At 36.5% G+C, this 72,089-nt stretch overlaps 6 protein-coding genes, 1 long non-coding RNA gene and 1 pseudogene across 7 annotated transcripts; 5 read left to right on the forward strand and 3 right to left on the reverse strand.

The window, feature by feature from the left end:
- The first annotated feature begins 12,200 nt into the window (after positions 1–12,200).
- On the forward strand, positions 12,201–17,334 carry LOC143589415 (uridine kinase-like protein 4). Its single transcript, XM_077070178.1, has 14 exons — positions 12,201–12,363; positions 12,888–12,979; positions 13,180–13,249; positions 13,877–13,989; positions 14,582–14,678; positions 15,425–15,504; positions 15,686–15,880; positions 15,957–16,040; positions 16,126–16,186; positions 16,273–16,333; positions 16,418–16,511; positions 16,602–16,674; positions 16,821–16,903; positions 16,985–17,334. The coding sequence occupies exons 1-14, from the start codon at positions 12,210–12,212 to the stop codon at positions 17,132–17,134; spliced, it is 1,407 nt and encodes a 468-aa protein (XP_076926293.1). The 5' UTR covers positions 12,201–12,209; the 3' UTR covers positions 17,135–17,334.
- Positions 17,335–18,482: 1,148 nt separating this feature from the next.
- Positions 18,483–19,615, forward strand: LOC143589416 (sufE-like protein 1, chloroplastic/mitochondrial). The gene has a single exon (XM_077070179.1). The coding sequence runs from the start codon at positions 18,489–18,491 to the stop codon at positions 19,515–19,517; it is 1,029 nt and encodes a 342-aa protein (XP_076926294.1). The 5' UTR covers positions 18,483–18,488; the 3' UTR covers positions 19,518–19,615.
- A 1,078-nt stretch (positions 19,616–20,693) lies between these two features.
- LOC143589418 (NDR1/HIN1-like protein 13) lies at positions 20,694–21,431 on the reverse strand. Its single transcript, XM_077070180.1, has one exon. The coding sequence runs from the start codon at positions 21,352–21,354 to the stop codon at positions 20,701–20,703; it is 654 nt and encodes a 217-aa protein (XP_076926295.1). The 5' UTR covers positions 21,355–21,431; the 3' UTR covers positions 20,694–20,700.
- Positions 21,432–25,665: 4,234 nt separating this feature from the next.
- On the forward strand, positions 25,666–27,827 carry LOC143589419 (BTB/POZ domain-containing protein At1g55760-like). The gene is made up of 4 exons (XM_077070181.1): positions 25,666–25,784; positions 26,534–26,679; positions 26,809–26,927; positions 27,183–27,827. The coding sequence occupies exons 1-4, from the start codon at positions 25,666–25,668 to the stop codon at positions 27,783–27,785; spliced, it is 987 nt and encodes a 328-aa protein (XP_076926296.1). The 3' UTR covers positions 27,786–27,827.
- On the reverse strand, positions 26,776–27,274 carry LOC143589420 (uncharacterized). The gene is made up of 2 exons (XR_013145284.1): positions 27,152–27,274; positions 26,776–26,919 (listed from the first exon to the last, which is right to left on the reverse strand). It is a non-coding gene; the product is annotated as an uncharacterized LOC143589420 (long non-coding RNA).
- An 8,250-nt stretch (positions 27,828–36,077) lies between the features above and the next one.
- Positions 36,078–38,187, forward strand: LOC143589425 (enhancer of mRNA-decapping protein 4-like). Its single transcript, XM_077070186.1, has 6 exons — positions 36,078–36,380; positions 37,178–37,227; positions 37,307–37,463; positions 37,555–37,773; positions 37,859–37,987; positions 38,068–38,187. Exons 1-6 carry the CDS (start codon positions 36,078–36,080, stop codon positions 38,185–38,187), a joined length of 978 nt encoding a protein of 325 aa, XP_076926301.1.
- Positions 38,188–45,302: 7,115 nt separating this feature from the next.
- LOC143589409 (enhancer of mRNA-decapping protein 4-like) lies at positions 45,303–50,757 on the forward strand. Its single transcript, XM_077070174.1, has 12 exons — positions 45,303–46,010; positions 46,632–46,681; positions 46,759–46,915; positions 47,008–47,226; positions 47,303–47,431; positions 47,508–48,860; positions 48,929–49,285; positions 49,363–49,482; positions 49,565–49,735; positions 49,814–49,975; positions 50,060–50,185; positions 50,265–50,757. The coding sequence occupies exons 1-12, from the start codon at positions 45,303–45,305 to the stop codon at positions 50,568–50,570; spliced, it is 3,858 nt and encodes a 1,285-aa protein (XP_076926289.1). The 3' UTR covers positions 50,571–50,757.
- A 642-nt stretch (positions 50,758–51,399) lies between these two features.
- LOC143589427 (chaperone protein dnaJ 11, chloroplastic pseudogene) lies at positions 51,400–51,714 on the reverse strand (annotated as a pseudogene).
- Positions 51,715–72,089: the final 20,375 nt, after the last annotated feature.

The following is a 72,089-nucleotide window of genomic DNA, read 5'->3' on the forward strand; positions in this document are numbered from 1 at the left end:
AAGGGAGAGAACCCCTTCCATCAGCCCCTTCCAAAACATTCCTTCATAACAAATCCCCTTCCAAAACATTATTTCATAACAAAGCCCCTTCCAAGACAAGCAAGTTATAATGGAGCCCCTTCCAAGAAGGAAGCCTTCTTTCAAGACAATCCATTCATAATGATACCCCTTCCAAAACAATCCCTTCATTACAAACATTCCTCCCAGACAATCCATATTGAAGCCCCTTTCCATATTACAAAAATCTTTTTCAAATAAGGAGATTCTCTTTCCAAGGGATGAGATGTTTAAACCTCCTTCCACGAACGAAAAATATCATTTAGGAAAGCGTTATCTACAAAGTAAAACAACCTCTTCCAGATTTTCTTTTTCAAGAAGAATAATCCCTTTCCAATGAAGGAAGTATTTGAAAAGTCCCTTCTGTGAGAAAGGAGAAACTTCTATAACAACTTTTTACATTACAAGAGTTTTATCTGAAGGAGAAGAATCCTCCTCCAAGGGATGGAATGTTCAAAGGTACTTCTTTCCATCAAATATCCTTGCTACATCAGAACATCCCATACCACAAGAGTTTTCTAGAAAGAAGAGAAATCCTCGTCCAGGGGATGACACACGCGAAATGTCAATCCCATTAAGAAGAAACCCCCTCTCTACACCAACATGAAGCTGGGGGACTAATTTGACATTGCACCATTGTGTCGTGGGTTTTCGTCATTAAAGTCCCTTTATTAAGGCAAGGGGGACCCCATTCATCAGCTTTTATGCATGAAGACATATCTCATAAAGAAATCGCCATCTTAAAGAGACTCCTAAGAAAAATAGTCCCTTTCCAATGAAGGAGGTATTGGAAAGTCCCTTCCAAGAAGAATGAAAGCCTTCTATAGTAACACCTCATGTTTTAAGAATTGTCCTTTTAAAGAAGAAGAGTCTCATTCTAAAGAGTGACAAAGTCTTAATGGAAGGAAAAAGCCTCTTGTAGCAGCACTTTACATTTCTAGAATTTTTCAAGGGGAAGAAACCTCCATATCCATATTAACTTTTATCATAAGGGAATGAGCCCCTCCCATTAGCCCCTTCCATCAGCCCCCTTTCATCATCCTTCGTGCGTAAGACTTCTAGCATGTATTAAAAATATGTCTGGTCGATCATTACTTATAATTCCCTCATGTGGGATAAAACCCTCTTTAAGAGGCACAATACTTATAATTCCCCCATGTGGGACAAAGCCCTCTTTAAGAGGCACAATACTTATAATTCCCTCGTGTGGAATAAAGCCCTCTTTAAGAGGCATAATACTTATAATTCCTTCATGTGGGATAAAGCCCTCTTTAAGAGGCATAATACTTATAATTCCCCTAAAACGGGATAAAGCCCTCTTTAAGAGGCATAATACTTATAATTCCCCTAAAATGGGATAAAACCCTCTTTAAAAGGCATAACACATATAATTCCCCCTAACGGGAAAATGACATAAATTCTCCTTCATGAGTGTGAAAGGAAGGCCCGGCTGAGGGGCTTGGATCCAATACGAAAATAGCCCCATCTATGAGGCTCAATACTTGTAATTTCCCCCGTGGAAAATAGCCCTATGCACGAGGCTCGGAAATTGTCTACGCCTTAGTTTCTACATCCAATACTAGTAAAGCGGGAATAGCATTATTATTATATTATTATTAGATCCTGTTAATCGGTTACTAACAACTTTGGTAGGGTTATTCAACAAGAAGAAAGAGATAACATGCAACCAACATAGTTATCCAAGAAAGAGAGCTTAGCATTGTCTTGGTTATGATAAAGAAACTTGGGTTTAAAAGTCTCTCATCCTAATCATAAATAATTAGCATAAAGGACTAGGGGACTTGCCAAGCATGCTGTGAAAATGGGTCTCTGTCCCATGATGAGGTCCAAGTTAGGAAAGCTCAGAAGAAACCAAAATACTTGGGGGGTTCTAGTTACTCTAACCAAACATCCTACCAACCATGTGAGAAGGAGATAGGAAACGCAACTTTGGAAATAAGAAAATGGGAAAAAGCAGTTATGAGAAAGGCTGGCGAGTCGAAAGGTGTCATCACATCTTTAGGGGAGCGTGAGAAGCTTTTTCAGAACTATCGCTAGTTTAGGTATGGGCCTGGCGAGGGGCTGAAAAGGGGGATTGGATAATTCAAGTTAAGGAAAGGTCTGAGTTGGTTCATCACCCTTACCACAGGCGGGGGAAACTTGAAAAAGCTACCCTAGAAAGGAACCCAACAATATCATTCTTACTTTAACAACCGGTAAGGTGATGGTGATGTCGATAAAAGATACCGGCACTAACCTTATGAAGAAAGTGCGAAGATGGGCAAATGTCTTTTGAAAATATATAGAGAAGTGTTGAGCCGTTTAAGATAATACGAAAGTCGGGTCAACAGAGGAAACAATATAAGCAGATATTTCCGGAGGATAAAGAAAGCGTTGGGATAAAAGTATGGAAGAGAACTGATATAAGTCCATTATACTCGTCATAAATAACGAGCACAATGGACTGGGGAGACTTGAAGAGAGTACCCTTGAAACGGGCACTTCGAGCGATAAGAGAAATAGGCCTAACACATGCTCAAAGTAAGGGTGACTAAAGAAAGGAAGCCCAAAAGAGAGTAACCAAAAGACCTGCTAAAGTAACTAAATGAAATTAAAGGTTCCAGAAGGATTAAGGGCCTGTCCAATCAATCTAACAAGTGGTGGTATCAACCCGAAAGAAAGGATTAAAATAACTCATGTTGCTAGAATGGAGGGGGCCTAAGTCAAAAAGAACAATGGCCCAGAGGAAAGCTCGTAGGTCAAAGACCAACCAGCATATAATAGTTCTTTGGATATTCTTTTTGTATCAAGATACCCCCGGCCATATAAAGGTCAACCGGAGAATAAGGAGGATCACACAAGGAGTCACGATGGAGGAAGAATACAGACTTGTTGTGAGTCCATTGTACTCGTCATAAATAACAAGCAAATGGACTGGGGGACTTGTAGAGCCTCCCTTGGAATGGGGCTCCAAAGGCAGGCAAAAACCCATTAAGCAAGAAAGAGGGCCAAAGGTGGAAGGGAGAAAAGGAATACACAACGGGCCAGGTACCAAAAACCCAAAAAGAAGAATGTGAAGAAATACACGAGCGACAATAGTTATCGAGTCTAATACCCTTATCATAAATAACAAGGGCAATAGACTGGGGGGACTTGAAGAGCCTACCCATGAGACGGGCCTCATAAGTAGGCTCTGACCCAACAAGATAACAAGAGTCCAATACAGAAGGCCCAACAAGGAGGACATTCTAGAAAACCACTTGGAGGGAAATGGATTTGGAGGGAAACTGTCTCCTGTGCGACTGACCCGGTTGGTAGCCTAAGACATATTGTCTCAAGACAAAAAGCATGATCCGGGGGATAAAGAGCCATGGAGTAATTGGACCGAAGGAAGAAAAGAAGAACTAGAGGAAATGTATAATATCAATATACCCATTGTACATGTTGTATAACTCTTTCCCCCCTATATAAGGGAAAGGAAGACCACTTATCATTCAACTAATACAAGATATAAGAAACATATTATTCATACTATCATACTATCACTACTTTCACAATCACACACTTGATCACCATTCTCACGAGTGTTGTTAGAAACGTTACCCCAATCGGGAATAGGTTTCAACACACTAAAGTGAAGACATGGGAAGATCTGACAAAAAAGTCAAAGACTTGATCTTAGAAGTTAGAACAAAGTACTAATATACAAGATGAGTGCTATTAAAAAAAATAAAATATTTCAAAACATCCAAAATAGTAATAAGACTACCTTCCTGCTTTATCTACACATTACTTTTTTAGAGTTATTTTTCTTTTTCTGTTTCCTCCCTCTCGTCACATGTTACTTCCATTAAAGTTTAAACATCCGGAAATTTCTCTCTCTTCTCTTTTCGTCATCAAAGAGCCACACGGGATTCGAATAAGACCGATTCCATACATTGAACTAGGTGCTCTAAACGTTTCACCGTGTTATTATCCCATTTATTTTTGAACTTAGAGATCCATGTTTTCATTAAAATCAAATTATTGGGATAGCTATATGCTATTGGCAGGCAATTTAGCCAGTTTATATGTTTCACTTTAATTATAACAAACATATTTAAATATTTTATTCTGTCTATGATTATAATTAGAAAGTGGCCTCAGTATATAACCCCAACTATTGGATTCATTTTGGTTTAGTTTAATGATACATACAATAATTAAGATCTTCGCACTCTCTAAAATCATTTATCTTTAATATCAAAAAGCTTTTTTTTTGCCGATAAAACTATATAAAATATTATCATCAAGGATCCTCTTTTATATTTTCTACAAACCTCGAGAAGTGGAAATCCATCAAACGGGCCCATGTTATTTGAGATTTTGAGTCGTACACCCAATACTTGATTCAACCATTCATTATGTTGTTCTTTTTTAGTTTTTTTTAACGAATAAAGTGTAGCTATTCTGATACTTCAATGATTATGCGACCTCATATGCTTGTAATCGTAGACAGTGTTAAGTAGTCCAAGTCTAACATTTTTTGTTTTAGAAGAAACTCGCCGCCTGAATGCCCAATGCAGAAAAACCCGATTAGGATCATATTCGAACTTAAGACCTTACAGTGTAGCTCAAATCTTCAGTTCTCTTCCAATGTCAATTAAGCTAAAGCTCATTAACAACTCGTTAGGTTGTAGAGGACATTTTTTAATCGTTAAAAATATTTTATCAATTATTTAAATTAACATTCACAAAATATATCTACAACTATCTATACAGGCTTTTATCTTTTGAGATGGACACATGGTTCAAATATGATAGGCCTATTTTTAATTACATTGATTATTTTATAATAAAAATAAATAAATCATTTCGATAATTTCATAAATAACTTTGTTTTATCTGAATTATTTATTCACTCATTACCTCTTTGGTACTTGTAACTGTTGCCCTAGCTCATATTTTAGTCTTGACACATTTGGTAAACAACTTAGCTATCTATATTAATATTTTTATTTAAAACATTATTGTATTATTTATTTAATACGGTATTTTTAATTAGTATCGTATTTTTAGTTAAAAAATTATTAATGACGTGCCATTTTTCACATAGAGTGTAAAGTAGGATTACGTTTCATTGTTTTGCTAGATTTGAAAGTGAGGTGGAAATGAGGTGGCATTCCATACCATCAAACCTTTTAGGCTATGGTAGTGAAATGATATAAAATAGGGGAAATTTTTGACATGGTGTCAGTAGACGGACAATTTTTATTTTAGATGTGTAGTGGTTTTGTAGCCATTTGTAGCCGCCTTTCATTATTTTATTACTGTTTTTAATACACACACACAGGCGATAAAATCCATGTCCCCCCCTCTTGTCGCCCCATATATTGCCGGGGGGAGGGGTGGTGTTGCCGGCAAACATCGCCCAAAATTCTCCAATATGTCGCCCCATTACACTTAGGGCCAGTTTGTTTAAGCTCTGAACGAGTCTGAATGGCTCTGAAGTTTGATTCGGTCAGACTTCAGATTGTTTGTTTCATTAACAATCCATATCTGAATGGTTCAGCGCATATCTAAATGATTCAGCTTCAAAACATTGTTGAATGGTTCAACACATCCACCACAGATCTTCACCATCATCCCACGTCACTATCATAGCACATCCACCACCGTTCTTCACCACGACTTTTCACCGTTGTTCTTCACCTTATCACTATCGACCATCACTATTCTTTATCGTTGTAATTCACCTTCCTACCGCCTCCACACACCGAGCGAACTGTTGAAAAATTTTGTGTAAATAAAATATTTTAATTCTTTTTATATTATATGATTAGTTGAAACACCATTTATTTAGTTAATATCATTCAACATGTCATTAAGTTTTGGTCAAAACTTAAATGCCTTGGTTAATATTGATTGGAGTGTTTCAATTTTTTCATTAATGATGGTTGAATGGTTTCAACTTTTTACTAGTATAAATACCAAGGGAGCTCCTTGGTTGTAGACACAAAAAAAACACACAAAATAACACATTCTCTCTTGTATTTTCTCCAACTTTCTCCCTAAAGAATTCCAACATTCTTGATCATCTTCATCATTTTCTTTAAGGTATCATTCGGGTGCTAGAGCCCTCCCCGGCAGTACATATTGCTTAGGCCGTTGTATCTTGGGAAACAAAACAGGGAGAGACCCGGAATTTGTTTTAAGGGCCCCATGTAAAACACGATCCTCGGCCACAAAGACCACGACACCATTCTTCTTCTACACCTTTCTTGCATTAGTTTATTTCAATTGTATTGTAATTTTGATTTTTTCCGGTGTAATTCGTATTGTAATTTACTTGCTTTCCTAGATAGGTTTGATTCCTTGTATTGTAATGTTTTTATTAAAAGTGTTTTATTTTTATACGCGAACGATTTCCTACAATCTTAAAACAATTTTTTTAAAAATCACCGTTCGTGTATTCAAAACATTCTCGTGTGACTCAAACTAGTTTTGTTTCACGCGGTTGTGTTTTTAAAATTTTTTTTTTCCGTTTCTATTCAAAGGAGCGACTTTGCAGAAACGGAAACCGGTTACAATTCGGATTTTTTAACGCTAAACTCTTGGAAAAACCCATTGTTTGGTCCCTTCAAAGTTGGACTTAGAACACCTTCGGTGGGTTAATTCGAGTGTTCGGATTAAAAAGTTTTGCGTAACTTTAATTTAGTGGGAGCGACCACTATTAGTATTTTTTGAAAAACTAACTTAGCATAGTTTATTTTTCAGAAAAAATGACATCATCGTAATCGAGTAACGCTATTTTAAGAATCTGAGGATCTTGAATTCTTAGAACAATCTATTATTTTCAAGTAATAATAATATAAGGATCTTGGATTATCGTAATGGTTAAAAATATATGTCTGTTTGAAAAACTTTCGTTATAATTTTTCAAACAAATCATGTATGCATAAAAATGAGTCGGATTAACTATTAGAGAACAATATAGAATACGAAAATGAATGTTTTGATTAAACACATTCGGGTTTATGGGTTTTGGTTATGTTTCGTTAAGTCGAATTATATATAAAAATATATAAATGTTTCAAAATGCATTTCGAATCACTTGATATTTTTTTAATGAGTATGTTTGAAAAAGGTTTTTTTTTTTGAAAAACCCATATAATAAAACATTTGTCAACGTTTTATCTTTCTAACGAGCGTGTTAGAAATTATTATTGGCTAAATAATATTGGTTTCAAATGTTTTGGAACATGTATTTTCTAATGTGCGTCTTAGAAAAGATATTTTCTAAAACCATAAAATGTTTGTGTACGTTTAGTTTTAACAAATATGAGAAAATATCATTATTGTTAAATAATAAAGGCTTATACACTTTTACTCTCTAATGAGCGTGTTAAAAATTGTGTATTTTCTTAACCCACATTGCTTAAAATGTTTTGTAAATGTTTGACAATCTAACGTGTGCGTTGGAAACAAGTTAATGTTATAAAATAAATAAACGTTTTGTGTAAACGTCAACGGTTTTAACATGAGTGTTAAATACGTATTATTTTATAAATCAAAGCCTTAAAATATTTATCTAAATATTTAACTTTTCTAACGAGCGATTTAGAAACGGTTTATTATAAACTAAAGTTTTAAAACGTTGATATCTATACGTTAATTTTCTAATGAGCATATTAGAAATAGTTAATTTATATTAACCAAAGTTTAGAAACGTTTTATCTAAGCGTTTATTTTTCTAACGAGCAGGTTAGAAGTGGTTTATTTTATAAATCGAACGCCTAGAAATAGTTTTGTCTAAATATATTATATTTTCTAACGAGCGTGTTGGAAAGGATTATATTTGTATAAGACATCTTATTTTCTAACCAGCGTGTTAGAAACAGTTTATTTTATAAACCAAAGGTTTTGAAAATCGTTTTGTCTAAGCATTTATATTCTCTAACGAGCGTGTTAGAAACAATTATATTTGTATAAGAAATCGGTTAATATTCTAACGAGCATGTTAGAAGGGTTTGATTTTGTAAAAGCAAAATTATAAAAACGTTTTGTATAAATAAAATATTTTAATTCTTTTATATTATATGATTAGTTGAAACACCATTGATTTAGTCAATACCATTTAACATCATTAAGTTTTGGTCAAAACTTAAATGCCTTGGTTAATATTGATTGGAGTGTTTCAATTTTTTCATTATTGATGGTTGAATGGTTTCAACTTTCTACTAGTATAAATACCAAGGGAGCTCCTTGGTTGTAGACACAAAAAAACACACAAAATAACACATTCTCTCTTGTATTTTCTCCAACTTTCTCCCTAAAGAATTCCAACAATCTTGATCATCTTCATCATTTTCTTTAAGGTATCATTCGGGTGCTAGAGCCCTCCGCGGCAGTACATATTGCTTAGGCCGTTGTACCCTGGGAAATAAAACGGGGAGAGACCCGGAATTTGTTTTAAGGGCCCCGTGTAAAACACGATCCTCGGCCACAAAGACCACGACACCATTCTTCTTTTACACCTTTCTTGCATTAGTTTATTTCAATTGTATTGTAATTTTGATTTTTTCCGGTGTAATTCGTATTGTAATTTACTTGTTTTCCTAGATAGGTTTGATTCCATGTGTTGTAATCTTTTTATTAAAAGCGTTTTATTTTTATACGCGAACGGCTTCCTACACGAACACCATAGATAACGACTTTCGACTTCATGTACTCAATCAAAAGTGGTGATGAATAAAGCGAATTGAAATCAAGTAATTAATCATGGATATAAGTGATAATGGCAGGGATTTTGGATGTGAAATTAATGGATGCAAGTGCTAATGGATGTGATCTTGGCGATTAATCACAACAGGATTGAAATTAATAACAATGACTATAAATTTGAGTTTGCTCACAAGGTGTTTGATGAAATGCCTGAACCGTTTATAACTTAGAAGTGAGAAAAAGTATAAGATTCAGAGGTCAAACCAAACAACAGTAGCATTTACTGGTTCAGAACCTCTTAACTAGTCAGACCTCTTACCGATTCATTCGTTCGGCACTTGCCTAACAGCCCCTTAGTCTAAGATGGAACATGAAGAACCCAATTCCCATAGACTAGAGAAACAAGCCAGCCTTTTTGAAGATCGGTGAGTAATGCCTAGACGTCATGAGTTATTTATATGAAACAAGTAGGGTCGTGGCAATGTTCACGCAACTGGCGTGGAGATTTAGTTTTGACTAGTTAGAGGGAGAAATTAACAATAACAGCAATATTCATATGGGTAACCGAAATCGGGTGTGACATGCAATGTTTCTTGATTAAGGAGCTTCAAATTTTTGGCCATATACAACACAAACGTGGTATGTGTTTTCTTGATAGAAGAATGAGACAAGAGGCGTTTTGGCAAAATCTGGAGTACAATGAATGAAGAAAGAAACTATGATGAATATAAGGGAGGTCCGATAGTGACGAGAGATAGAAATTGTGAGATAGTTTGGTGATGACAAAAATAGACGGTATTAAAATTATGTTTATTAAACATAATGATGAAAAATGATAGCACATACATTCGTTGGAAATTCTTCCTACGGTTTTTTAGAAAAAGAAAAGACTAAAGGGCTATTTGGTAGCCTCTTAATGATGTTATCTCTTAACAATTCAAACTTGGGGTTACCTCTTAACCATTAAGAGGTTATAAACCTTTAAGTGCAGCCTCTTAATAACCATTAAGAGGCTACCAAATAGTCTTTAAATAGATAATTTTTAAAAGTCACAAAGAAATTGTGAACTTTTTTGTCATGTTATATAGAATACCTTCTTTATTTATATATTTACATTTTTAAACTGGAATGATAAAATGAAAATATGTTGTGAGTAGGAACTGAACTCGCTACCCTGCTTTTAAAATGTTTGTGGCTTACAAATTCAACTATGATGAATTAATGCTAAACATCTCTTTTCCTTGATAGGTATAGATTTACAACCTGTCATTTTGATTTTTTTAAAATATAATTACAAATTATTCTTACTAATATATGTATTTTAGGAAATATGTAATTACCAATTCATTAATATTTATTATGCAATACCTTATAATTTATAAAATTATAATGTTTATTATGTAATTTATATATGTATATTTAACGCTTTCTATATATATCACCCGTGTGTTATACGGGACACTAACCTATGGTTAGTTGTACATTAAGCTTGTGAATATATATTAAAAAAAAATAGAACCAATCATATGGGCTAGATCACCCACTTATCATCAATGAAAATCAATCAAAATTAGATAGTACTTTTATGAGAGCACAATATTTGCTAATTAATAGTGAGATAATGCTTTCAATAAAATCTTGCATATTTTAATCTACAATAGAGTTTTATACTTTTATTACATATATTTTATTTTATGAAAAAAAACTCTGTCAAAAGTAAATAACTATACAAAATTAACCTTAACTTTGATTACTAATAAACTTATCACACATCATCAACATCTTATATATTTATCAACTTCAAGTTAAGAACTTTTGCAGATAAGACATCGATTTTTGAAGATATAAACTTTTTATACAACTGCATATTATTACACACAATTAAAAAATAATAAAAAAAGCACTGGTGACAGTTAATCTGTAATAGTATTTTAAGCAAAAGAATTAATGAAGGGGCCCCAGAAATAATAAGCGCCATGTCACTTGAGGTTAGCGGTGCGTAATTACGTAAAATTAACACTAACATCTCTTAATGAATTCGGCACCTAATTGATAGTTACGAAATGAAAAAATCGTTAGGTTCATCATCGTAATTTCATCCAACCTCAGGCCCCTTACAAATTACACTATTTTATTATAAATAAATTGAATTGAATGAATCGCATGAGGCGTACGAATGGGAGTTGATTCGTAATAACATCTTCTCCCCCGTGCTTCACTTTTTAAATCTCAAATCTCGGAGGTATATTCTCAATTTTCAATCTCGCATTTCATGTTTCATTTCCTGCTGCATGTTTACTTTAATTTGATCCCTCATGTTATTATTATTCGCATATTCTGAAGATTGAGATTGTTTTTATCTGTTTACCGTCTTGTGCCTGACGTTGATTGATTTATCGGCGATGCGTTCATTTTATTCGTTATGATAATAATATTATTGATAGTAATAATAATAATAATAATGTAATTGTTGATATTGTCCGGGATGATGATGAACAAGGACTGTAGTTGATTTGAGATTGATTTGGATTAGGAATTGATTTCAATGATTAACATGGAGCTAAGAGATTGTTGAAGATAATTGATGATTGTTTTTGCATCAACTATAGGTTTATTTATATTTCAGCTACATTGATAATTCATAGATGCAGATCTCATCTCAGTGTGATCCTTATCTTTGTGGATTCAAATGCCTGCATCCACTGTTGTAGTAATCGGATCAAACTTTAATGTATATTTTTCAGTTTTATATATCACACACACATTTTGGCTGGAAACTGCTGATTTTGGCCGGAACCTCCCTCAACAGAAAACGACGACTAAGTTCGATTAATCCCGATTTTGGCCTGATTTGACCATTAACAATTAATCAGTGGGGTTGGGACTAGCGATTAATCAGCGCCTAGTCAGGATTTTTACAACCATGGCTGCACCATGACTATATTGAATAGTAATTTGAAATTGGTGGTTATGTGTTGAAATTTAATGGAATGTTCAAGTCTTATACCTTTGAAAACGCTTGATTTTCTAATGGCCTCGGATCCTTTTTGCTCATGTGATGTAGTTCGCCACGGCTAAGTCGATTGTCTGATAATAGGATTGTGAATTGATAATTGCATTAGATTTTAAGATACTTGTATTAAGATAATTGCAGTGACCACCAAAACCATTGATGATGGAATGTTAGGGGCCCTCTCCTTGACTAGTTTGCATGAAACCTTACAATACTGAACCAAGAAACAATAAAGTAACATATACAATTGCTAATAGTATTGATAATAATGATACTAATTATTATTGAAACAATAAAGAAGTAACATATATGATTGCTAATAGTATTGATAATAATGGTACTAATTATTATTATTAATTTATTATTGTAGTTAGTGGTTGTATCTATAGCCTGGATACATGATTGTTCATCTTTGCACCGCAGGTTATTATTGTAAATGGGGTCTACACCAGTAGAGTATGTAATAGAGTCTTCATCAAATGCACATTTTTCTGGATTTCACATGGATGGGATGCAGGAAAAGAATTCACAAGCGGGACAGGCAACGACTTCCGTGAATGATAATGTTCATAAGCAGCCTTTTATCATCGGTATGTCTTGCAGAAAGAACAATCTTGATTACTTGTATAGTTTTGGCATGTTATCCAATTGCTATTTATAAGTAAGTTCATGTGCAATATGTTTTCTATACCAAAAATAATAGTTTAAGCAATGGTTGTGGGTGCCATTATCACCTTCACCAACCTTCCCATGAGAATCGGCTAGATGTTCAGAATGATTCCTGAAGAAAATATATATTTGCAAGCTTTTATTCAGGCTAATCATTTTCTAATATGAAATAACTATGTTTTAACAAGATTTTCTCTTAACTGGGTATTTTCTGTATATCTATTAGAATTTATTATATTTGGTTCAAATTTTATTTCCCAGTATAAAACCATCCAAGTCTCTTTCGTATTTGTTCTGATTTAGTTGCTCCTCCTGTCACAAAAACCGCAGGTGTCTCTATGCACTATATGTGTAATTTATTCTTTGAAAGGCCTAAGATTTTCATGCATGCTATGCTATTTATGATAATGCTTTTCTATTATTAATTTTAATGATCAACAACCAGGGGTTGCTGGAGGTGCAGCTTCAGGGAAAACAACAGTTTGTGATATGATTATTGAGCAGCTTCATGATCAGCGTGTTGTACTTGTGAACCAGGTATTTTTTTTCTTTGCTTACCATATTAGAATAAATATATAGAGTATGCGATTGTTCAGATAATATAATCATCTTTCTTGATGCATACTTTTATGTTGTAACTTGTTATTTGCTAATCAACTATTGGTCTATTTAATTGCTAGTCTGCTGTATTTTGTTCACACAAGAGCTGGTTATCCAAGTGATATGGTTGTTTGCAGGACTCCTTCTATCATAATTTGTCAGCTGAAGAATTTACTAGAGTTCACGAGTACAACTTCGATCATCCAGGTGAGTTTGCTACTTCAAATGACTACTTCATTATAACTTATTATGAGGTAAAAAAGAATCATTTATCTTCTTTGTGATAGACATGCATCATTTACCGCCTCCAATCTTTAGGGCTTAGGAGGGTCTCCTTCTAATCTAAGCAGTTAATGTGGAAAAATATCGGATATCGGTCGAGGACCGATATTTGAGATATCGGTTATCGCGGTGAGATATCGGTAATTTTAATATCATACAGAATTTTTATATATAGCACTTTAACACTAACAATTCAGTATACTCTCCTACTATTAACAAATTTTCCTTTTGCAACTTGCAAAACACTAACAATTGTAGCAAGTAGGAACTGATTAAGACTCAAAACACCAACATTAAACGCTAAAAGTTGAAAATTAAGACTTAAAACACTGATGTCGGGAATATCGGTGATATATCGGTCAAATATCTGTCAATATCGCTGATATTATCGGTACCGATATTCTGACTGATATTTTGACCGATATTTCACATGAGGACCGATAACCGAGATACCACCGAGATTGACTGTCTAGCTTCTAATTTGTGTTAATTTTTTAAAACTGGCTTTTGTGTTTTCACGCTTCTCATGCTAGTTCTCTTTTGCTTTTCCAGATGCTTTTGATAACAAGAAATTATTATCAGTTGTGGAGATGTTGAAGCATGGAAGAGCAGTGGATATTCCAAAATATGACTTCAAGAGTTACAAAAATAATGTTTCTCGAAGGGTTAGTTCTGATAACTTACTTTGGAAATGTGTAAAAGTTCGGCTCATCATGTAAAAAGTTTATCTTTGTTGTCTTTTATAACGCATCAATGCAGTTGTTTTTTACCCTCAGTTTAGCTTGTCAATCCGTGTCTCTTGATTTTTCATCTTTGCTCAGTTTGGTAGTAAAAAATTCACAAACTAATTCAAATCATGTAGTTGATTTTCGTCTTCTATCAGTTGCATGCCTCCAAAAACTTCAATCATAAATTTACTCAAACATGTTGTATATACACTCCCTCTGTTTTTCTTTTGTTGAAGGCTTAGAATTAGCAAGCTTTCAGAATCCAGTATCATTCCTGTCGTAACTAGGCAGTGATGTAAAACAGAAACCAGTGTGTTGCACTGTTGCTTAAAATGCATCAAAATAGAGGGCCTGCTAGTGTCTATCTTTTTTTTTTCTTTATTTCTTGCTTTAACTAGTTATGCAGCAGAAGTGCATTCATTTGTTCTTTTTAGCTATATCAGTCTCTCCTGTTTCTTGTGGTGAAATTGTAGTGTAATTAAGAAGTTAAGAACTTAACACAACTCAATTCATATGAAACACATGACAGGTGAATCCTTCAGATGTCATAATTTTGGAAGGCATACTCATTTTTCATGATCCATGCGTACGTGAATTGATGAACATGAAGATCTTTGTTGATACAGGTTAACAGATTCTTTTGATTCATCCAGTTTATCTCTATGACTATGGTTCTTTTCTAGTGTCCAATTGAAATCGATTTATATAAATCAACCGTGCTATAATTCCATTCAAAAACAAACAAGGACCAAGAGTCATTGTATTTCTCATTCCTAAAATGATTTGTGAGAATAGTAGATAATAGTTACGCATCAGAATTTGAAGGAATTTGTTGCTCTTGTGAACATATTTCAATATGAATGAATCGAATGTGGTTCTTTTTGCTTAACATTCATATGGTTACATGGCATGGTGGCAGAAGCACGCGGTTCTTTCTACTTAACGTTCTCGTATGCATGATATTTGGATGTGTTACTTGAAATACACACAAATAAAGAAGCTTAAATTACCTCATATAGTATGAATGAAACATGATTTTAAAGGCCTGTTGATGAACTCTTTTATATTCGTGGTGTTTAGGGGTTGATTTTTTTTATCACAGAGAAATAACACAAATTATTGTCTATGGCATCTTGGTTCTTTTGCTTTATAAGATGCCATGTGACTCAAGTTAATGCTACTCAAATTCATGGAACACTTTTTGGTGCTTTTTACCTCTCATTTCTTCATTGACCAATCCAGGTTTCATTTAATATCATAGATTGATATTTGGTTCTTTTCTTTAATGGAAATATATTAACTTGTCAAGTTACTTGAATTTATTGAGTTGTACGCTCATCCATCAGTATTTACAATTGCATTTTCAGTGCAGATGCTGATGTACGCCTTGCAAGGAGAATAAGGCGTGATACAGGCGAAAAGGGACGAGATATTAGTGTGGTACTTGATCAGGTTAGTTGATAATTCTTCTCGCTAAATAAATAGAAAAAAGAATATTATGTTAAAGATGAAAAACTAGGTTATATGCATTTAGGGTCCGAAAAGGCCCTGATTTATTTTGGCGTTAGTTTTGTCTTTTGTATAAATTTTTAATTGTAGTATTATCTTAGTTTTGGGTTTAACTTATATGCAGTATTCAAAGTTCGTGAAACCTGCATTCGACGACTTCATACTTCCAACAAAGAAGTATGCTGACATCATCATACCTCGCGGAGGAGACAATGATGTCGCAATCGACTTAATTGTCCAACATATTCGAACAAAACTCGGTCAACATGGTCTTTGTAAAATATATCCTAATTTATACGTCATTCACTCTACTTTTCAGGTACCACTTTTCAAATTCCATATTTTAAGATCATATATTTCTTTTGTCATATGGTTTCCTGTTTGCTCTGATGCAGATACGTGGCATGCATACACTTATTCGTGATGCTCAAACAACAAAACATGATTTTGTCTTTTATGCAGACCGATTAATCCGTTTGGTTAGTTCTTGTTTCTACTGTGGGAATTTGGAAACCTCACTTATTTTGTATTAATATTTGCATAATTCTAATTTGGTTTGATCAGGTTGTTGAGCATGGTTTGGGACATCTACCATTTATAGAAAAGCAGGTGGTAACTCCAACTGGTAAGCTTTTTCTTAACCTTTCGTATTTGGCTAATTCACTGTGTAACTAATTATTTTGCTTCATGATATTTTTGTTTTGTGAACAGAGTCGGTATACACAGGAGTAGATTTTTGTAAGAGATTATGTGGTGTTTCTATTATCAGGAGGTATCCAAACTCAAATCAATCTCATATTTTATTTTGGGCTTTTTCCGTTTGGTAGAAGTTGTTGACTTGCCAATCTGTTTCCAGTGGTGAGAGTATGGAAAATGCATTGCGAGCATGTTGTAAGGGTATAAAGATTGGAAAGATTCTTATTCATAGAGAAGGCGATAATGGTCAACAGGTTTTCACCTAAGATTATTATTCAGATGCATTTTGTTTGCATTCACCCAAATTATACAGGATAAAACAAGGTTGAACTATTATTATGCAGTTAATATATGAAAAGTTGCCACAAGACATATCCGATAGACATGTTTTGTTGTTAGATCCTATACTTGGAACAGGTTAGTTTTATACATTTTTCACGAATTAATTTTTTGTTTGGAGACCATGAGAACCTGTCAGGGACAACTCACGGGTCCCGCCAGTACCTTGCTAACTGGTTATTGTATAATGTGTGTGTGCTGATAATTGAAAGTGATTTGTTCAGGCAATTCAGCTGTTCAGGCTATTTCTTTGCTTCTAAAGAAAGGGGTACCAGAGGCCAATATCATATTCCTAAATCTGATCTCGGTAAGTCAAAGTCTGTTCATAATTGTCAACCTTTTGACCAAATAAGTCAAACTGATATTGCTGGGCATTAAATTTTTACAGGCACCACAAGGAGTGCATGCAGTGTGCAAACGGTTTCCAAGAATAAAGATAGTGACATCAGAGATAGAAACAGGGTTGAATCAAGAGTTTCGTGTGCTTCCGGGGATGGGAGAGTTTGGCGACAGGTACTTTGGGACAGATGACGAATGAACGATGATGCTGAAACTCCAACCCATGTCATAGAAAGATGTTTGTCTGTGAATTTTGTTTGGGTTCGGGTTTGAGGTCGTTTTGGGTTCCCTGACACTTGTTACTTGTGTTTTATTGTGGATTTGGTTGAACTGAGTCATGGAAGAGTTGGACTGGTATACACATTATATGGTATATTATAACAGGCTATATGATCATTTAACTTAAGCTCATGGATGACACTTGATAGTTGATCATAAACCTATATAAAGATAGCATTCAAGCATATACATTGCTATCATATTTTTACTAAGAAATTAGAATAAAACATTATATTTATTTACTATTTGATCTACAAAGTCCATTCTTTCATGTCAAATCCTTATTTATTATAAGTTCACTATAGTACTATACCCATGCCATCTAGTCTACTAATTGATATTTCTGTTATTTGTATGGTTAAAACGCCTGTTTACAAGGGGGTTATAGGGCTAATAGTCCGTTTACCAATTTAAACGTTTGTTCACAATGAATCGTCTTAACTTTTTATATGGTCACACAAGATGTAAACACCATAAACCGGTGAAAACTAAATATATGTTAAAAAGTTATAAAAGCTAAATAACTATTTAAAAGTTGAAATGATTGATGTGACAGATGTCTAAATAGTATATACCCTTGAAAGACATTCATACAATCATACCCGAACAAAACAAAAATATGTGAGAACTACGATAACCGCATAGCTGAGTTATATTTTTTATTTTTATTTTTTTGCTTTAAATGTGATACACAAGAACGTTATATAACCGGTCATCCACTATTTCATTAAAACACTAACACGTTACAATACTTTATGTGGTTCTTCTGTTCTCAACCTAAAGTTCATTTTAAAAGAAGACGTTTTTTTAACAGCTAAACCCCCTTTACTTCAATATATTTACATTTATTGTCAGACACAATTATCAGGTAAATGAAAATATAATTTTATATTTACTTTAAATCTTTATTTAAATTTAATGAGTTTTTCTCAACTTGTATCATAGAGTGAATATTCGGAACAAAGATCGCAAGGTCTCAGGTTCGAATCCGATCTCAATCGGATTTAATCTCAACCAGATTTACCGCAGCAGGCCTTTGGGCCGCGAGTTTTCCCTAGAACATGAGATGTTTGGCTTGGGATACTAGGTCTGCGGTCTGTCACCTTTTACAATTAGATCAACCCAGACAGTCGTGCTTTATTCGTTGATGGTTAAAAATTATTATTTTTCTCTATTTTGTGCCAACTATAATAATACACGAGCCACATTGTCTTCTAGATAAAACCATCGCCACACACAACACAACTTTCCGGCCACCGTCCGCCGCCGCCGACATGTCTTTCTGCTCATCCTACCGTCGCATCTCCACCAATATCCTCCCACCACCATCGTCAATCTTCAAAACCCATCTCACACCTCCGTCATCCTTCCCAATTTCACCCACACCCTTACCAAAACTCCACCTCACCAAATCCTTCACCGTCCGATCATCAACACCCACCAAACCCTCATCATCCAATCAAACCCTTGAACAAATCCCACAAAAGCTTCAAGAAATCATCAAACTATTCCAATCCGTACAAGACCCAAAAGCCAAATACGAACAATTGTTATTCTACGGCAAAAATCTCAAACCTTTAGACGCCCAGTTCAAGACTGAGGAGAATAAAGTTAAAGGGTGTGTGTCCCAGGTCTGGTTAAGGGCGTATTTTGACAATCTTGATGATAAAAATGTAATCTTTGAAGCTGATTCTGATGCTTTGATTACTATAGGCTTGGCTGCTTTACTTGTTCAAGGCCTTTCGGGCTCACCGGTTCAAGAAATTGTTAAAATTTCACCTGATTTTATTGTGTTGTTGGGCTTGCAGCAGAGCTTGTCACCTTCTAGGAATAATGGGTTCTTGAATATGTTTCAGTTGATGCAAAGGAAAGCTTTGATGTTGTTTGTTGAAGCTGAGAAAGGAGTTGAGTCAGTTGGGAATGTTGAGAAGGTGGAAACGAGTGATTCGGGTTTGGAAAGTTTGGATTTTGAAGTGAGTAATGATTCGGGTGTTGAGGTGTCGGAGTTAAAAGGCTCGGGTTTAGGGAGTAGAGGGGAGAGGATTAGGGAGATTTTGAGTAAGGAGTTGCAGCCGGTTGAGTTGGAAGTGGAAGATGTTTCGTATCAGCATGCGGGCCATGCGGGTGTTAGGGGTAGTAATGGGGAGACACATTTTAATTTGAGAGTGGTTTCTAAGGAGTTTGAAGGTAAGAGTATGGTTAAGAGACATAGGCTGATTTATTCGCTTTTGGATGGTGAGTTGCAGAGTGGATTGCACGCGTTGTCGATTGAGGCGAAGACGCCTGCTGAAGTTGGCCTTTAGGAAAATGATGGTATATTTTTTGTCCTGCTTTAGTTAATGTTATAGCTATGGAAGTTTTCGTATCATTTTGTCGTTGATGCTTGAATATGTTGTATGATTCGATTGCTTTAATCGATATTAGATATGCATAATGTTACACATGTATTTGATCATGTTGAAAAACTGCGACGATGTGCCACAGTCGATCTAAGAGAACCATTCAACTACATAATACCATGTTTGATTTTCCCATTCCAGCTTTTTATATTGTGTGTGATCATGAATCCTAATAGTCAAAATTGTAAAACTAAAATGGTGTGCATAAATATTTGACATCATATAGATACATGAATTACTCAAAGCAAATATTCACTAGTTTATACATGTAAAACGAAGTAGTTTAATATTATGAAAGCTGGAAAAGGCCTTCCGTATCGAAATTGTGGCTCCTGATGATGAAAACTGGAAAGGCTTTCGACGTCTTGTCACATGATCTGACCCGTCAAGACCTTCCAGTCCATTACTTATAGGCCCATAAATCTGCACGTAGTTCAAGTTATGCCCTTTATAAGTTGGGTCGTTTTCGCCCCTTCCAGCTGATCTAAGTATGAGTCTGCCAACTCTTGAAGCAATTCCGTATCAGGAGTTCTCCATCCCATCCGCATTTGAACCAAAAATACCCGCTGATTTTGATTCAAAAACTGTTTTAGAATCTTGCTTTATCTTATGCATATTGTAACATTTGTAATATATTTGACAACTTTAAAGTTTGTAACTTGAAGGTTCACACAAAAGCCAAAATACACATCTTCTCCAGCATGACATGAAGATATATCTGCTTTATACTTTCATGTTCTCCAATAATCTTGCTTTCGGTAATGGGTAAAGACACCCAAGATCTCATTTTTATCACTTTCTTTGCCAGCCACCTCATAGTTCAAACTTTTAACTTTCATCTGTCCTCACTTTTGTACAAAACATAGCCACTGATCTGACGTTGGGCGAAACACAAAGCCGAGTAAATACCGCCTTGTATACAGATTTTTTAAGGTTTTTTTTGTAGGTATATATATATATACTATATAGTGCACAATTGTCAATTATACACACAAAATGCGATTGAACCGAGTCGATTTAGATCTCAGTTCAAACTATTGAATAAAAGCAAAAGTTGAAAAGAGATGAATCATAAATACTAATGATTTCATCTCCTAGTTATGCATCTTCTTGCCATGAGGTTTCCGGACGGTGGACTGCTCATCTGCAACTCGCATTGACTATGCAACCAGTAAGAGAAATGAATCAACCCGAAACTCACCCTCACTCTAAACTTCCCCTTCACAATGTACATAACCTTATTACTCTGAACCTGCCTTCTAAGCTCCATAACATGATTCATTGGCAGTGACACGAGGCTTGATATGAAATGAAGCTGGACTACACCCGTCTCTCTTTGCCTTTGACTGAACGGTTTGATTGTCTGGTTCGCGATCACACTGTTTTCAAAATACAGTTCAAGAGCCGCATACTCGAACCTCACGTTAAGTTTTCTGTTAGGATTTGTGAAGTTTGCAGTAAAGGTGAAGTCTCCATTGAAGTTCCCTGGTGAGTCGAAGTATATGACGTTGAGATTCGCATGGTTGGTGTCAAAGACAGGGTTTTTCGGTTTGATAACAAGGAATATGATTAAGGTTGTGATCCCAAACAGGATTATGGGTATGCTGAAGATTAAACATACAATCGCGCAGCACCAAATGGCGGGGTCGGTCCGTCTATGGTTTCTTAGTAGGAGTCTGTTTCTTGTTTTGGGGAAGCTTTGATAAAGATGGTCTGGTGTTTGTGTTGGTGTTGGTATCATGATGATATGTGTTGATGGTCTTACGGGTGTGGCGGCTCGGGAGTGTGGGTTGGGAGTAGAGTACAAGGACGGTGGTTCGGGCACGGGCACGTGCATGGGCATGTTTATGGAAGGGAAAACCACTACATGAAGGAATGAAGGAGATGAGATGAATGGTATGCAAATGCATGAATAGAAAATAGAGTTTAAGAAGGTGGGATTAAAGTAAAGTGGAAAGTAGGGTCTTTGAGTGAGGTGGTGGGGCCATGCTGCATTTGAATTTGAGAGATTGATTATATGAACTTTTTGAAAGTAGGATTGAGATTGGATGAATGAAGGGTTGTGATTGATTCAATCAAGGTGCTGGTGATTCTTGCTGGTTAAGAAATTGGCATGGAGCCAAGGGACAACCAAATTATTGGGAGACTGTTATTATTATTATTTGGATGTACTTTAGGCGTCCCTTTGATTATTGTGAACAGATGTGTCAACTAGTGTTTTGGGTCCAACACCACACCAACCCAATATTTGAACACAAAATATTATGTTAAAACATATGAACCGAACATGACATGGATATGCGTGGGTTTGACACGAGCACAACTCTTTTAACCTGATTTTTTTAACAAATTGGGCTGGTTACTTAATGGTTAAACGAGTTGGGCTTTAACTTACTAACCATGAATTTGGTCGATTGTCTTTATGTTGCAACTTGGTCGTAAGCCTAACGGATCATATTGGGCTTACAAACATATATTCCTAATCGGTCGGTTCGGTCTAATGCATTTAGCTTAGCCATAATTGGTTTGATCTGATTGGCCTTGTGTTTAAGTACCCTAATTGGGCTTTAATAGTTACTAAATATATTGGCCACACTAAGTCCATTGAAAATAAAAACAATATTATGTAATTAGTCATCTCTAACATAGTGTGTGTGTGTGTGTGACACACATATAGTCACAGTTTTAAGTCCCAACTGTCAACTACACACAATCAAGGTAGTCTAAATCGATCTTAGTCTGTTGGGCCAATCACAAGTTATAACCATTTGGGCTTTACCCCATTGGGCCTCCATATGTTAGTTGGGCCAGGATCATATCAAGTCCATCAGACATCAAAGCATATGGATTATCATAAGTTGCGCATGAACATGTAAGCACTTGCTATGACTTTATGTAACCAAAACTAACTCACCAACACGTTACTAGACTCATTAGTATGCTTATTATCATACGAATGGCTTGTTATAACCTAATGTGACTTTGTGAACCCAAAGCAATTCACAGGCACATTAAAAGGCCCATTAGTGTGCTAAGCATCATATAAATGGCTTGTTGTGATCTAATGTGGTTTTATGCGTGCTAAACCAACCCAATAGCATGCTACAGGGCTCATTAGTGTATTAAGCATCATAGTAATGACTAATTGTATAAATATGCAAATCGGTACAAAAACGCTAAATTAATTTATAATTCTTTCATACATGCTAACTAATATTTGGTGTATAGTAGTTATTTATTTCTTTGGGACCGGTGCCAAAAGATTTTGGTGGTCATTGTCAAAATTTAATTGGATGTAGTGTCAAAAGTGTTTTTTGAGGTTGTGGCCGACCCATCCCGAATCCTTGAGTTTGCACACCCCCTAACATCAAATTAAAATAGTATAATAAAAGCTTAATATGTTGGATGTGTACTTTCTTTATCTTTAAAAATGAAATTGTCCATTCTAAGTTGTTTCTGTTACCTATTTTGAAAGGAACTAAGAAGAGCTTACACATGTCACTCACAACGTGTGTTTACAAAGGACCATGAGTCATCGTGATTATGGTTAATGTCGCACAAATCTAGTTGCTTTCAGTTATTTACGATGTTTTCAACCAGATTGTTTTAGTCTTGACACGTATAAATGGGTGTCAAATCCATAAATATTTGATTAACAATAACTATGAACGCTTGTGAGTATATATGTAAAAGATCTAAACGGTTATAGTTGAAAATATTTAAGTTAATAGAGTAATAAAATGAATTTGCTTAAAATAAATATATTAGTGACTTAAGAAACAACATCAATAATATAATAGTAGTACTAATAATAACTGACGTTAAGTGTTAAAAAATATATACATTGATGATTGATCGCATTATGCATGTAAGAAGTGCACATGAGTCATGACATTCATATAAATCGACTTAACCAGATCGTTTTTTTATTCATCAACGTCGATAACAATTTATATGTCTATCAAAACCATCCTTACCGAACTTTTTTCTTATTAACTTACTATCTAGGCCCCATCACGTCGCGCATTGGACGCCTTTATGGACGTGCTCATTGCAAGTACGGTATCTTCTGGCGTAGCCCATAGGACACGCACTCAACCGCTGGCAAATCAACCTCTAAAGGCATACATTGGTCAGGTTCCAACTAACTAGTAGATATTTGTAATATAGAAACCTCCTAACTTAGAGCATTCTCATCCAATGTGAGAGGTGTTTTTATAATTTAAAGAGTAATTTAGGATGTTGTGAGTGAAGGGTTTTTATATTTTAGAAAAAGTAGTGATTTTTCTGTATATTTGAGAAGTTACTGTTCATCCCCTATAATTTTTTAATATATTTTGAAAGTGGTTGTGAGTTAAATAAAGAGAAAAGGTAATGACAAAAGGTATAAAAAGTATTATTTAATTGAAATAAAGAGAGAAAATAAAGTGAGTTTTAATGTAATTTTTAGTTTGAAGATAGAGAGTGAGACGAGAACGCTCTTATTGTTTGATAAAAATTATAGGCAGGTATCTTGTTAACAAAATAAAAAATGCATATTAAATAGCTTTTGGTCATGCCTCTACACAATTTGACTATATTAATCTTTTTTTAAATTGTCATATCTGTTGCTTTAAATTATTATATTTATGAAGCTAAAACACTCATTGATTTGATTGCTTAAAGACTATTAACCATATATATTTACTAAATCAGCCACCAAAATGGGAAGATATTTAATTATTTATAATTACAAATTATTAAAATAGTTTGCGTGATCCACAATCCAACTGATGTCATGAAAAGGATTCAAATACCTCCCCTCATCTTTTCTTTTATCCATAAGCCCACCAACAACTTTTCCTTTTTCCTTGGTGGATTGGTTTTCAAGAGATGCTTTGCTTCTAAATTCTAATAACCTAAACAAATGGACATGTTTCTTTCTTTGCACCCACGTTCGTACAAGGTTTATATGAAAAAACTTAATTAGTTAAAACTAGAATGAAAAGTTAAGATGTAAAATCAATGTCGTAGAATATACTGTATTAAGAAGAAAAAGGTAAAACGATATAAAAAATATTTACTTTTAGTAATACTTTGAAGTAATTTTTATGTCTGTTATTATCTACATAGCTATACAATATTACAATATGTGAAACTATTTCAAATATCTACATGACTTTTTTTTATCGGGTATGTATTTTGTTTCGCATTCCATTTTTTGTTATTCACTTTAACTCTAAGAAAGCGAATCGAAATTTATACATTAAAGCTTTTATAAAACAACTATGCAAAATATTCACATGTTTTATTAGGCTTCAATTATAAAGGCATCCATGCTCACTGTCTAGACACACGGTCCCATTTATAAGGGTCATTAAGGCTTATACGACTCGCATATGTGTTAGTTTTTGTCGGATGTGCTGGTTTCATACGAGTCATGTGGAATCAATACTAGTCGTATGACTATTCGACTTCAAATTTAATATATATATATATATATATATATATATATATATGTATATATATTTAAGGCTTTAAACGGCTAGTTTTATAACACCTAGTTTTAGGAGAAAATATTGTGTCGAGTCAAATAATTAACGAGAATCTTGTATCGTGTCAAATAATTTGCTATATCTTATATTGTGTCACATACTTTGTGGAGAATAATGTATCATGTAAACAATTCTCGTCACTTTTACCGAGAAGAATCTTGTGGGACTGGAAATAATGTTGGTTTTATATGAGTCGTATATCCATGCTAGTCAACAAGTCTACTAACTTCACACGACTCGTGTAATGAATGTCTCCGCGGTGTCGGAATATATCCCTTTTATTAATCTATGGAAAATTGGAAATCGATTGACGAAAGTTGAGTGCAACCAAAATCTAAAAAAAAGGACTTTAAAACGGTATAATAATCAGTGAACTATCAATCTATCTATCCATCCATCGTCAACACCAACCACCATTGGCTGCTGCTTCTATACAAACCCATCAATGGCGTAAACCCAAATCCAATTTCTAAACCTTAACCCACAACCTGGGTATACTCGATTATTGTTTCCATGCGATGACCGACAACGCTTACCGTGTTGACACCACTTCTCGTCTTGCTCAATGGCGTATCGACAATTTGGCTTCGTGCACTTACCGAAAGTCCGATCCTTTTAAGATCGGCAAATGGAACTGGTAAATATTTCATTTTTACTTCTTACCCTTTGGAGCAATTGATTTACTTTTTGCAGAATCTTGGATTTGGGATTATTAATGTTAGGTTTATCATCATCATCGTACTCAGTATATCCCACCAATAACAATGCTATGGTAGGGTCTGAGGAGGGTAAGACGTAGACAGCCTTACCTCTATCCCATAGGGATAGAGAGGCTGCTTCCGGTGAGACCCCCAGCTCGATAGTAGTTTTGCATCAAGCCTTGGACATAAGGCACATAGCACTCAATCATCGGGACACCGGCTGATTGGTGCATGTGCCCTTGTCTTTCGGCTATCAACGCCACCACATGATGCCTGATTAACCTTCCGCCACTTTTAACGTTATTTTCACGAGATTAGTAAAATAACGTCAAAATTAGTGCAATTTTACTTTTGCCCACCCGAGGGTTCACACATATATACATTATATGCGCGCACCGCAAGCAGGGCGTTAATGTTAGGTTTATGTGACCTCTTATCTAAAATGATCAATGTTTAAAGCATCAAAATTTTTAATTTTTACATCAAGATTTTACCCTTCGAAGCAATTGATTTAGTTTTTGTCAGAATCTTGAAGTTGGTAACTTTATTTTCCCACAATGTGTTAAACATCACAAGTTTGAATTTTTACATTAGGATTTTACCCTTTGAAGCAATTGATTTAGTTTTTGCAAGAATCTTGAATTTGGGATTATTAATAATGCTTGGTTTTCTTGATCAAATGAAGGCGATTGGTTATTGAAAAGAATCGTAATTTGCTTATTAAATTGCATCCGGAGATAACGAGTTCGATTAAAGATGGTCCTCCAATCGCTTCTTTCATCATTCGGGTTGTTTCTTTATTGGGAGGTCGGAAGGCATTAGTTCATCCAGGTATTGACTTTCACTTTTGACTTCAACATAGTCAGCTTTAGGTTCCAAGATCATTTATTTGCACTAATGATTTGTGGAATTGGTAACACGTTTGGCGAATTTGATAATTATGGTTTTATGTGATTGCAGAAATTAGGGATAAGCAGTTAAAAGCCAGTGAGGATTTCGTTTGGGCGCTTGAGGTTCCGCTTACAGGAAAATTCATCATTGATCTTGAATTTCTTGACCTCAAGACTGCATCTCCAAATGTAATTCTACAACTAGCCTCTTTGCTTAATCATGTTTTATCGTAAAGTATATTGCTTTAGACTATTACTATATAATTATTTAACACTAACAACTGGTTGATGAACCGAAAGTTATGACTTTCAGCATCTAGATATGTTGTTATTGGTTATTTGGTTGAGAAACTAACATTTTTAGTCTAGTAGTTATGTTTAGGTAACGGGTCAAAACTTAACATGTAAGTTACCTTAATGACTTAATGTGACATGATGCAACAGGGAGGTGAATCTTGTTCCGTGTGGACTGAAAGATTTACACAAAATGATTTGAGATCAACCGCAATTTCCTCTCTTGGAAGAATGTTATCAGAAAGTATTCACACGGATATCATCATAAACGCATCGGATGGAAGCATAGGGGCCCACCGGGCCGTGCTTGCTGCCAGGTCACCGGTCTTCATGAGCATGTTTTCCCACGACTTAAAAGAAAAAGAAATGTCTATAATAAACATAACCGACATGTCAATTGAGGCCTGTGAAGTTTTCTTGAGCTACATATACGGTAACATCATAGATCAAGATTTTCTTGATCACCGACTTGACCTTCTTAGAGCTGCTGATAAATATGATGTTATGGAATTAAAAGACGCGTGCCACGAAAGTTTGTCACAAGATATTGATACGAGTAACGTGCTTGAACGGCTTCAGAATGCTTCTTTGTATCATCTGCCAAAGTTGAAGATATGTTGCATGCAGTATCTTGTGAAGTTTGGTAAGATATATGATATTCTAGAAGAATTCAACGCGTTTATACAGTCTGCTGACATGGAATTGGTAGCTGAAGTGTTTAATGAAGTGCTTTCTGTGTGGAAAGGTTTCTGAGTAATTTGCTCAGGCTGGAAATATATATAGATATATATATACATATGTGTAACATTATTCTTGTGCCAAGATTTGTTTGGTACGCAATTTGTGGCGAATTGCAACCCGTTTATGTAACATGTACAAAATAGTTTGTTCAGTGAAAAATATACTTGAATTGTGTTTAAGTGACAGATAACCATTTAACTCACCTTTATAGGACCTTGGCTTGATGAAGTGGCTCACGGTTCCAAAACAGTTGTTGCTTGAATCATGGGTATGAGTCAGTTTGTGTGTCATGTTTCATGGAACTTCAAAGGAGAGAGAAGGAGAAGAGAGGTGATTATAGGTTTAAGGTATATGGCCATATGGGATTATATATAAAGTGGAATATAGTGAAGCACCTTTTTTTAAAAGAAAGGATATTCCTTTAGACTTTGATCCAAGTTGAATTCGAATGAGTCTTCACATTCACAAACTATCATGAATCTTTATTAGGGGAATGACAAGTGAAAATAGCTAAATGTGAACCTGGATTTATTGCAACCAATTTTGTTGATGTTGGAGCAAGTTAGTTTGTATTTCTGCCTCTCTCTTTTCTTTTCTAGAGGCGGATTTTATTAATGTTATTGTTTCGACAAGATTTCTTTTGTTTTGAGGTTATTTTAACAAATTATGAGGTAGAAACATGGTTGGTCTTAGGCACACCTGGTGTGTGAGGCAGTTGATGTGTGGTGTCGACGCAAGCACGCGACATACTATCATTTGAAGATTGTGTGTCGCTACGCTTCTCACCGAAGTTACTAAACAAGAGGGAGATGATGATGATGATGATGATGATGAAAGGAACCATCCTTGGCCACCAAAACATACAAAACTCTAATATGCTAACACTACTAAAGTATCAAATCCATCCCCGTTGGAGTGGTCCCCAAGATCACAAATCAATGCCACATCACCTTGTCCAAAGCCCCGAACCCATTTTTCTTCTTTTTTTAACAGACAAATATATTCTTTTTCTTCTCCTCACAACATTTCTCCTCTCTTTTTGCCACATCATCCATGCCCTTTCCACTCTCTTCCACCTAGACTTGATGTGGGGGGGGGGGGGGTTGTTAGTTGGAAGGGGCAATTCTGTCTTTTTAAAGCATTTTTTCATTCTAATTTTATTACTAGACGTATAACTAAACACACATAGTATTTTTAATGGAATTCAATGAATTCCAATTCAAATACCATTTCCATGAGAATGCCAATTCCAATTCTGAAATATTTTATGAACCAAACGCACCTTAAGTATGTCTACATCAAAGCCTTTATATTCAACAACCGCCCTTACAAAGGTATGGATGGACGGTTTTGCCCCTTGACACCACCTCTTATCCAGGGGTAGGTGGAGCATAAGATGATACTTCTTTTCTTTCTTTTTTTTCAATTTAATTTATGATACACAATAACTCGTATATCAAATGTTTTAGTAACTTGTACATCACATTTATCATTAATTTAAATTATTTTAATTGTGGTAATGAGGCTAAATAACAAAAGTTTGTAATATTTTTATATAATAACTTGTATACTTAACTATATGTTATTATTTCAATTACATTTTTACTAATACAAAATAGAAAAAGATTTATTATAAAAACAATTTAAACATTAAAAGTAAATGTAGTAAGTGATGATGATAAGGAATGTAAGGATTTTAAAGAAAGGGCATTTACATATTTCCCCTTCCTAAATTTTGAAATTACATATTTTTTCAAACCATGCTTAAAGAACATTGTACATTTTGTATTAAAAACTTGTATTTTGAGGAAATGTGTAATTTTCCTTGTTTAGGAGGATGCTATTTATAGTTTATATTTATAAATATAAAAGTATAGAAAAATGGATTACAAATAAAAAGAATTTGAGTATTTAAAATAAAATGTAAATGATGGTGATTATGTGGAAATATAAGTATTAGTAAAAAAAATGTCTATAAAATTAGTGTTTTGAATTTTAGTGTATTTGTGAAAAAATGTGATATGACACTTGATGCATCTGTTGTTGATGCATCTTAACACATTGCACTGGTGATGAATTTACTGTTTTAGGCCATTGTACGTTATAATTTAAAGTATGAATATTAAGCCTTTTTATTTTACGTGTGTTTATTTTAATATCTTATTTTTTTAGTATCCAGAATTAATAAATTAAAGTTTCATTTACACTATTGTTTTTTTAATGTCAGACATCTCAATTAAAGCACAGGGGCCGTGTAGAGCTGGGAAAAAAGGGGCCAGGTGAGAACACCATCCCCTGGTTTCTCTTGATAAATTTTCATCGAAATCTGTCAAGTATTCACCGGTTTTCGGAAAAAAGTGAAGAAAAACAAGAAAAATGTTGAGAAAGTTGGGAAAAAGCACAGGGAAAATAGATCCAGAAGAATCAGAAACACCGATCTTAAGAAAAATGAGTGAGAATAGGGAACGGAACGACCCGGTATTCTCTTATGTGATGCTTTAGCCTCACCAATACATTTTGTTACATGTTAACCCGATTATTCTTGTGGACTTGGACCCACCTCAACCTGGTCCACTATGGTTGACTGACTCATAACTCAACCCAGTTTGATTCACGAATTGGTTATCATAGTCATTAACCTTCTATAGCCTCTGCATAGGTCTTTGATATGTTTGTTTCTTTTTTATTTTATTAATTTTCTCTTGGAATTAAAGCTTGATTAGAATGTCATAAACTTATTGCATAAATATCATGACACGATTTTGAAACGTATAATGACAGCTGAAAGGACAATTGATTTAGAAATATTGAAAGCTAAAAAGACCATTGCAATTAGCTTCATACCATCAACCATCCTTTAACGCGGGGATCCCTTTTAACATAGATGTACATCGTTCGGTTAAACCTCATTTGATGAAATTTCAGAACCGAAACCTACGACTTCGGGGAACGAATTTTTCTTTCGGAACATCAGATTGTTTATGATTATAATACATATTATGAAAAATAAATACAATCAATAAAAGTTAAACGTACAGTTTGGTTCGAGCTCCAAACTGCATCAAGCCGTTTAACTGTCACCGTGAACTGAACCGTTTAGACCTCAAACCGGCCCAACCATCCAAAATGATTGAATTTGATTTGATTTAGACAGTTCAATCGGTTTCAATACGCATCTATTAGCTACCCACCGTAACATCTTTGAAAGAAACATACAAAGAGCAATAATCATTAAACTTCAATATTCTGCATAATATAATTCAATAGGTCAAAAGGACAATCCAAAAAAGAAGTACCTTAACATAAGTGATAGAAGAACGTTGTTTGTCCTTGAAATTAACATAATGACCAAAACCCTAACGCTCGAAAATTAACAACTACATGCGAGAATTAAGACTTCAACGAAAAACAATCCAAATAACTTAGTCAGTCAATATCCTCAAAAGCCTTGCCCAAAATACTAAATCCGACAATCACACATATTACGATCAACACGAGGATCAAACACGTGCATATCACACATGTCTTTATACAACTAAAACACATCTTCAAGATCTGATCAGATGCTTCTTTCCGATGTCAAGAATTGATAACGGCAGCCAGTGTATTAGCTTTGGCCTTTCGTTGCTATTTATAATAACAAAAAATATTCTTCACGTTGTATTTTGAAATAAATATTTTTTTAATGATACATTAATATAGCATTTATGAGATAGTGTGAATATGTTATTTGATAAGTTTTGATCGCTTTAAGGATTATAATTCTTAATTTCTTATTATGATAGATATAAGAATTATACGTTTACGAAATAAAAACACAACTAAAATAGCAATCTTAACTGAAAAAATACATTGCGTTTATTATATGTATCTATGGGTTGGACTCCATTCTTATCACGTATGCCAGCCCGAATTGCTATCGCCGTTTGAAAAAGAAAATTCAATAGAGGGAGGGATATGGACATTTATTGAAGATTAATAAACAAAAATGGCACATCTCAATCCTCCATTTATTTATTTTTATTTCAAGATTTTAGGAGTTCATTATTTTTAATATAATAATATACTAAAATAAGATGGGTACTAATGTAAATAAGGATCTTAGAGGCATTCTCGGCCCGTTTCCTATAATTATGTGAGGGAGATTTGTAAATTATATGGTATGGTTATGAGTGGTTGTGAGTAGAAAAGAGAGAAAATGTTATAGAGGAAATTTAAATTTGAGGTATCACTATTCATACCGTATAATTTTTTAATATTTTCTAAAAGTGGTTGTGAGTGAAGGAAAGAGAAAAGATAAATGATAAAGGTATAAAAAGTATTATTTAATTAAACAGGAGAAAGAAAAAATAGTGATTTTTAGTGTAATTATATGATATATATAGATATAGGGTAGGGAATGGGCTGGGAATGCTCTTATGCGAAGGAGACGCCAAGCTCGTTAAACATTATTAAAATTAGGGAAAATTCTAAAAATGATTTAAAATGAGAGAGAGGTTCCCATAATAGCCCTTGAAAATCTAATATTCCAGAAATAGTCCATCGAAATCAATCGGAGCCGATAGATTTGTAACAAATCCGATGGTTTTCGCCAACCAATATAAAACTGTCAAGTGTCCCACTACCCACCTACCCCCGATGGTTTTCCAATAAAATCCGTCTGGACCAATAATTTTGGAATGAAAATCATCTTCCCATAAAAACCATCTCCAAAAATCATGACAATCCGTGTTTTTTGAAATTCATCTGGGCCGATGAATTTCAAATGAATTTCGTCTTCGAAGATAATTTTCAAAAAAACATGCACCGCCACCACCACCATTATGATCTCCATTTTCCAGCCACCACCCCATCCCAACCACCACCACCATTCCCACTTTTCGGGCCACCATCATCACACCTTTCCGGCCTTGAAAATGTTGAGCTCTTGGAGTTCTTCGGGGAAGGAGATGGGTGGCTGCGGTGGCAAAGGAAGGATGCGACAAAGATGGAGATGAAGATAAAGAAGGTAAGGATGAAGATGAACATGAAGATGAAGATAAAGAAGATGAAAATGATGAAGGTGATGAAAATGAAGATGGTGTTTTTTTGAAATTCGTCTCCAAAGATGAAATTCACATTAAATTCATATAGTCAGACGAATTTCAAAAAAACACGAATTTCGATGAAGATGATTTTCAAATAAAGTTGATTTTTCAAAGATGATTTTTAAATGAAAACAATCTGGACCGATCCGTTTGAGGGGAAAATCAATTGGGTAGGTGGGTAGTGGGACACTTGGTAGTTTCTTAATGGCTGGCGAAAACCATCGGATTTGTTATAAATCTATGGGCTCCGATTGATTTCGATGGACTATTTCTGGAATGTTAGATTTTCAAGGACTATTTTGGGAATCTCTCTTCTTTTGGATATTTTCAGAAATTTCCCTTAAAATTATTGAATTATTATAATTAATAAAATTATGAGAAAAAATAATTGATATAATAAAGTCGTGAGAGCATTGTCTATATGTGATGTAGAAGACTATGCAGTCTTTAGGGGTATGTTCGGTTGGAGGTAATGGAATGGGAAAAGGAATGGAATGGACAAGGAAATGAAATGGATCATTACTATTCATTTGTTTTGTTTGGTTAACATATGGAATGAAATAAATTATTTCTTTATTTGTTTGGTATCCAAAAAAAAATTGTTGGAATGAAATAGAAATAATAAAAACGCTCCTATCTCAAAATACTTAAAAAGAAAAAAAAAACCTACAATGGCAACAGTGGTAGCTCTGGCCACGAAAATGGTGGTGGAGGTGCCGATGGTGGTGGCGGTCAGGAGACAGGGGTGGCGGTGGTCAAGCGGTGATAGCATTGGTAATGGTACGGTGGTGGTGGTGATGGTCAGGCAACGACGGTGACAATGGTTGCGGTGGTTATGACGAAGTTGTTGGCAACGGCGGTGGCGGTGGTGGTGGTAACACTGGTGGTAAAGTGGTGGTGGTGACGGCGGAGGTGGTGGTGGTGCCGATGGTAGTGGTGATGGTTATTATTAGGTGGTGGTGTTGTTGAGAAATTAGGGTGAATGAGGAATGGAATGAAAAAAAAAAGAATGGGGGTGGGAAGTAATGAGATTCCATGTGTAATGGATGATTCCATCCCTTTGAGCAACTAAACACCACTTTTTTCATTCTCATGCAATGAATCATTCCATTCCGCCTATCATTTCTGCATACCAAACACTACCTAGGTATATTAACAAGGTTATCACATGTATCAACCAAAGTCAATGTTGCTATTAGGGAGCCTTCTCTATAAGCGTTGACGTGGCGACATGAACACTGTGTGACTAGACTGATCGACTGGTTGTTTGCGTTCCCTTAGGTTTATAAAGGCCTCTTGCATCTAACAATATATTTATTTATTTATTTATTTATTTTTCTTCATTTGACTTTTGATTTTCCATTTTAAACTTGTGCCATTAATTTATATATACACACACATGTTTGTATATATTTTTTTCCTCAACATTCTTATATAAATATTAGCGAAGAGCCCGCACGTTGCGACGGAGACATAACTGTAATCATTAGCCAGTGGTTCGATTCGTTACGGTATCGCATTTGCTATAGCAAGATTTATAGTTTCTATAGTTTAAGATTGAAAAAGTAAGAAACTTATCTACCAACATATGTAGTGTGACTTGTTACTATTACTTTAGCAACTGATATTGTTCACTATTGGAATATTACATTTTTTTTTATAAATATATTAAAAGTTATACGAAAAAAAAGCACACCACAATGTGCATGGTATTTTAACCTAACCCGTCCTCTGGTCTCATCTTATCAAATTCATCTATACAGATAACACCAACGCTATATATGGATCTTTTCGAGAAAAACTCGCGTTGAATCATAAACAATTTCATATTGCATAGTAACTAATCCAACCTCGATTTCCCGCCAAATATCCAAACATCCCCTGATTCCAAAGTAACTTTTATTGCTTCATCTTCAGCTTGGGTTTCACCATATTTGAACTCTACAGAGTCGCCTATCAAAAATGATACAACGGATAATCCTTTCTTTATACTCTTTTCACTTTCATCTTTGTCCTGAATACATATCAACCCAAATGTTAATTCACAATCTTTGATTTCACCTTCATCTCCTTTAAATTATTGTCCACATTTCTATTTTGAAATTGTCACAAAATAAACTGTTCATTTAGATTAGTTATAATTCAAACTAATCTTCATATTAAATTGCTTAAGGGGTAAAATCGGCATTCTGCCAAATGAAAACGAGCCCCAACTATACACATAAAACTGTTATTTTATTTTATTATTTTTTTTGTGAACAACTTTATGCGTGTTTGAAACTGTAAACAAACCAAACGTTCAGCGAACCTTTCAACGAGAAGTTCATTTATGTGTATTCGTGTAACATCTTGGAAAATTTCATATTTATTTTGGACTAAAGACGTCAACTTTGAAAGTTAAAGAACCAAAAGTATTTTCAATATATGGTGTAGAAGTTAAAGAAATGAGAAAATAAGTTCATCCCACAATGGACGGAGAAAGAAAGTGAAGTTATTTCACATGGGTATAAATAGGAAAGAAAAACTCTTCCCACATTGATAAATTATAAAATGTGCGAGCTCCTTATAAGGAGATGAGTTCATATGATAATATTCTTATATGGCAAATAAATTTTTGAAAAATATATTACTAACCCAAGACCTCATGTTGCTAACCAAATGTGTTTACTAACTTCACTAAAATGGTAATTGTGTAGATTTATTGACTTAACATATATAAATATGATTATTTTTCAGTATAAAAACCAAAATTATTTATTATTGTTAACATTTTCATAATTCACAATATGACATTGCCTTCTCATATCTTTTTAACACAACCATTTAAGATTGTTTATCGTTTCTATCTTTATTTTAAAATATTATAATATATTTTTATTTATTTTCTTTTACAACCTTAGTCTTTGTAAATTTAGTTTTTAAATATATGACAACATTTTGTTATAAATATCATTTTTATACACATAATATTTAATATAATGATATCGCTATGAATGTTTTATTTGAAATAAATCAAAAATCAAGATTTGATTTTTAACTTAAAATTAAAGTGCATGATATATAAAAAAGTTAATAAAAATGGTCATAAATAAAAATTATTATAAAAAAGAAATCCTAACCTAGTTTTCAAAATAAAGTATTGTGATTATGGCTTCCCCTGGAAACCAGAGACCCTAACCCTAAATCTAACCCTTATCGTAGAGATAGAGATAGCTTGATGGCGTTATTAAGCACTCCACCTCCTACACCAGTTGATAACCCTAACCACATTCATGATCCTCTTCTGCTGCCGAAGGGACGTCATGTGAGTGGTGATCATGTGGTGTATGATATTGATGTCAGGATGCCTGGAGAGGTGCAGCCTCAGCTTGAGGCTACTCCCGTTACTAAGTACATGTCGTCGCCAGTTCGCCGGATTGCGGTTAATATGAGCTATATCTGTTATGGGTTGAATCATGGAGCGATTCGGGTTCTTAATATCAATACGGCTTTGAGATCACTCTTTAAAGGTTTAACTCAGGTTTGTTATTTCCCTTTTGAGATTTAGTAGATTAATTAATCAAATAATCGTAAACAAAACTAGGATACATCATACATCAACAACAAATATAATTAGGGCACATTCGTTTCACGGAATGAAATGGAATGGAATTGGAATTTGCATAAGATTTGGAATCAGAAGGAATTGGATTTGGAATCTGAACATTCCAATAGGAATTGAAATCTGAAGGAATTGAAATCCTATTCCATTCTTGGTGTGTTCGTTTGACAAATGAATTGGAATTGAGTTTTTTAATTTTTAACGAGAATAACGACGGAAACATTTTAGTTTTTTTGTTTTTTATTTATATTTTGTGTTATGATTTTTTTAGGAGTTTTCTATAAAGATCAAAAACCCCTCAAAAATATATTCAAATATAATAATAAAAAAATCATAACTCAAAATATAAATCGAAAACAAAAAAAGTAAAAAAACCAAAATATTTTATTCGTTGTTCTCGTTAAAAAAAAAAAACCTCGAGAAAAGATTCCAACGAATTCACTTGAAATCCTCCACATTGTGTAAGGATTTAGAATCCCTTCATTTAAAGGATTTTGAAGGAATTGAATTCCAATTCCAGTTCGGCAGTTCCAATTCCTTGACAACCGAACGTACCAAAAGGAAATTAAGATTCCAATTCCAACGAAACAAACACGCCATGTCATGGGATTTTAGTTCCAATTTCTTTGAATTCCCATGAATTCTGTGAAACGAATGCACCCTTAGTTGTTTGTTTTGATAGTTCAATGTATGCTGCTAAGTTCTTTCTTTTTCAGAGGGTTACGGATATGGCATTCTTCGCAGAAGATGTTCACGTTCTAGCTAGGTTAGAGTTTCCCTTTTTTCTAAATTACCTTTTGTTTTGCTTATGGGTTGTATACTTATAGTAATGTAATCATATGCAGTGCAAGTGTAGATGGACGGGTTTATGTGTGGAAAATTACAGAAAGCACAGATGAGGAAGATAAACCACAAATTATAGGGAATATAGTTATTGCAATTCAGATCGTAGGTGAAGAGGAATCTGTTCATCCTCGAGTTTGTTGGCACTGCGATAAACCAGTAATTACATTGCCAATAATAAATGTTAATTTCTAGATGCTTTTTATTCCAGTATTTTATCAATATTTGTGTTGGTGTTTATGTGTTGCAGGAAGTTCTTGTTGTTGGAATCGGAAAACGTGTGTTGAGAATTGATACCACGAAAGTTGGGAGAAATGAAGTGTATTCTGCAGAGGAACCTCTTATATGTCCTGTTGATAAATTGATTAATGGAGTTCAGTGTGTTGGTAGTCATGATGGTGAAGTAACAGATCTTTCAATATGCCATTGGATGATTACTCGCTTGGTTTCTGCTTCCGTTGATGGAACGGTTAGTTAATAACTTAATATTTTACACTTGCTAAATAACAATGATATTATATTGTTAGCTAAATCACTTCTAATTTTTCTAACAGATAAAGATCTGGGACGATCGAAAGTCCTCACCGATTGCAGTATTGAGGCCACATGATGGTCTGCCAGTCAACTCTGTTTCATTTTTAACCCACCCTGCGCACCCAGATCACAATATACTTATCACTGGTGTATGTGCAGATCAAGTTCATTTCATATATCCTTTTTCCCTTATTGTTTTTTTTACATTTATTTATATTAATTCTCACAGGGTCCTTTGAATCACGAGATGAAAATATGGGCTTCAGATGGTGATGGAGGGTGGTTGCTTCCCAGTGATGCTGAGTCGTGGCGTTGTTTACAGACATTGGAGTTAAAAGAGTTCTTCTGAATCCAGACTTGAAGATGCGTTTTTCAATCAAGTTGTTGCGATATCTGAAACGGGCCTTGTGTTAATAGCAAATGCAAAGAAAAATGCTATTTATGCTGTTCATCTGGACTATGGGCCCAACCCTGAATCCACCTGCATGGATTATATTGCGGAGTTTGCAGTTACTATGCCCATACTGAGTTTTACAGGCATTTTTCACCGCCTGAATCTGTGTTTTTTCACCGCCTCACGGGGAACAGATTGTTCAGGTTTACTGTGTCCAAACACAGGCAATTCAGCGACATTCTTTAGACATGTCTCATTGCTTACCACCTCCAGCTGACAACAGTTATGAGAGACAGGATTCAACCATTTCGCATGATCACGTCCCAAGCACCGAGTAAGACAGATGCATCTTTGGAGGTTATATAGTGCCTACTTCTGATGATGCTTTCATTTCAATGCATTTTGTTATTTTCTTGTTAGAGACAAAAGTCATAGATGTTAGATGTTTTGCACTAATTCTTCTTTTCACGAGTAAACTTTTGAGTCACACTTCACATACCTAACGCAACGCGGGTTCAAATTGCTAGACACAAACTTAGGGCAACGTGCGGGTTGAAATTGTGGATGTATTAAAATAATAAATATAATCTGTATTAAAAAAATAAATACAAGGGTGGGTGGGTGAGTGAGGTTGAATATCGTTTGGTCCATAGTCACAGAAATCGCTCAGTTACCCGCGAATTTTGTTTTGGTACATTTCGTACCGGGTCGGAATTCGTTTTCGTTCCTCAATTCGCGAACCAAGAACAGCAGTCGTCGATCCAATTGAACCCTAAAACATGTATTGGAATTGTTGGTACGTCGATATAATTGAACCCTAATTCGCGAATTAGGAATCGATTGTCCAACACTCTAATTCGATTGGGGTTTTTCCTGAAATCAGTAGTGAGTTGGGTTCCAGATTTGGCTCCCATGACCAAAACCTTAAAACGGTAGTGAAGTGCCGCTGCTTTTTTTTCAGTTTTTTCTTCCATAAAACTTCATTTTTCACCCTCAAGTTTGTATTTTTATTAAATTTAACCCTATACTTTACTACTCAAATATATTTTACAATATAATATAGCTATTTCATAAAATTGCATTTGAATATCTGTGTATAATAAACTGGAAATTATATTTTTAAATAACTTTTATTTTTTAAAAGATATATAACTTATATATATTAAATTTTCAATTCCCTCGAACCGGATTACTTGGCACATCGTACCGAAATGAACCTACCCCTCTCCGTACCGAATTCGTCTAACCTAGCGAACCACGTACCCGTACCAGAGCGTACCGCGATTTATGTGACTATGGTTTGGTCATTCAATTTACTTTAATTGGCCAGTCTTTCAGCCAAAAACTACTATATTCGACCTGGTGCTTTGCATTATCCAATTCCCACCTCAAGTTTTTGACAAGGAAGGTACTTACCAAATTATTTGCTGCCTTCCAACACCATAAATCAGGCTCGTTGTACCCCACCGAACCTAGACAATCCAGCAGGTCCATTTTTACACTTGCTGGCCTAATGGGCCTGACATCTCCTGATACAATTCACATCATTATCCAGCTTCACATAGCAGTCTTGGTTAAAATGTTCTTCTCTGGTTCAAATAATGATGGTAACATATCTTTAAGCGGTTTATCTCCTGATACAATTGGGTCTTATCTAGCTTCCAAGTTGAACTTTAGGGCTTTTCCGATATTGCCACTTCATCTTCATCCGCCTCAAACTCCAACTTGTTTATATTGTTCCATGTTCTCCCAATAGATATTTTAACCGGAACGAATGACCAATTTTGATTACCCGTGTGAACCGCATATTTAACTTTAACCCATAACGAAGAATTATAGTCCTTATATCTAGACCACCATTTCGCTAGTAAAACCAAATAAGTAGCTCTTAAGCTCCCAACATCTAATCCACCCCTATATTTATCTCTAATAATTTTTGCCAAGCGACTCAACTAATCTTTTCATTGTCCTTATTTCCACTCAATATAACCCTTCGACATTTTTCTTCTAACATTTTGAGTGTCTCTGTCGGGGCCTTGAAAATAGAGAAATAATAAATGCCCAACTTCCTAGTAGTGACTTGACAAGTGTTAGCTGAACACCAAAAGATCAAATCTTAGCTTTCCATTTAGAAAGTTTTGTATCAAACTTATCCAATATCAGTTTCCAATTTTTAGTATGACACATACCGGCACCAAACGACAATCCAAGATAAACAAAAGGTAGCTTATTAGCCTTGCAATACGTATCGAACCCATGGAACAAACTGTATCGAAATCCACTTTGACACCATATAGTGTGCTCTTATGCAAGTTAACTTTTAATCCGGATGCCAAATGAAAACATCTTAGAATTCGATTCAAGTTTCTAAAATTCAATTAACCCCCACTCACCTATAAAGATCACATCATCCGCTTAAAGTAGATGACAAACAAGAGGACCAGCGCGGTTTGTATTCCTTTATAATGACCTGTTGAACAAGGCAAGCCATTGCCACGTTCAGTGCTTGCATAACGATAATAAAATAAAAAAAGGGTAAGAGTGCATCTCCTTGCCTAACTCCTCTCCTTATATCAAACTCGTTAGTGGGTGCACCATTAATTAAAATTGACGACCTTGCCGATATAAATGTACATTTTACTCACAATCTCCATTTTTCCGGGAATTGCATTTGTGCCATTCGTGAATCCAAGAACCTCCAATTTACCGAATCAAATGCCTTATCAATGTATACTTTAAATAACATTGATCTTATGCTAGTTTTTTTTGCACCAAGAAACATTTTCGTTCAAAATTAATGCACCTTCCATTATGTTTCTTCCCGGCACATAAGTCGATTGTTCTTCCCCGATTAAGGACCCAATTACATTTTTCATACGATTCGCCAACACATTGGACATAAGTTTTGGTATACACCACATTAAGTTTATCAGCCTATATTCTTCTATTTTCTAAGGATCCACAACTTTAGGTAATATTAAAATAAAGCTTGAATTGCACCTTTTATTAATCATCCCATGAGTGTAAAAATAATTACAAAGGTTTGATAATATCTTCCGCTTCTGAAGGTGACAACCTTGTTAATATATATGCACAAAACAACTATATATACAAGAACAATTCTAGACATAATTGCTTACGTAGTAAGTAAGCCCGTCAAACCAGACGAATTGGATGGTTTTGGGTGTCAGATTAATATGATTTCCAAGTAAAATCAGTTTCGTCAAAGCGGCCAGATGTAACAAAATATAAATTTGGTTCGGGTTAAGGTAGGTTTTAACAAAAATGAAGTCGAGTTGAAATGATTATCTTTTGGCCTTTTTGGAATACAAAAGTGGCATGACAAGCATACTGGCACCCTTATCTTTTAAAAAGCAGATGCGGTGTTGCAATATACCATACTTACGACTTTAATAAGTAATATTGAGAAAACACACAAGCTCAAGGTCTTTGCTAACTCTAAGCTCATTAGGGTATTTCGTGAAGTGCTAAAGCAATCTTATGTGTTTTTTCGCATCAACGTGACTCAGACATCACGAAGAAGGTTATTCTTCATTATTCTTTATCTTGACAATATTGGTTTAGAGGCTAGCACCTTGTTGGAGCTAATTGATTAGTGTGGATACTTAATGGTGAAAGATCAACATCTACATCAAAGAAAAAAATCACTTGTCTTCAAAGGTTGTAACTCTTAACCGTTTTTGGATTTTCAATATTATGATTTCAATAATTATTTCTGTTAGATCCATGATGGGAGTTGTGACAATCCTCGATTTCGGGTCAAATTGTATTTATTTTGTATTTGTTTTTATGCTGTAAACCGACCCGATTTATATCCCGAACATTTCAAATATATAAAATATTGGATTTTATGTTACTAAAACATTCCCGCTTGTCTAATTTGAAAAACCCCTTTTACGGATTCGAAAACGGACTTAAAACGCTCAAGATACATCAAAAACGAACTTCCGGACGCGAACCGACGTGCTGACCAGCAGCAGACCAGCAGCCCATTTTTTTATTTTTTATTTTTTTTGTTGTTTTGTGACTTGTCTTGACCCCTCTTGCATGCAAACCTTAATATCACACCCCATGCTTGACCATTTCAATCCACTCTATATATACACCCATATCCCCTTCATTAATCCTTGCTCATTCATCTCTTTCTCTTCCAATTCTCAAGCATTCAAAGGTGTTCTTCATATTTTTTTTTGACAGTTTGACTTTCCAAAGTCAAACTGACCATAGTCTTACATTATAATCAACTTGTTAACACTTATTTATACTTGAAGATTGTTATACAACATATATATAATAACACCCTTTGTACCTTTGGTGGGCATTTCTCCGGTCTCGGTCGGTTAAGTGTCCGGCCCATAAGACAAAGCTACATGGAGGACTCGTAGTAGTCCTTGATTATATATATTTTCCGCATCTAACTATCAAACTAGTTATACTTGTTTAACTTCTGCTCATCTTAGTTTTATTTTACATTTTGAGTTCCATGGTTATGGGTTTGTAGAGACTAGCCTCGGTTATTCCGTAAATAGCTCCAAACCGGAAGCCAAACTCTTGTTTACTAGTTTGTTTAAATAGTTGTATAAACATGTTTTATGTAAGATTTGAGTTTCTAAAATCATTTTAATTAGTTCCATGGTTATGGGTTTGTAGAATCTAACCTCGGTCTTATCCCAAAACAAGATCCGAACCGGAAACCGAACTTTCGTTTAAAGACTTTGTTGTTGACTTTTTGTATGTAAAACTTTGGTATTATTATTTATAAATTATTTACAAGTTCTATGATGTTTGGACATGTGGTAACCATTCTTGGCCTTATTCCAAGATAAAAAACCGAACCAAACCGAACTAAACCAAGTTTACTCGCTTAAGACACACAAGTGTGTTTTTAACCATTAAAGCTTATATATTTCTTTAAAAATACTTTATAAACTGATTTTAATTATTTTCACAAAGTACTCGGCATGTTGAATCCAACTTGATCCTATAACAAAGTTTGGACCGACTAAACCGAACACTCGATTAACGGACGTTGTTAGTTCTAAAACATAGAACTACATACTTGGTTAAGTCTCTTTAAGATTTATTGAGTTATTTCATACATTTATTATTTTGGGAAAGTTGACTTTGGGTTTGGTCAAGTCACCAAGACCCGAACCGACCACCCGAACACTCGTTAAAACCCGTTTTAGTATCTATATTATAAAGGGACTTGTTTTCTTGCATTTTTACCCTCCTTATTACTTAACATAGGTTGAGTAAAATTAAGGGCTAGATACTTTAACCCGGTTTCGAGCAAACTTACATTTTTAAAGGACTATTATTATAATTTCTTAAATATTTACATTTTAAACCTTAAGCTTTAAATTGTTTATATTTCTTATCATTTATTTTCATTTAAAGACTTCCAAGACAACTTTTCTAATACAAGACTTCTTCTCCTTTAGGCTTCGTTCGTTAAACTCATCGTTCCGGTTAATCTCCAAATCATCAAATCTTTCAAGTTTATTACTTGAATGTGAGTATTTTCATCCCCCGTTTTCACTCTTTTATATTTTGGGAGTGACATTGAAAACTTATTCAAATCTAAATGATTTATACTTGAGTCTTAAACCACAAACTTTATTGTATACTTCACTTAAATAAATACTCGATTTGGTGATTATATGCTTATATGCTTAAGTGCTAATGTGTTTACCGCTTTTGGATGGTTGATTCATAAATCCGAGTATATCTGGCATCCCCTTATAGAAAGGTGTCGTTAATGTATTCTTATTAGCGATTTCATACAAAATCCGAGTATATTTGGCATCCCTTTATAGAAAGGTGTCGTTAATGTATTCTTATTAACGATTTCATTTATCTAAATTGTTGTCATTATTTATTGTTTTGTATACAAGTTGTGGAATTTCATATTATATATCTATTGTTCAAAAACTATGAAATTGCTCACCAACCTTTGTGTTGACAAAATCTATTTATGCAATGTTACAGGTTTGACTTTAGGTTGACTCGAGGACTTGAAGAAAAAAAAAAACGTTATCGAGACTATTAGGATATTAGCACAACGAACAATATATTATTTACTATGATTTGAATTCGGTTATTGTATGAACAAGTTATGTGACTCTTTGTGTTTTTATGAATTTAAACGAGTTGATTAAATATTGTCACTTAATAGTGTCGTGTGCGATGAACAATCGGTTGCGCCCCGACGTTTCCGTCATGGTCGGGGTGTGACAGGAGTTGTATACCATAAGTTTTCCGTAACTAAAATAAAACAATCTTGGACAGACAGACGTATACTTCACATCTCATAACTCATATCAATGATTAGTTTAATTTATCACATGTTTCAAGTAACTCTAATGATATTAAAACGACAATGATAAAACCCAACAAAAAAAGATACATTAAGTGTAGGAAAACCACAAGTTTTAAAGCGGAAATAACCAACGTAAGTTAGCTATATATTTTATTCGAATCAACTTTGGAATGGGCACACTTGACGATATGAATAATTTGCAAAATATATATATTCATTCATAAGCGAATCTTTTACAAGAGCAATTTAGGTTGGCCTTGGTTCGTGCAGAAAATACGGCTCGAAAAAACATATATAGAACACTTAGAAGCATAACTAAACACAACTTCCTCGTAACTTAGTTAATTCAACTCGTATGAAGCTACCAATCAACCCCTAAAATCAGTAACATCATATCATATCATTTCAATCTTAACATTCCGATCCAATCCGACCCGGCCCGAGTTTCCTTAATTTAGGGATTTGGTCTCCCAAAAGTAAAATATTATTTTCATTTTCAATAATTACAATTCACACAATCAAATCAAAGAGAAAATAAAAGAAAAACGAAATACATCATCTTCTTCTTCTTCGTATGATTCAGTCTCTTAAACAGTCACACTCTCCACCTTCTTCAATAACCTCACTCTTCAATCAATCAATCAAATCCTTCAGATCTCAATCCAATCAATAATAATATTATTATTATTATTATTATTATTATTATTATTATTATTATCATTACTTCATGGCTTCATCTGGTAATCAAAACATGCACCCAGCAGCTTCATGTCCATTCGACGTCCAACGTTTCTTCAACCCTAATTCCTCTTCTCCACCCCCAATTCCACCAAACCCTAACTTTCCTTACCCGCCACCGTCCTCCGCCACCTCCTACCCACCTCCCACCGTCACCGCCACCGCCACCGCCGCCGGAGGCCCGTACTCCTACGCCCCTCAATCCCCCATCTACTACCCCCAATTCCACACCCCTTATTCTACACCCCCAAACCCTAACCCTAACCCTAACCCTAACCCTAATCTTGATCCTAATCCTGGTGCTAGACTAATGGCCTATTTAAGCGCCCCTCAACCAATTGATAACCACCATGCTCCTATACCTAACCCTAATAATAATAATAATCATAATCCTATGTTGGTTCCGGCATTGCACGGTGGATCGGGTCCGATGCGTATGCCGAGTAGTAAGCTGCCGAAGGGACGGCATTTGGGCGGTGATCATGTGGTGTATGATATTGATGTTAGGATGCCGGGAGAGGTGCAGCCTCAGCTAGAGGTTACGCCGATTACTAAGTATGTGTCGGAGCCGGTTCTGGTTGTAGGTCGGCAGATTGCGGTTAATGGGAGTTATGTGTGTTATGGGTTGAAACTGGGAGCGATTCGGGTTCTTAATATCAATACGGCTTTGAGATCGCTGTTTAAAGGTCTAGCTCAGGTTTGTTTGCTACTTTCCTTTCGGATTTGGTGGATTATTATGTTACAATTTAGTTGCTACAAGAGTTGGTTTAGATTAGTTGATTAAAGATCTATGCAGTTAATGCGGAAAAATATCGGATATCGGAAAAGGACCGATATTTGAGATATTGGTTATCACGGTGAGATATCAGTGGCTTGTTGGTAATTTTAATATCATGCAGAATTTATGTATAGCAATTCGACACTAAAAATTCGGTATGCTCTCTTATCTTTGACAAATTAAACTTCTTAAACTTTCGCAACTTACAAAACACTAACAATTGTAGCAACTAGGAACTGATTGACTTAAAACACTAAAAATTGACAATTAAGACTTAAAAAACTGATATCGGGAAAATTGGTCAGTATACTCAATATCGTCGATAATACCGGGACTGATGCTACAACTGATATTTTACGAAGGGACCGATATCGACTGCATAGTTTAAGACCTGATATTGACAATCAAATAATCATAAGTAGGACGGATATCGACTGCATAGTTTAAGTTGTTTGTTTTGATGATTCAGAGTCTCCTGAGTTTTTTTTATGTAAACTGATAGAATGTTGATTCAGTTAAACAATTATTGTCCTTTTTCAGAGGGTTACGGATATGGCTTTCTTTGCAGAAGATGTTCATGTTCTAGCTAGGTTAGAATTTCTCTTTTTTTAAATGCCTTTTGTTTTATTTGTGGGTTATATACTTATATCAATATAATTGTATGCAGTGCAAGTGTAGATGGTAGGGTTTATGTGTGGAAAATTACAGAAGGCACAGATGAGGAAGATAAACCACAAATTATAGGGAATATAGTCATTGCAATTCAGATTGTAGGTGAAGAGGAATCTGTTCATCCTCGAGTTTGTTGGCACTGTCATAAACAAGTAATAGTGTTTTCTGATAATTAAATTAAGTTTCTAGATGCTTTTTATTCCAGTATTGTATCAATATACGTGCTGCTGTTTATGTGTTTCAGGAAGTTCTTGTTGTTGGAATCGGAAAACGTGTGTTGAGAGTTGATACTACAAAAGTTGGGAGAAATGAAGTGTATTCTGCAGAGGAACCTCTTGTATGTCCTGTTGATAAATTGATTAATGGAGTTCAGTTTGTTGGTAGTCATGATGGTGAAGTAACAGATCTATCAATGTGCCAATGGATGACTACTCGTTTGGTTTCTGCTTCAGTAGATGGAACGGTTAGTTAATATCTCACACTTGCTGAATAACAATGATATTATATTGTTAGCTAAATCACTTCTAATTTTCTAACAGATAAAGATCTGGGATGATCGAAAGTCTTCACCAATTGCAGTATTGAGGCCACATGACGGTTTGCCAGTCAACTCTGTTACATTTTTAACCGCCCCCGAGCACCCGGATCACATTATACTTATCACTGGTGTATGTGCTGATCATTTTCATTTCTTATATTCTTTTACCTTACTATTTTTATATTTATTTGTATTAATTCTCACAGGGTCCATTGAATCACGAGGTGAAAATATGGGCTTCAGAGGGTGATGAAGGGTGGTTGCTTCCCAGTGATGCTGATTCGTGGCGTTGTTTACAAGCATTGGAGTTAAAGAGTTCTTCTGAATCCAGACTTGAAGATGCGTTTTTCAATCAAGTTGTCGCATTATCTGAAACGGGCCTTTTGTTGATAGCGAATGCCAAGAAAAATGCTATTTATGTTGTTCATCTCGACTATGGGCCCAACCCAGAATCCACCCGCATGGATTATATTGCAGAGTTTACAGTTACTATGCCCATATTGAGTTTTACAGGCCTTAGTGTTTTGTCACCGTCACACGGGGAACAGATTGTTCAGGTTTACTGTGTCCAAACACAGGCAATTCAGCAGTATGCTTTAGACATGTCTCAATGCTTACCACCTCCTACTGACAACAGTTATGAGAGACAAGATTCAACCATTTCACATGATGCCCCGAGTACCGAAGGCTTGAATGTTCTGGAACCTTCCAGAAGTAAGATGGAAGCATTATTGGAGGCTATAGTGCCTACCTCTGATGGTTCTTCCATTTCAAGACAGCCTTCAAGCTCTCGGTTGACTGAAGCTTCTGTTGAATCACCTCCAATTGCATCAAGCCCTAATTTGGACCGTAAACCTTCTGATTTGAAAAGTACAGCTGGCAGTTATGAAACTGATGAGATGAAAGTTATTGAATATTCAGTTGATAGACAAGTGGATGGGTCGTTGGCGGCTGAAACGGTAACTGATGAGACCAAATTTAAGCATCCGACTCATTTGGTGACACCTGCTGAGTTGATGGCCACGTCATCATCTGAAATAAGTCAAGTTACTGAGCAGAAAGACGACACTGATTATAATGTACTGGATGTGACTACAGTTTCTGATCCACCAAATGCTGAGGTGGAGGTTAAGGTTGTTGGTGAAACAGGAAAAAGTCAAACCATTGAACCCGTTTCTCAAGGAGAGATTCATGGTTTTGCTTCACAGGCATCAGGTTTTGGCCGTGCTTTGTCTGTGGAAACTTATATTGTTAATGATTCAAAGCAAGTTGACAGGTCAGGTCAAAGTTTTGGTGGTCAAAATGAAAGTCAAGATTTGAAAAATGATGCGTTGGCCCCCACTGGAACACCTGTACCTGAGACAGTTGATTCATCAGAAGCCGTGTCACCAACCAAAGAGATAAAACCAAAAGAGAATAGTGTTCAACAGTCAAACTTGTTTTCTCCTGATGTCTTCAATTCAACAGATTCTTATGTTGAACCAGGAGCCAGTTCAAGTGCTCCTTCTGTTGAATTGATACTTTCTCAACTTCATTCTATGCAAGACGTTATTACTCAGGTAACTTATCGTGTTGTCAATTGATATCAAGCTGTAAAATTGTAACCTGATTTTGATTTTATTTGCAGGTTTTAGTGAATCAAAAGGAGATTCAAAAGCAGATTCCAGGAATGGTGGCGATCCCACTTACAAAAGAAGGCAGAAGAATCGAGGCAGCAATAGGAAAGAGCTTGGAGAAAACTTACAAAGCTAATTCTGATGCTCTGTGGGCCCGCACTCAAGAAGAATTTACAAAACAAGAAAAGTTAAACCGAGAACGAAGTCAACAAGTTTCGGGCTTGGTTACAAACGGCTACAAGGATTTGCTTGCTGCTTTGGAGAAAATGTTGAAGAAAGAAACTTCAGCGCTTGTGCCAGCTATCGTGCGTTCGGTTTCTCCGGTTATTGAAAAAACTGTGACCAATGCAATCACAGAGGCTTTCCAGGTTACTGTTGTTTTAACATTTTAGATTTTTTTTTACCAGAATATACATAATTAAAGTTTAATTAAGTTTATTTGCAGAGGGGTGTTGCTGATAAGTCTGTAAACCAGTTGGAGAAATCCATAAATTCTAAGCTTGAAGCAAGTGTTGGCAGGCAAATACAAACCCAGTTTCAAACTTCTGGCAAACAAGCCCTACAGGTATCCATGGTTGACCCGGAACCATTGTGACCCGTTAGCCAGTCATTACTAATTTGCATGCTATGATAATCTTTTTTTACAGGAGGCACTTAAGTCGAGCATAGAAGCTTCTGTGATTCCTGCTTTTGAGATGTCTTGCAAGGCCATGTTTGATCAAGTGGATGCTACATTTCAAAAGGGAATGATTGAACATACAAGTACAGCTCAGCAGCAACTCGAGTCTGCACATTCTCCTTTAGCCATTGCCTTGAGGGTAATATATACAACCATTATCAATTCATGTCGATTGAACCCATCCTACTATTTTGTTAACATGTGATGGTTTGTTTAGGATGCTATCAACTCCGCTTCATCTGTAACTCAAACCTTGAGTGGTGAATTAGCCGAAGGTCAACGCAAGTTGGTCGCCCTTGCACTTTCAGGGGCCAATCCGGTTTCGGTCAACCCATTGTTAACCCAAATTAGCAATGGGTCAGTTGGCAGCTTCCATGAGGTCAGTTTGTACTTCATAGTATAGTTTTGTATAGTTACATATATCTATACAACATTTTATACGTATAACAATTTTTATTCATAGATCGAACCGCCATCGGATCCAAAAAAAGAGCTTTCTAGACTGGTATACGAGCACAAATATGAGGAAGCTTTTACCGCTGCCCTTCAAAGAAGCGATGTTCGGATCGTTTCCTGGTTATGCTCTCAGGTATTTTATTCTATTTCATATCTGCAAATTGTGTATGCATTGCTGTTTTCTTCTTTTAATTTGGACTTTGGTCAAACAGGTTGACTTGCAGGGTTTATTAACAAGAAATCCTTTGCCTCTGAGTCAAGGAGTACTATTATCTCTGCTTCAGCAGTTGGCTTGTGACATAGGCAGCGAAACATTAAAGAAACTCGGGTGGATGATGGATGTGGTGGTGGCGATTAAGCCTACAGACGGGATGATAGCGATGCATGTACGACCCATATTTGATCAAGTTAATTCTATACTTAATCATCAAATGAGTATTCCTACCACTTCAGTATCTGAGCTGTCGAGCATACGGGTCGTCATGAAACTTATCAATTCTACACTCAGGATCCCGTAAGTAAGTAGTTGATATGCGTACATTTACAAAGGGCTGTTTGTACAAAGAGTTGGAAGTTTTTGAAGGGTAATAACCGTTTTGCATTTGGAGTTGTTTAGATAAGTTTTTATTTTTAGAAGGTTTTATTCTTATTATGTTATGGATGGTTTAGATTTTGTTGATCTCGAAAAGTGTACATTCGCTCGTTACATATTTCATATTTGGTATTTTCTGTAGAGTTGTCTGGATTTGCTGGTGCTTGATTCAGTTCATAGTTTTGAGACATATTTTTTCTTAGTCATGCTTTCTTCTTTTTAAGAGAGATGCTTATTATAGTTAATTGTTTAAAATGGTTGCGTAAGTGCTTACCTTTCTCTTTCTTATTATATCAACAAATTTATAACTATTCTCTTTTACTTTATAATTAACTGAAATATAATAATTCATACTTATGCTTTTTACTTTTGTTTGGAAAGGGTAATTTTGATAACATACTAAAACCTTAAAATTTACCGGGTTGTATTTTTATAAAAACTTAAAACCTCATACGTGTTATTTGGGTCTAATTAAAAAGTATCCATGAATTATTGGTTAACTATTACGGTATGCATTTTAATGCTATGATTTTACTATGTTTATTACTATAACGTTAATCGTAGTTCAAAAAAAAAAAATGTGTATATATTTTGTTTCTCGTGTAGGTTACTTGAATCCTCGGTCTTGGCCCTGATTATATGGTTAGAATCATTTGATGAAATTAAGGTAAAACACTAAAACATAACTAATTTACATTTTACACAAATTGAACTTATTTTCTGTTTTAAGTTGAACAATAACCATATACAAAATTCTACCAACACTGGTCAGTCTCCCACCGCCGGGAAATATAAACTTCCCGCCTTTTGCCAACAGTCGTATAATATCCCATATTCAACTTCATATCATACATCGCTCGATCCGCAGGATCACACAACGTGGCGTAAGCATTATGGATCTCAATAAACTTCCCATCATCATCCTGAGACGAATCAGGATGATAAAGCTTCGCCAAACTGCGGTACGCAGCCTTTATCTCGTGAGCCGTGGCGTCACGTTTCACTCTCAAGACTTCGTAAAGACTCGAACGCCGTTCAGCCTCGGTTACGTTCAGCGACGCCTCACACATCACTGAACGTAACCGGGGCCGATTATCGGTTATGTTCAAGCACGTCGCTGAACGTAACCGATGGAACTCGAGGGACGGTCCTACAAACGGTGTTTGGATCATTATTGCTAGGGTTTTGGAATGGAAATTGGAAGGTTTGAATCGAATTGGGAATTTGGAGGGGCAGTGATATATATAGATAAAGAGTGGGGGTGGGCCCGGGGTGTCACTGTCGTTGTCTTTGCGTGTTGAGTGGGATGCCATTTGGTGGACTGTTTCTAGAAGGCTGGACTAGACCGCACCAGGGACCTGTTTTAAAAAAACCGGGGTTTGGGTGGGTCCGTTTATTTTTGATGCACCAGAAATAGGACACAGAGAGAAAGGGTTTCTAGAAGGAATCTATCTATTTGGTCTTATCCGTCCAGTGTCCACTTCAAAAGGATGCTTGGAGTGAACTTGAATTTTTATTTTCATCCTTTTTTGAAGTATTGAGTGTGACTTTTAAAGTATCAGAGTATACTCGCAAACTACATTATTATTTTTAGGTATGTGTAACTTTGACTCTTTAAGGTGTTTTTAGAAAGACTGGATGATGAGGAGGAGAGAGAGAGGACATGATGTTCATGTTACAAGAAAAATAAAGCTAATGCAATTTTTGTAAAAAAAAGTTACATTAAGTCTAATATAACATTTGCATTAGACATAATGCAACATTTTCTAAGATAACACAAACTTTTTTCGAATTGTTACATTTGGTATACAAATGGGAACCTTTTTAGAATGCAACATTTTTTATATGTTAATGTAACTTTTTTAACACACAAATGCAACCTTTGCCACACTCTAATACAACATCTTTTTACATCAAATGCAACACATTTTAAGACTTTAGTTACAACAAATGATACCATTTTTTACAAGCAAACGCAGCTATGCTGCTCATTGTTTGAACTAAAATGTTTATTATCATGTAATACTATCTCAATTACACTAATATAATTATCAAATTAAAAATTAGTATAATTGAGAACTTTAGTGTCACAAAATGTGCTATCTCTGTTTTTTGTATGTAGTAATGGTTTTCATATATAGCATATGCATTGGTGTTGGGCGGATGGTTTTGTTGGTAAGGGTAAAATGTTTGTACCGGTTTGGAACCTGGTTCGGATCTCTGATGCCGCAAATGCCGGTTTCATTTTTTTTTTGTTTTTTAGTTCCAGTACAGTAACACATCACCTCAACGTCTGGGATCGACAACACTCAGGTTTTACCAACACCAGAGCTTTACTGGCCGACGTCATCCCATTGGCCCACATTCAGTTTTTAAATTTTTTTTGTTTTAGTTCCTATACCATAACGCACATAACCAAAGCTGACCAAATTCGTGTCTACTTATCGCCTCAAAGCTGGAACCTACAACACTTGGGTTTTACCAACGCACAAGTTTTACTAACCTGCCCGCCGCAACATTCCGGGTAAAGCACTAGTTATGATATAAATATAAATGATAATTGTATATTGTAATTTAGCATACGTCCAATAAAGATAACAACATAATAAAGTAAAGTTGTCAGTCCAATAAAGATAACAACATAATAAAGTAAAGTTGTCAATACAATTGTAAAAACTAACAAAAACCTCCTAGCCATCTCTAAGTTCTTGAAGCACTCTAGTTTTTATATAACAATCCGATTAGTACCTTCAAAGTTTGTTTGTTGGTTATCAGATCTATCCACTTAGCTTCTAGCTCAACCTTTTCCTTTGATTGATCCTCTCCAATTTCTTTTTGCAGTTCAAGCAATTGTGTTTTTCAACTTCAGGACTCGCTTTGAATAATTCCATAAATCAAAATTATATCTACGAGATTAATGAGGGTGTGATGGGCATTACTGCGCAAAAATGTTTAATTACGAGTTTATGGGCGAAGGGATGAGATGGTGCATTTTTGCCTTTTTGGAGCCCTTGTTGCTGTTAAAAGGGCAAAGCCGGGCAAGGGGGTCACGAGGAGCTGGATTTGGAACCTCCTACAATGGATCATGGATGATCTAACAGGTTATCTAATCAGTCAATCTTTTCATCTTGTGCACTGTTCTTACTTTCTTTTTGTTAAATCTCAACTAAAAATATATTTTTAAAACTTTTTTTTTTTTTTGGTTTCAAGTCTGTTCATTTTTACATCTCTAGTACCTGGTATGCTACTTAGAATATTTTCTAGTCGTCATTACAACTCTGTTAGGGTGGCCATGGAGTTTTTCTCAAAGAGTTTTTTTTTTTCCTTTTGGGGTAGTCAAAGATTCGAGTTCTAAAAAAGAAAATACCGTGATACCTTTCAAGAAAAAAAAATATATTTGCTGTAAAGAAAAGAAAAGAAAAGATGAATTTATTCTAGTGTTTTGATCATCAATACCACACCGACCCCGACCCCATCACCACTAGTGTTTTATAAACCTTTTAGCATTATATAATTATGATCAAAACACTAGAATAAATTCTTTTTTTTTTCTTTACAACAAATATATATTTTTTTCTTGAAAGGTATCACAATATTTTCTTTTTTAGAACTCGAATCTTTGACTACCCCAAAAGAAAAAAAAAACTCTGTGAGAAAAACTCCATGGCCACCCTAACAGAGTTGTAATGGCAACTAGAAAATATTCTAAGTAGCGCACCAGGTACTAGAGATGTAAACATGAACCCCGACCCCGTCAGCACTAGTGTTTTATAAACCTTTTAGCATTATATAATTATGAAATTTTGTTTGGATATTTAATTCTTCTTTGGTTTTTAAGTTTGTTTTTATATAGTTTTTCTCTTATGTTAATAATATAATTTGAGATATTATATGTTTAGAAGTATTAGGGGTGTTCATCGAATCGAATAACGAATTTTCAAGTTAAATCGAATCGAATAATCCGAATAATTGCTTTTTTTGCCGGTATTCGTAATCGATTCGTATTCAATTAAAGGTTGAACTATTCGATTCGTATTCATATTCGTATTATATGCCCAATTCGAAATTCTATTCGAATTCGAATAAATTCGATTTTAATTTGAATAAATACAATCTATGTCACACCCCGAACAATGAAGGCGGAAACGTCGAGGCGCGACATGATTGCTCATTGCACAATGACACTATAAAGTTACAATATTTAAACAACTCATTTAAATCCATATCATCATAAATAACACAACAATTGTTCATACAAAATGCCAAATAGATAGATAAACAAATAACTTGTTCTTTTATTTTCTAATATCCTAAAGCCAAGATAATAAGTTTCTTCAAGTAATCCAATCAAGCTAACATCAAACTTGTAACATTGCATAAAATAGAGTTTGTCAACACGAAGGTTGGTAAGCAATTTTCATAGTTTTGGACAATAAGTATATAGTATGAAATCCACAACTAGTATATGAAAACAATAAATAATAGCAACAATTTAGATAATAAAACCGTTAATAAGAATACATTGACGACAATAATGAAATCTTCAATAAGAATACATTGACGACACCTTTCTATATGGGGATACCATATATACTCGGAATTAACGTATGATCATACTTTGATGAGGCTACCCGCCTTAGCATTCAAGAATTTGCACATAATCATGTAAAGCATATAACACCAAATCGAGCATTTATTTAAGTAAACATATACAATACGTGTTATGGTTTAAGACTCAAGTATAAATCATTTGAATTTGAATAAGTATGCAATGCCACCCCCAAAAAGAAAGATGGAAAACGGGGGATGAAAAAGCACTCACATTAACAAGTAACTTGAAAGATAGTGTCGTGAATAATCGGAGAGATCGGTTTAACGAGCAAGACCTATATTAATTGGTCTTGTGTTAGTAGGTAGTCTTGGAAGGGTTTAAAATAAAATACATGACAAATAAAGTAAATAAATAAAGTTTAGGATTTAAAATGTAAATATTTGAGAAATTAAAGAAACGAGTTTTGTAAAATAAGTTTACTCGAAACCGGGTCTCGGTATTCTATTCATTAGTTTTTTTCTTTTTTTACTCAACCTATGTTAAGTAATAATGTGGGTTAAAATGCGATATTGCAAAACCCTTGGTTATAAGAATACCCAAAATGAGGTTTAAACGAGTGTTCGGGTTCGTCGGTTCGAGACTTGATAATTGACCAAGCTCACAGTTAAAATGTTATGAGATAACTCAATAAAATTAAAATAGACTTAACCAAGTATGTAGTTCTATTGTGAAGAACCTTAACGTTCGTTAAGCGAGTATGCGACCTTATCGGTTCGAACTTGTTATAAGATCAAGTTGGTTACCGACATGCCAAGTATGTTTAGAAACTAACTAAAATTGATTTAAAATATAATCTTGAAGAAAAATATGAGTTTTGGTGGCCAAAAACACACTTGTGTGTCTTAAGCGAGTGAACTCGGTTTAGTTTGGTTTTTGGTTCGGTCCTTGACTCGGAATAAGACCGAGGATGGTTACCACATACCCAATTACCATGGAACTTGTAAAATAACTTATAATAATACTCAAGTTTTACATTCAAAAAGTTAACAATAAAGCTTTTAAACAAAAGTTCGGTTTTTGGTTCGGTCCTTGACTCGGAATAAGACCGAGGATGGTTACCACATACCCAATTACCATGGAACTTGTAAAATAACTTATAAATAATAATACTCAAGTTTTACATTCAAAAAGTTAACAATAAAGCTTTTAAACAAAAGTTCGGTTTTTGGTTCGGTCCTTGACTCGGAATAAGACCGAGGATGGTTACCACATACCCAATTACCATGGAACTTGTAAAATAACTTATAAATAATAATACTCAAGTTTTACATTCAAAAAGTTAACAATAAAGCTTTTAAACAAAAGTTCGGTTTTTGGTTCGATTCTCAACTCGGGATGAAACCGAGGCTAGTCACCACATACCCAATACCATGGAACTTGACAAATATGAACAATAAACTAAAATATGTAGAAGTTAAGCAAGTATAACAAGTTATATGGTTAGATTTGTTAAATATATAAACAAGGACTACAAAGTCCTCCATGTAACCTTGCCTTACTAGCCCGACATTTCAACCGGCCGAGACCGGTGAAATGAAAGACCGAAGGTAAACAAGGAGTGTATATTATATATATGTTGTAACATCAAGCTTTAAGTATTGAGAAGTTAGTTAAAATGAAAGATTAGCTTATGAAGAACAACCTTAGAATTCAAGAATTTGAGAGAGAAATGAAGAAATGAGCAAGCACAAAAGAAGAAGATGGGTGTGTATATATATGGTAAGTTGAATGGGTCTTTCATAAAGGGTGTTTTATGAAAATGGGTTGGTTATAGACCCAAGAAAACACAAATTACAAATGGGTCCTTCAAGTCTCCATTTTGGTAGTTTTAGTCCCTAGAGTTTGTTTTGAGCGTTTTCGGGAAATTTTAAGAACCGAAAAGGGTGTTTTTTTTATCCAACAACTATAAAACAAATATTTAACATACAATTCATCATTTTGATAATATCGAAAGGTTCGGGATACAAAACGGGTCAGGTTTACATTAAGAATACAAGTATAAAATAACCAAAAATTGACAAATGTCACAATCTACCTCAAGTTTACCTATGCCAAAATTTCGAAAACCATAATCATAATTGCAAAAAAAAAACATATAAATTTAAAGTAGCTAGAATACCACATGATAATAAATTCAAAACTAAACTACAAAAAGTATAAATTCAAAATATTCAAAACGAGAAGTAAATAACACTCATATTTTAGGAAACAATAATATGGTATATTGGGTTTAATAATTTGTAATGGACATCTATTATTTATGGATTTGACACAAATAAAAAAAAATATTATATATATGCATATATGCATATATAATTTGAATTCGAATTTCGAATAGAATCGAATAATAAATCATAAATTCGTATTCGATTAATATACTTGAATACGAATCGAATCGAATTCGAAATTTTTAAAACCGAGTTCGAATCTTAATAATCGAATTCGAATCGAATCGAATTTCGAATGCGAATCGAAACCTGAACACCACTAAGAAGTATGATGATAAAATTGCATTAAGAAAGCCTTGCCTTCAGAAAATATATCAACATTTTGAATTCATTGATTGAAAGAATTTAAAGGTATAAATCACAACTTTACTTCTTAACGGACAAAACATATCTTTAGATAAAGGCAATTCAAATACTAATTTCTGCTATAACGGGTTTTTATAATATTCATACTTCTAAACTAAGTTGAGATTGTGTCATTTGGATTGCTTCCCTAAGGGCTAACTGGCAAGGCGTGTGTTATGGCTATTATGGCTAATGTGAGTGCCCCATGACTCCATGAGCCCTTTCAAGTCCAAAATCATATAAACACAATTGAAAATATAGGATAAAAATAAATAGCTCCAAACATTTAATAAGTGATAAACATAAAAACCTTGATTAAAATCTCTCGTATGAAACCCAAAGTTGGTGACTTATATTTATACTAACACAACTTTACTAACAAGAAATGTAATAACCATACTTGGTCATTAAGAAAATCCACAAAACTCCTAATGCCTACAACCACAATGGCAAAGCATAGATGAAAACGCCAGGGAAGCTTATTGAAGCCACATGGACATATTTCTTCATACAAACAACAACTGAGCCAACAACCCTGTCACATCGGACCCTAGGGCGTGAAGCATCACCACATCGGGGGCGCAAAGGACACACCCGTGAGGATTATTGCGGGCTAAAGGGGATTTTCTGTATATTAATTATTTTTTTAATTTTCAATTGATATATAAACAAACCAATAAATTATCTTCACCTCACATCACTACCACGTTACACCTCACCATAATACATCCAAACTGTTGTGAAATGTGAAAGCCCTACCGCCTACATGAATTTTACTGTGTCATCATGAGTAGGTGGATATAAATTAGAATCACCATAAGTGAATTTGAGCATGTATCACCGTGACTCCGTGGGTAGGTAAATAAATATATCACTGTAACTTGTTGGATAATAACTTATATCATCATGGATAGGCTAACACATGAGAATCACGGTGAGCATGTAACAATAATGTGAAAACGAAATTTATTATGTCAAAATAGGTTAACCTGGTGGTTATGATATAAAAACTTAATGCCCTTACAATGCGACTTCTTGTATGTTTAAAAGAAGATGTTGGGACCTATTTTCGCATGAATGTTCCGTCTTTAAAATTGTAAATGATTGATTAATAAGAAATGCATTATATCTATATGACTATATGTGACTACCCTTTTTAAAAAAATGAGTTGTTTGAACAATAATAATAATAATAATAATAATAATAATAATAATAATAATAATAATAATAATAAAAAGCGTGTGTTTAATTTGTGTTTATCTCAAATTAATCAATAATTCAAAATGGACAATAGTATAAAAATATTGTTTACATATATATCTGTAACATCTATGGATTTTTCTTGCAAAAACGCTAGTATTTTGTGCTCGTATTTAATAAAGTTCTCGTATTAATTTCATCGTCTACATTTCTTAGTGTTGAATCATGTGTCATTTATTGAATAACATTATCTTTATATGCGTAATTATATGATCTTATGTTCATTTCATCATAATCGTGCTTAATCACTAATATAACACGTTGAACCGGAATGCCTAGATTAATAGTTTATAACATGTACCAAAATATTTTGTTATTATTATTTTTATCCTAAGTATTTAAATTAATCATGTGATTTAAAAAAAGGGAACATTCTAGAACCTTCTATCTTAAACTTGTTTCTCAAATTTTACATTATCTAATTTATTTAATTTGAAAAAAAAAAATCAAAGTGCCGTGCACTTTCTAAACACACACACACACATATATATATATATATATATTTTTGAATTATTATCATAATCATTATTATTATTATTAGTTTATCTCTTAAGTTTAAACAAGCTTTATCTCTATCTAAATCATATTCAAACCTCAACTTTTGGCCTATAAATAGAGCCCCTCATTCTCATATTTTTTTTCACACCAAATCTCATTCTCTCTAAGCATAATCAAGTAAGTTTTATATGTTTTCTTAGTTGTTCTTCATATATCTTTGATTTTGATCTTGTTATTTTGAATTTCTTTTAGTTTGTTCCTATGTTCTTGAGTTTTCTTTTAAATCTTCATAATTGTTCATATACTCTCACCATGATCATCATAAATTGTTAATAAAACCCTTACTTTTTGCTCTAAAAGATTACGATGATCATGTTATTCCAAGAAATCATAATTGTTTTCTCATAATCTTGGATCAAATTATAATTTTTCCATAAACAACTATAAATATTCTTATGATCTTCAAAAAAAAAAAAACTTATAAAGTTATCATAACTAAAAATTATATTTACATAATTGGTCCTTATACTTTCATAAATGTCAATAAATATCCTAAATTATAATATTTACACTTTAAAACCTATACTTTCATAAATGTCGATAAACATCCTAAACTATAATATTTACATTTTGAACCCTATACTTTCCTAAATGTCAATAAACACCCAAACTATATGATATTACACTTTTAACCTCGTACTTTATTATTTATGAAAACCATTCTAAAACATTTTGAGTTAGTATACAAATAGAGTATAAACCGGGTATGTATGTATCTGACAAGCAAACGGTTCTGTCTAAGGCAAGAGTGGCGTAAATAATCCTATTGGACCCGTGACTCTTACCTAGGAATCAACTTGCTGGAGGTCATACTCTTGGTTTAGAACATTCTAGTATGCGACACTCTAACTAATTTAAAAATCAAACTTAATCTAGGGCATCCCGTAACCGGTTCAACAAACTCTTGCTCGTGTTCGTGTTCATCCGTCAAGCAAGGTGAGTTCATAGCCCCTTTTACCTGCTTTTAAACGTTTTATAATTCGGGGTGGAAACATGCATAATCAACTTGTTTTACATGCTATTTGAATCAAGCTTTATTTCATAATATTCGTTATGTGTGATCATTACAAGTGTATAAATATTCGCATTGACAACAATTAACTTGTTAAAGCCCGTGGTAGTATGATGATAGATCTATTGGCCCGACCCGCCCACTCAGGCCTCGGGTAGAGGCCTGTGTGTTCAGAATCCGACGATCGTTAAACATTAAACATAATAGTCTAATCGTGGATTAGACGACTCGCTAAACGTGTCAAAGGTTTGGTTGTAATCACTAAAGTATACAAAGTAACTTAACACATATGGAATGTTTTCAACATAAAACTTATTTTTTTCAAAACCTATGTTCTCACCAACTATTTTTAGTTGACACTTTCGCATGTTTTTCAGTTGATGGAAATTAAGTTATGAAGATTCTTGAAGTTTCATATAGGGCATGAGTCAGACTTAGAAGTTGAATGAATAAAGTGCTATGTCATATTTTCAATTTGGATTATATTTGAATAATTCGTTGGTTTTTTTAATAGGAGTTTTACATTTAATACCATGTGTATGATTTCAATCTACGCACGCCCTGGCGTTTCCGCCTTCGGCCGGGGGGGGGGGGGGTGTGATAATACCAATATACAAATGGGTTTCCATTGATGACGATTATTTGTCTTCGGCCATTTTCTACCCGGTCTTGTTCAATAGTCAATACCACCACCACCAACCAGCGTTGTTGTTGCCACCTCCATGGCTCCATTAATGCATACTCCCACCACTCCACTACAACTTTGTGACTGGCGTACCGAGCAACACTCAAACCACTAGCACTCTAGAATCGCTATTTCCCCGTCACTATTAGCCACTATAAAAAAATATATAGGGTGAACCTATTGTTTTCTAAAAAGTTATTTTTACTCAATTCTATTTTGATCTAATGATACAAATATTCCATTAAATTAATATATACTTAAATAAGAGTGACTTATTTTAATAACATTTTTTTTATCATAAAATCCCTTAACTTCGTATTTACAGTAAAAGTGATTATAGAACGAGTGACCAACATCTCTAAACAAAATGAGATTTACAAATCCTACCAAATATCTATATAAGAGTACAGTACCAAATCTTTTCCAATATACTAACACACAAAAGAATCATAAAAAAGAAAACGCCAACGTCTTTGTTTTATCCATAGACGATGATCTCGAAACCGAGTTTGTATGCTCCACAAGTGCATTAACCTCTTGCCACCTGTCCATTTTCATGCATACACCTCACACAAAACCTGCCACGTGTCTATTCTCACCATTCCAACTCGACCAACTTCACATGACCTAAATTCTAATTTCAATCTATATATACACACAATCAACGTTCAATCTTATCCATCCTTATCATTATCACCAAACATTAACCAACTAATAATAATAAAAAACAACTCATGGCAACCAAATCTTAGTCAACCATGCAGCACCAGCACCAGCAAATAAGCATGAAGACGATGGTAATCGCAACCGTCGTGGGAGTCAATCGGAGGACCGCTTTTGTTCTTGATGAGTTTCTTCTTCATAGCAACAATGACTCTACTTGTCATCTTCAGTCCTCTTTTGCTAGGCGCTGGATTTGTGAGCGTAGCGGCTTTGGCCGGGTTCGGGGCCGCGGGCGTGCTAGCAATGTTGGGACTATCGGCTTTGGGTTGGGTTTTCCGGTTTGTTAGAACCGGTCAGTTGTTAAAAGTGCGACTGGCAAGTTGATGGAGACTGGGGAGAATGTGAAAGAAAGTGTGAAGAATAGTGGAAAAGAGTTGGTGGATCATTTGAAACAAACTACGGAGGAGAACTCGGAAGACGAATGTGACGACTAGTAGAGGTTAGTTAGGAGTGTAGTTTATTAGAAATTGGATAGTAATTTGAAGAAACACTAATCGACCCCGGGCAGATTACGGATAATCTGGGGGTTAAATAGATGTTTCCCACGAGGGGTTAGATCCGGCAAAGATGGTTCTTCTGATAACCTGCAAAACAGACACCGTGAGCTCGTCACTGAGAAGGGGGGTACCTCCTTGTGAACACCCTCCGGCGTGAGAATCAGACTAGATTGCTCTTGAATATAAGTGTATATTAAGAGATTGCTAGAGCAGATATCAGGTATAAGATATGAGATACAAGATAAGATGAGATGATCATACCATTTGGGGTATTTATAGCCGAAGGTAGGTTTCCAAGAAGGTATAGCCGGCTGAATAGTATTCTTGTTCTACCAACTGTGGCCTACGCACATGCCATGCTGGTAGTTGGTGGGTAGGCAGCGGCTGACAGTGACCAGGCCTGCTGTGTACTATTCCTTTTCCACCAACTGCAGGCTATGCACGTGGTATGACAGGAGTTGGTGAGTAGGCAGCGGCTAATAGTGACATACAGTACAAGAGCATGCTGCTCGCCATACTGTTGTCAATGAGCTGTCGTATCTCTGGTCAGATCTTTTGCCCATACCTCGTCAGGTACAGTACAAAAGATCCTCCAGTATCGTACGGACTAGCTCATTTGGGCGGGAGTATTCCCCCTCCCGCCTTTGTGCGGGATTGTTCCCGGCTTTGCTCATTCCTTCTTCAGGTGACACTGAATTATTTTGAGAGCTAAGTGCCTTGTGCGTGTAGCCTTGCTGCGCGGGTGGCCTTCCCTGATGGCTTGTATCCGCAGCTGCGGGAACAGACGGAGTACTTCACCATTGGGAGGCATTTCCTGCGGGAACAGCTTGCGTACTGCGCGTAAGGACGTCACGTCTCTGAGCATGGTGGGTCCTGCGGATCCAGTTGGTTTCCGCGCAGACGTCTCTCTTCAAGGTGAGTCCTGCGGGTCCAACTGGGCTCTGCTGGGACCTACCTCTTCAAGTCCCCCCAGTCCAATGTTCTTCTCATGAATGTTTAATAAGTGAGGTGAACTTTTGGACTTAAGCAAAGGGTTTAGTTTTAAGGTTTTCCATGGGGATTCTTCCCGCGGTAGTCCTAATGTCACTTGCAGAAATTCCCGACTTTCCTGCTTGATCTTTGGGTATGATGCGGGTAGGTCTGTAACCTCCTCGCAAGTCAGGAGCGTTGAGTCCCACTTGTGTAGATTCTCCATGAGGTTTTGGTAGTTTTGAACATAGTGATCAATTATGTTAAAACCACCAATTCCATATTGGAGCTTCAAACAATGTAGTTCTCGACGTTCCCGCTATGCGGGGATGTTATTCCCGTTTCCGCAAGCATTGCCCAGAAGATCCTTTTTGGTTTCAATTCCCTGCGGAGCGCTAGGTATGTGAAGGGTTTTGCCTTGACACTGTACCCACACTCGTCTTACGGTTACTTTACTTCCAAGGTATTCCTGGCGTCAATTCCCTGCGGGTGCTCAGTATGTGAAGGGTTTTGCCTTGACACTGTACCCGTACCCGTCTTATGGTTACTTGGTTGCCGAGGTATTATTGGCTTCAATTCCCTGCAGGTGCTAAGTATGTGAAGGGTTTTGCCTTAACACTGTACTCGCACCTGTCTTATAGTTACTTGGTTGCCAAGGTAAGGGGTATATTCCCGCTTACTTTTGAATCTTTTTGAAATTTTGAAATTCGAAGAGTTGGTGAAAGGATAAGAACAGTCCAAACTGTTGAAACGTCGTCCGACGGTTTCTTCTGACAGTGTCAGGACGTGCAGGAAGTTATGGCGATGTGACAATATATGGTCATTCCAGGCGCTTTTTCAGGCGCGTGGGCGCGATTTTTCGGGAGCGTGGCCGCGAAATTAATGGCACGCGTCCTTTCAACAGCTGTTGCCAGCTTGCTCTTTGCCACGTGTCATAGTTTCATTGCACCTGCGATTTCTCTCTCTTCCGTATTAAATTCATCGCATTAATTGCGATGAGTATATAAAGGGGGAGAGGGTCCTTTGCAATCCACATTTTCACTTCTCTCTTCATCTTCTAAACGATTTCCGGCGAATACTCACTATTCCGTCTATCATTCTTCTGAAATCGTTTTTCTGTACATCCAAACATGTCTTCTACTCACGATTTTGAAGCTGCTGCCGAGGAATCTGACGTGCACGTCGAGATCCCGACGTCTACGTCTGATAAAGACGATAAGAGCACTGCTGGCGAATGCCAGTGTGCTCTTCCCACCGAGCTTTTTCAGTACATCGTCCGGAAGTTCATGCTCGAGCCGTTCGAGCCTGAGTTTCCGGAGTCACACCAGACGGTGTCGATGCCTCCAAAGGCAAAATAGGGGTGTATGCTGCATTCTTCGTTTATGGGAATCTCAGGTTCCCATTGACGAAGTTTGTATACCGTGTCTTGGAGAGGCACAGTGTGCATCTGACGGAGGTACACCCGATGGCGATCGCCAAGATCCGCCACTTTGAGTGGGTGTGCCTCATTCTGGGCGTGGAGCCCCATGTTGACCGCCTGATGACCTTCTATTCTTGGAGGTGCATCCAGGGGTGGTATACCTTGGTCAATCGGATCAAGGGTCTGAAGATCTGCGCAACCGAGCGCAGTCTTCGGTTGTAGAAGAGGGAGTTTTTTTATATCTCCGCTCGCGTCGTCCCGATAGCGATGACGTTTAAGAATGGGAGAGCACTCACTGCCCTTCACGCCCCAAACTACCAGGAGGCGGAATGGTTCGCCAAGATCTCTCGGATCCAGACTCCGGTGTACCGCTTTGCGGAGTCTGGGATGGTGATGCTTGGGATGATCCGGGTGTGGAAGGAGGCGTCACAGGTTCCCATCGTCCTCGAATACGGTTTGAACTCTGTCCCTTACGGTATGCTCTGTCTTCTTTGTTTATATAGGTTTGTCTTCTAACTGTTTTTCTTTTATTTTAGAGGGGAACGACTTGCGGTCTCTCCTGCAGCCGCGGGAGAGTGATGGTCCCGCTCGGATGGGTACTCGTGCTCTCGATGAGAACGAGTTGCCCATCTTGGAGCAAACGAGGGATCGGTTTGTGGAGGTCTACCCGCCAGGCCACCCTATTCTGAGCGCCACGCGGCCAGGTAAGGCGTTATTCAACCCTCGACCTCTCAATGCTGAAACCTCTGCTGGAATTCCTCTAATCTTGTCATCTTCTGATGAGGAATCCGCATATGGTCCTCCGTTGGTGCGGAAGAAGAAGGCTGCCGGCGGGAAGGGGAAGGCGAAGGTTGCCTCCACTGCCGATCCGGTGCATCGGTCTGATTCAGAGACCGAGAGCAAGGAGGCGGCGGGGAACCCAGGTGGTGAAAAGACCACTGCTCCGGAGGCTGAGAAGACTGTCACCTCCGAGCAGCCCAGGACGACGACGGTGAGCGGCGTGAAGAGGCCGGCTCCATCGGGTTCGTCCCCGCCTGTTCGCACCTTTAGGCTCAAGAAAACCCGTAAGTACAAACTCTGTACTTTTAACTTCATATCTTTTGGCCATTATTCTTATTATATATCTTCTTTGTGCAGGCGTGGATGCTACCGCATTTCAGGGTGGAGCGGGGAGGAGCACCTCGAGACCCATGACGGTAGGTTTGGTCAACCTACCTGAGGCGATGACCCAGGCGTCCGCGCATGCTTCAGTTGGTTCAGTTGCTCACCCAGTTGAGCCAACTGTTCCAACTGTGACGACATCTCCGCCGGCTGTCAGTGCCATATTTACTGAATCTTTCACTGAGCCGGCGGTGACTATTTCCGCGGGCTCCTCCGCAGCGGCGACCACGGTTGTGAGTTCACCTCCGGTGAGTTCACCTCCGTTGGTTTCTACCGCGGCGGCCTCCACGCCTCCTCCGACGTCGGCAAATACGGCCGATCCTTCAGGTATGCTTGGGGCTTCTCGCCAACCTCTGCCTCCTTCCCATCTGCCTGGCCTCTTGGATGGATTTCCCTTGGGTTCAGGTGATGGGTTTGGCGGCTATCGGCCTGTTGTCGACCCTACAGGTGCGTAGGGTTCTTTTGGCCTTTTTTTTTTTTGATATATCATCTTTTCCTAACTGCTTTTTGTTTTTGCAGTGTCGGATTCCAATGAAGTGTATGTTCCACGATGGAACATCCGCCGAGGAACAACCCTTCGCACGCCTGTGGAGTGCGTGGAGTGGGCTCGTCACGCAGCTCCCAGTGGTGCGTTGGGGGAAGCAATGGCTAGCTACCAGCAGGGTAGGCTAACCAATGAGCTTCAGATTCTCCTGGCCCGAATGCAGCCGCGCGTCGAGCTGCTTTGTCGTGAAAACGACAAGTTAAAAGCAGCTCGTATCCAAGAAGTAGCTTAGGCGCGGGCTGTCCGGGAGGAGAACAGGAGGCTCTCCGCCCTTGCTGCGGAGAAGGAGAAGGCCTTCAAGGCCCTTGAGGTTGAAGTTCAGGCCCGTCTCGAGGCCCGTTCCAAGGCTGCCCAAGCTGTTAACGAACAGCTTCGGCTGGCTAAGGAAACCGCACGGAACGCAACCGAGAGGGCCACCAAGGCTGAAGCTGTTGCTGAGCCTCTACGCCTCGAGAATGAAGAACTTAAAGCCAAACTAGAGGCGCTCCAACAGGCTCATGATGCCTTGGCGATGGAAGACGCCAAGAAGCTCCAAGAGATCCTGGACCAGAGGGGCGTGCTTGACCACACTGAGCGGAAGCTAAAGGGCGTTGAAGAGGCTGCTGCAAAGGAAGTGTTGCTTGCCAACATTAATAAAAGTGAAGCCGAACGCGCCCGTAACCAAGCTCAAGCCGCCCTCCAGGAGGCTCTGGTTGCCAAGGAATGGCTTCTTCGAGAAGCGTTGTCTCAGGTAAGCTTAACTTCATAATGTCTTTACGCTTTTCTTTGTACTTAGAAAATGTTTTGACACATTTTCTTTTTGTAGGTTGTGCATCGGGTCTTCACGGATACATCTTATGACGATGCTATAAGCGCAGCCCTCAACGCTTCTCATGAGGATGGGGAAAAGGCCGGCTTCCTGCTTGGTCTAGGGTTCGTTGAGAAAGGCATCCCGCCTTCCAACTTCCCTTTATATGATGTTGATACTGAAGCTGTATATGACCAAGCAGTGAATCAGTATGCCGCCTTCCCGCATCCGGTGGTGGAGAAGGTGAACGAAGTTGCTGCTGCTGATGATGGGCTAGCCATTCTAAAGACCTTCCTTAAACCGCCACAGCCAACTGATGGTGCGGGTACAAGTGGGTTTGGGGGGAGTGGTCCTGAAGCTTGAACCTTAAGATCCCTTCCCACTGTTAGGATAGGTTTACATTGTAGATTTATATTCTTGTAGGCGGGTAGTTACCCGGCCATTCTTGTAATACTTGAATTATTATGAAATATAAATCTTTTTTCACTGGATTACTTGCTTTATAAATGTTATATGACTTGCTCATGCATACTTTAGTTTAAATTAGCAAGTGTTTAGAATAAGTTAACCTTTGAACGTGGTAGATAATAGGTTGAAGTTTTGCTTCCTCCTTCGTGATTGTGCGGGTAAGACCGTCACTTGCACTTAGTAGGATGGCTAAACTTTATCTATATCTGACCTGCGTGGAGGTTTTCCTCATCCTTTCGTTAGAAATTTTCTAAGGGTTTATAATAAGTTAACCTTTCGACGCGTGGTTGTCAATAGGTTAGTTCGGTTTCTTCTATCATGATTTGTGCGGTTAGGACCGGCACTTTCATTTGGTGGGATCACCAAGCTTTCCCTATGACTGACCTGCGTTAAGGTTTGCCGTTTTGTGTTTATGCGGGTTTTGCCGCCTTCCACAAGCAACGACTTCTTTACACTTATTTATGCGGTGAAAACCGGCATCAGTGTTTTGAATAAATTAACCGTTCGACGCGCGGTTGTCAATAGGTTAGTTCGGTTTCCTCTATCATGATTTGTGCGGTTAGGACCGGCACTTTCATTTAGTGGGATGACCAAACTTCACCTATGACTGTCCTGCGTGAAGGTTTGCCGTTTTTTGTGTTTATGCGGGTTTTGCCGCCTTCCACAAGCAACGACTTCCCCACTTATGTATGCGGTGAAGACCGGCATCAGTGTTTTGAATAAATTAACCGTTCGACGCGCGGTTGTCAATAGGTTAGTTCGGTTTCCTCTATCATGATTTGTGCGGTTAGGACCGGCACTTTCATTTAGTGGGATGACCAAACTTCACCTATGACTGTCCTGCGTGAAGGTTTGCCGTTTTTTGTGTTTATGCGGGTTTTGCCGCCTTCCACAAGCAACGACTTCCCCACTTATGTATGCGGTGAAGACCGGCATATCAGTGTGGAAAGTTCATAAGTATAAATATAAGATCATCAGCATCAATGTTCTAAGGAGAATCATTTCCATTAGAAGTGGCTCTGGGCCTTTTCTTTACAAGTTTGGAATTGATCTACATGCAAACTGTGTAATTGAGCTCCCTTCCATGTTGTTGGGATGGGAGTGCCATCGAGCCGATATGCACCTGGTTCGGGATCTCGTTGTTTACGCAGTATGTTGTCTCCAACATTGAAGCTGCAATTTTCATCGTGTTTTCCCCAACTGGGGTTTTACACGCATCAGCCTGCTCAGCGTTCGTTACGCCACGAGGTGCGCGAGCGTCCCATCTCTGACAAATGCTTCGACGATGTCCTTTACGTCTGTGCATTCTTCAGTGTTGTGGCCTTTTGTCCTGTGAAAGTCACAGTATTTGCTCCGATCAGCATTGTGACGATGTCGGATTATTGGAGCCTTTGGCCATGGGAGCTCCTCAGTGGCGAATATCTCGGTGACGCTTTTGGTGAGTGGCGTCCATCTGGAGTTCTGGTTCGACTGTACGTTATCCCTTCCGCCCAACCGATGTTGCAAGCCGGATGAGGTGTCAAAGTTTACCCTTGACTGCCAAATACCTAGCTTCCGCTTTTTGTTTAGTCGGGCGGTAAGGACGTTGTCTTCTCTTGTTTTCTGAGTGTAGAGGTTTGTGCTTTGGGGGAGATCTCTACCCAGTTGCTTTTCCGTTTCCGCAAAGCGTTTAGCTGCTGTCATGATGGCATCCCATGTGGATGGCATGCCATCTCTACCCGTTAAGGTGCGGATGAGCTCTGGGTCGTTCGCGCCCTGGATGAAAGCAGCGCGAACAAGATCTTCGCTAATATTACCCAGACTTAGCTTCTTTGAGTTGAAGCGAGTGATGAAGTCTGGCAAAGATTCATCTTCTTCTCGAATGCAATTGAGGATTGTCCATTGCTCTTCGGTATACTTTCTTTGTTGGCTGAAGTGTTGGCTAAACTTCTGCTGGAAGTCTTCCCAATCGTAGATGTGGTGGACCGGTAGACGATCGAACCACGCTCTAGCTGCCCCCACAAGCGTCATTTGGAACATGTAACACCACGTAGGTTCCGTCCAACTACTGACGGTTGCCCCCGCTATGAACTGTTCAAATGATCGTCTGGATCAGATATACCATCGTAAGTGCCGATGTTGGACATCTGTTTGGCACTTTTCGGGACGATTGCTTCCGCAATGTCCCTTGCAAATTTGGACGTTCCCGCCTTTGCAGCAGTTGGTGTAAATGTTTTGGAGAAGTCACGTGGGTTTCCACCCGCGTTTTTTGGTTTGAAGGTTTCTCCAAAATGCCTTTTCAGTTGGGAGTCCGTTTCCTTACGCTTCTCTTTCGCCTTATGACGAGGGTTTGCGTCACTATCGGATTCCTCCGAATCATCATCCAAGTACTCTATGAATTCCTCAGGCTGTTGGAGTGAACGTAAGCGTTCATCCAACTCAGCTTGGAATTCTTTTTGACGTGCTTCCGCCCACGCTTTAACTTCATCGAGTGTTTGGCGGGGGAGCCTCGTTCTTTGTCTCTCTAACTGGGTATCGGTGAATCCCAGTGAGAGATTATTTACTACACTTGCCCCAGCTTGGGTAACTGGGGTAGTGTTCGTAAAATTTACTGCACTTACCCCGGCTTGGGTAACCGGGGTAGTGTTCGTAAAAACTGTGTAGTCGTCGGTATTCCCCCCAGTAGCTGGGGTTGTGGTTACCGGAGTTTCTTTAACCATCTTTCCAGAAGTTTTGAGAAAACTGAAAAAGAATTAAGTTCTAGCTTTTATGCACGGATGGCGCCAATGAAGAAACACTAATCGACCCCGGGCAGATTACGGATAATCTGGGGGTTAAATAGATGTTTCCCACGAGGGGTTAGATCCGGCAAAGATGGTTCTTCTGATAACCTGCAAAACAGACACCGTGAGCTCGTCACTGAGAAGGGGGGGTACCTCCTTGTGACCACCCTCCGGCGTGAGAATCAGACTAGACTGCTCTTGAATATAAGTGTATATTAAGAGATTGCTAGAGCAGATATCAGGTATAAGATATGAGATACAAGATAAGATGAGATGATCATACCATTTGGGGTATTTATAGCCGAAGGTAGGTTTCCAAGAAGGTATAGCCGGCTGAATAGTATTCCTGTTCTACCAACTGTGGCCTACGCACGTGCCATGCTGGTAGTTGGTGGGTAGGCAGCGGCTGACAGTGACCAGGCCTGCTGTGTACTATTCCTTTTCCACCAACTGCAGGCTATGCACGTGGTATGACAGGAGTTGGTGAGTAGGCAGCGGCTAATAGTGACATACAGTACAAGAGCATGCTGCTCGCCATACTGTTGTCAATGAGCTGTCGTATCTCTGGTCAGATCTTTTGCCCATACCTCGTCAGGTACAGTACAAAAGATCCTCCAGTATCGTACGGACTGGCTCATTTGGGCGGGAGTATTCGCCCTCCCGCCTTTGTGCGGGATTGTTCCCGGCTTTGCTCATTCCTTCTTCAGGTGACACTGAATTATTTTGAGAGCTAAGTGCCTTGTGCGTGTAGCCTTGCTGCGCGGGTGGCCTTCCCTGATGGCTTGTATCCGCAGCTGCGGGAACAGACGGATTACTTCACCATTGGGAGGCATTTCCTGCGGGAACAGCTTGCGTACTGCGCGTAAGGACGTCACGTCTCTGAGCATGGTGGGTCCTGCGGATCCAGTTGGTTTCCGCGCAGACGTCTCTCTTCAAGGTGAGTCCTGCGGGTCCAACTGGGCTCTGCTGGGACCTACCTCTTCATAATTAATTCAAAAGTCAAAAGTTTAAAAGTTTATTCATAACAATGAGTGCAGATTTATAACATTTACAAGCTAATATTAAGGAGAAGAATATGTAAAAGTAAATGACATAATAAATATAACCAAATACTTATTTTAGAATCTTGATCTCCTGCATGAATTGAGCATAATATTAATTTAAAATATTAAATATTTGAATTAATTGTGATTCTATCTTTATTATTAATATACCCCCGCAAGATTGGCGGTCTAGAAGTTAGTCTAATCTTGGTCATTAAGAGATCAAATCTTGAATGAGGAGTCAGTCTAATCTTGGTCATTAAGAGATCAAATCTTGAACGAGGAGTCAGCTTTGTAAGAGCATCAGCTAGTTGATCATCCCCGGCAATGTGAGTAACACGAATGGATTGATCGGCTACTTTTTCGCGTA

The sequence above is a fragment of the Bidens hawaiensis genome, unplaced genomic scaffold, assembly GCF_021521415.1.
Source record: "Bidens hawaiensis isolate Kalapana, Puna unplaced genomic scaffold, B.hawaiensis_p1.1 tig00037558_1, whole genome shotgun sequence".
Classification (NCBI taxonomy): Eukaryota; Viridiplantae; Streptophyta; class Magnoliopsida; order Asterales; family Asteraceae; genus Bidens; species Bidens hawaiensis.

Coding starts and splice junctions, on each gene's coding strand:
- LOC143589415 (XM_077070178.1), top strand. CDS start 12,210: ATGGGGTCTACACCAGTAGAGTATGTAATAGAGTCTTCATCAAATGCA. Junction 13,990..14,581: donor AAAATAATGTTTCTCGAAGG/GTTAGTTCTGAT, acceptor AACACATGACAG/GTGAATCCTTCAGATGTCAT. Junction 15,505..15,685: donor TTAGTGTGGTACTTGATCAG/GTTAGTTGATAA, acceptor ACTTATATGCAG/TATTCAAAGTTCGTGAAACC.
- LOC143589416 (XM_077070179.1), top strand. CDS start 18,489: ATGTCTTTCTGCTCATCCTACCGTCGCATCTCCACCAATATCCTCCCA.
- LOC143589418 (XM_077070180.1), bottom strand. CDS start 21,354: ATGATACCAACACCAACACAAACACCAGACCATCTTTATCAAAGCTTC.
- LOC143589419 (XM_077070181.1), top strand. CDS start 25,666: ATGACCGACAACGCTTACCGTGTTGACACCACTTCTCGTCTTGCTCAA. Junction 25,785..26,533: donor AAGATCGGCAAATGGAACTG/GTAAATATTTCA, acceptor GATCAAATGAAG/GCGATTGGTTATTGAAAAGA. Junction 26,928..27,182: donor TCAAGACTGCATCTCCAAAT/GTAATTCTACAA, acceptor ATGATGCAACAG/GGAGGTGAATCTTGTTCCGT.
- LOC143589425 (XM_077070186.1), top strand. CDS start 36,078: ATGGCGTTATTAAGCACTCCACCTCCTACACCAGTTGATAACCCTAAC. Junction 37,464..37,554: donor GTTGGCACTGCGATAAACCA/GTAATTACATTG, acceptor TATGTGTTGCAG/GAAGTTCTTGTTGTTGGAAT. Junction 37,988..38,067: donor ACAATATACTTATCACTGGT/GTATGTGCAGAT, acceptor TAATTCTCACAG/GGTCCTTTGAATCACGAGAT.
- LOC143589409 (XM_077070174.1), top strand. CDS start 45,303: ATGGCTTCATCTGGTAATCAAAACATGCACCCAGCAGCTTCATGTCCA. Junction 47,227..47,302: donor CTGCTTCAGTAGATGGAACG/GTTAGTTAATAT, acceptor ATTTTCTAACAG/ATAAAGATCTGGGATGATCG. Junction 49,736..49,813: donor CTTTAGCCATTGCCTTGAGG/GTAATATATACA, acceptor TGGTTTGTTTAG/GATGCTATCAACTCCGCTTC.